Source organism: Zea mays, chromosome 1 (assembly GCF_902167145.1).
Source record: "Zea mays cultivar B73 chromosome 1, Zm-B73-REFERENCE-NAM-5.0, whole genome shotgun sequence".
NCBI lineage: Eukaryota > Viridiplantae > Streptophyta > Magnoliopsida > Poales > Poaceae > Zea > Zea mays.
This window is the reverse complement of record NC_050096.1, coordinates 209727254-209798983: the sequence shown is the minus strand read 5'-3', so window position 1 is coordinate 209798983 and position 71730 is coordinate 209727254. Positions and strand designations below refer to the sequence as shown.

Below are 71730 nucleotides of genomic sequence, written 5' to 3'. Positions count from 1 at the left end.
GTCTTTTTACTGATGTAGGTGTCACTGTCTTTAGAAGGAGTGATGATTCAATAGCATTTAAGGGTGTGTTAGAGGGTCAGCTATACTTGGTAGATTTTGATAGAGCTGAACTCGACACATGCTTAATTGCTAAGACTAACATGGGTTGGCTCTGGCATCGCCGGCTAGCCCACGTTGGGATGAAGAATCTTCATAAGCTTCTAAAGGGAGAACACATTTTAGGATTAACAAATGTTCATTTTGAGAAAGACAGGATTTGTAGCGCATGCCAAGCAGGGAAGCAAGTTGGAGCCCATCATCCACACAAGAACATCACGACGACCGACAGGCCACTGGAGCTCCTACACATGGATTTATTCGGCCCGATCGCTTACATAAGCATCGGCGGAAGTAAGTATTGTCTTGTAATAGTGGATGATTATTCTCACTTCACTTGGGTATTCTTTTTGCAGGAAAAATCTCAAACCCAAGAGACCTTAAAGGGATTCTTGATACGGGCTCAAAATGAGTTCGGCTTAAGGATCAAGAAAATAAGAAGCGAAAACGGGACGGAGTTCAAGAACTCTCAAATTGAAGGCTTTCTTGAGGAAGAGGGCATCAAGCATGAGTTCTCTTCTCCCTACACGCCACAACAAAATGGTGTAGTGGAGAGGAAGAATCGAACTCTATTGGACATGGCAAGAACCATGCTTGATGAGTACAAGACTTCGGATTGGTTTTGGGCCGAGGTGGTCAACACCGCCTGCTATGCCATCAACCGGTTATATCTCCACCGAATCCTCAAGAAAACATCATACGAACTCCTAACCGGTAAAAAGCCCAATATTTCATATTTTAGAGTCTTTGGTAGCAAATGCTTTATACTTGTTAAAAGAGGTAGAAAATCTAAATTTGCTCCTAAGACTGTAGAAGGCTTTTTACTAGGATATGATTCAAACACAAGGGCATATAGAGTCTTTAACAAGTCCACTGGACAAGTTGAAGTTTCTTGTGACGTTGCGTTTGATGAAACTAACGGCTCTCAAGTAGAGCAAGTTGATCTTGATGAGATAGGTGATGAAGAGGCTCCATGCATCGCGCTAAGGAACATGTCCATTGGGGATGTGTGTCCTAAGGAATCCGAAGAGCCTCCAAATACACAAGATCAACCGTCCTCCTCCACGCAAACATCTCCACCAACTCAAAATGAGGATGAAGCTCAAATTGATGAAGTAGAAGATCAAGCAAATGAGCCACCTCAAGATGACGACAATAATCAAGGGGGAGATACAAATGATCAAGATAAGGAGGATGAAGAGCAAAGGCCGCCACACCCAAGAGTCCACCAAGCAATCCAACGAGATCACCCCGTCGACACCATCCTTGGCGACATTCATAAAGGGGTAACCACTAGATCTCGTATTGCACATTTTTGTGAGCATTACTCTTTTGTTTCCTCTATTGAGCCACACAGGATAGAGGAAGCACTTCAAGATTCAGATTGGGTGGTGGCGATGCAAGAGGAGCTCAACAACTTCACCAGGAATGAGGTATGGAATTTAGTTCCACGTCCTAATCAAAATGTTGTAGGAACCAAATGGGTCTTCCGCAACAAGCAAGACGAGCATGGTGTGGTGACAAGGAACAAAGCTCGACTTGTGGCCAAAGGATACTCCCAAGTCGAAGGTTTGGATTTTGGTGAAACCTATGCACCCGTAGCTAGGCTTGAGTCAATTCGTATATTATTGGCCTATGCTACTTACCATGGCTTTAAGCTTTATCAAATGGACGTGAAAAGTGCCTTCCTCAATGGACCAATCAAGGAAGAGGTCTATGTTGAGCAACCTCCCGGCTTTGAGGATAGTGAGTACCCTAACCATGTGTATAAACTCTCTAAGGTGCTTTATGGGCTCAAGCAAGCCCCAAGAGCATGGTATGAATGCCTTAGAGATTTCCTTATCACTAATGGCTTCAAAGTCGGAAAGGCCGATCCTACTCTATTCACTAAAACTCTTGAAAATGACTTGTTTGTATGCCAAATTTATGTTGATGATATTATATTTGGGTCTACTAACGAGTCTACTTGTGAAGAATTTAGTAGGATCATGACACAAAAGTTCGAGATGTCTATGATGGGGGAGTTGAAGTATTTCTTAGGATTTCAAGTGAAGAAACTCCAAGAAGGCACCTTCCTAAGCCAAACAAAGTACACACAAGATATTCTAAGCAAGTTTGGAATGAAGGATGGCAAACCCATCAAGACACCCATGGGAACCAATGGGCATCTCGACCTCGACGAGGGAGGTAAATCCGTCGATCAAAAGGTATACCGGTCGATGATAGATTCATTACTCTATTTATGTGCATCTCGACCGGACATTATGCTTTCCGTATGCATGTGTGCAAGATTCCAAGCCGACCCTAAGGAAGCTCACCTTACGGCCGTAAAACGTATCTTGAGATATTTGGCTTATACTCCTAAGTTTGGGCTTTGATATCCTAAGGGATCCACATTTGATTTGATTGGTTATTCGGATGCCGATTGGGCGGGGTGTAAAATCAATAGAAAGAGCACATCGGGGACTTGCCAGTTCTTGGGAAGATCCTTGGTGTCTTGGGCTTCAAAGAAGCAAAATTCCGTTGCTCTTTCTACCGCCGAAGCCGAGTATATTGCCACAGGCCATTGTTGCGCGCAACTACTTTGGATGAGGCAAACCCTGCGGGACTACGGTTACAAATTAACCAAAGTTCCTCTTCTATGTGATAATGAGAGTGCAATCAAAATGGCGGATAATCCCGTCGAGCATATCCGCACTAAACACATAGCCATTCGGTATCATTTTCTTAGGGATCACCAACAAAAGGGAGATATCGAGATTGCTTACATTAATACTAAAGATCAATTAGCCGATATCTTTACCAAGCCACTTGATGAACAAACTTTTAACAAACTTAGGCATGAGCTAAATATTCTTGATTCTAGGAACTTCTTTTGTTGATTTGCACACATAGCTCATTTATATACCTTTGATCATGTCTCTTTCATATGCTATGATTAATGTGTTTTCAAGTCTATTTCAAACCAAGTCATAGGTGTATCGAAAGGGAATTGGAGTCTTCGACGAAGACAAAGGATTCCACTCCGTAACTCATCCTTCGTCGTCGCTCCGAGCCACTCTCTATCTTTGGGGGAGAGAGAGTGAAGTCAAAGCAAAAGGACTCCGACTTTGGTATAATCTTCACTCATTTATTTATGACCAAAGGGGAGAGAGTAATTCTTAAGGGCTCTAATGACTCCGTTTTTGGTGATTCATGCCAAAGGGGGAGAGAGTATTAGCCCAAAGCAAAAGGACCGCACCATCACCTAATTTTAAAAAGAGTTTTTCAATTGGTATGATCTTCAATTGATAAATTTCAAATTGGTATCTTATTGTGTTCAAAAGGGGGAGAAAGTAGTATTTCAAAATTGATATATCAAAACCCTCTTGAACACTAAGAGGAGGATCTCATTTAGGGGGAGTTTTGTTTAGTCAAAGGAAAAACATTTGAAACAGGGGGAGAAAATTTCAAATCTTGAAGATGCTTTGCAAAATCTTATTCATTTACCTTTGACTATTTGCAAAAGAACTTTGAAAAGGATTTACAGAAGAATTTGCAAAAACAAAACATGTGGTGCAAGCGTGGTCCAAAATGTTAAAAACAAAGAAACAATCCATGAATATCTTATGAGTAGTTATATTGGCTCAATTCCAAGCAATCTTTGCACTTACATTATGCAAACTAGTTCAAATATGCACTTCTATATTTGCTTTGGTTTGTGTTGGCATCAATCACCAAAAAGGGGGAGATTGAAAGGGAATTAGGCTTACACCTAGTTCCTAAATGATTTTGGTGGTTGAATTGCCCAACACAAATAATTGGACTAACTAGTTTGCTCTAGTGTATAAGTTATACAGGTGCCAAAGGTTCACACTCAGCCAATAAAAAGACCAAGTATTGGGTTCAACAAAAGAGCAAAGGGACAACCGAAGGCACCTCTGGTCTGGCGCACCGGACTGTCCGGTGTGCCACCGGACAGTGTCTGGTGCACCACCGGACAGTGTCCGGTGCACCAGAAGACTCCAACTCAAACTCGTCACCTTCGGGAAAATCAGAGGCGCTCTGCTATAATTCACCGGACTGTCCGGTGTACACCGGACAGTGTCCGGTGCTCCAAGGAAGAGCGGCCTCTGGAACTCGCCAGCTTCGGGAATTCACAACGGCTAGTCCGCTATAATTCACCGGACATGTCCGGTGTACACCGGACTGTCCGGTGTGACAACGAAGCAACAGATACTTCGGTGCCAACGGCTACCTGCAGCGCATTGAATGCGCGCCAGCGCGCGTAGAAGTCAGGCACGCCCATGCTGGCGCACCGGACACTCTACAGTACATGTCCGGTGCGCCACCGGACATCCAGGCGGGCCCAGAAGACAGAGCTCCAACGGTCGGAACCCAACGGCTTTGGTGACGTGGCTGGCGCACCGGACATGTCCGGTGTGCACCGGACTGTCCGGTGCACCATACGACAGACAGCCACCACCAAACGGCTAGTTTGGTGGTTGGGGCTATAAATACCCCCAACCACCCCACATTCAAGTCATCCAAGTTTTCCACTTCTCAACCACTTACAAGAGCTAGGCATTCAATTCTAGACACACCAAAGTGATCAAATCCTCTCCAATTCCACACAAGGCTTTAGTGATTAGCGAGAGAGATTTGCCGTGTTCTTTTGAGCTCTTGCGCTTGGATTGCTTCTTTTCTTTCTCACTTGTTCTTGTGATCAAAACTCAATTGTAACCAAGGCAAGAGGCACCAATTGTGTGGTGGCCCTTGTGGGGAAGCTTTGTTCCCGTTTGATTGAGAAGAAGAAGCTCACTCGGTCCGAGGGACCGTTTGAGAGAGGGAAAGGGTTGAAAGAGACCCGGTCTTTGTGACCACCTCAACGGGGAGTAGGTTTGCAAGAACCGAACCTCGGTAAAACAAATCCACGTGTCACACTCCTTATTCGCTTGCGATTTGTTTTGCACCCTCTCTCGCGGACTTGTTTATATTTCTAACGCTAACCCGGCTTGTAGTTGTGATTAACTTTGTAAATTTTAGTTTCGCCCTATTCACCCCCCCTCTAGGCGACTATCAATAAGGCCCTCACCCTCTCTCTTCTCTCCCACGCGAACGCTTGTAACCCCCTACTGCAAGCGCATACATCCGCCCTGGGCGCAGGACAACACGAAGGCCACGGTTTTCCCCTTACTGTTCTCCCCCTTTGTGTCCCGTCTCGCGCCGACCCATCTGGGCTGGGACATGCAGCGACAATTTACTCGTCGGTCCAGGGACCCCCGGGGTCGAAACACCGACATCCCTTTTGCTGGTGGTCTCTCGAAAAGTGATGCCGGATGTCTATGTGCTTTGTGCGGCTGTGTTCAATAGGATTGTCCGCCATGCGGATAGCACTCTCATTGTCACATAGAAGTGGGACTTTGCTCAGATTGTAGCCAAAGTCACGGAGGGTTTGCCTCATCCAAAGTAGTTGCGCGCAACACTGTCCTGCGGCAACGTACTCGACCTCAGCGGTGGATAGGGCAACGGAGGTTTGTTTCTTAGAACTCCACGACACCAGGGACCTTCCTATGAATTGGCACGTCCCTGATATACTCTTCCTATCGACCTTACATCCAGCATAATCGAAGTCTGAATATCCAATTAAGTCAAAGGTAGACCCCTTAGGATACCAGATCCCGAAGCAGGGCGTAGCGACTAAATATCTAAGAATTCGCTTCACAGCCACTAAGTGACACTCCCTTGGATCGAATTGAAATCTAGCACACATGCACACACTAAGCATAATATCCGGTCTACTAGCACATAAATAAAGCAAGGAACCTATCATGGACCGGTATGCTTTTTGATCAACGGACTTACCTCCTTTGTTGAGGTCGACGTGTCCGTCTGTTCCCATTGGAGTCTTTGCGGGCTTGGCGTCCTTCATCCCAAACCGCTTGAGCAAGTCTTGCATATACTTTGTTTGGGAGATGAAAGTGTCGTCCTTGAGTTGCTTCACTTGGAACCCAAGGAAGTAGTTCAACTCGCCCATCATCGACATCTCAAACTTTTGAGTCATCACCCTGCTAAACTCTTCACAAGACTGTTGGTTAGTAGAACCAAATATTATGTCATCGACATAAATTTGGCACACAAATAAGTCACCATCACATGTCTTAGTGAAAAGAGTTGGATCGGCTTTCCCAACCTTGAAAGCATTAGCAATTAAAAAGTCTCTAAGGCATTCATACCATGCTCTTGGGGCTTGCTTAAGTCCATAGAGCGCCTTAGAGAGCTTACACACATGGTTGGGGTACCGTTCATCCTCAAAGCTAGGGGGTTGCTCTACGTACACCTCCTCCTTGATTGGCATGTTGAGGAAAGTGCTCTTCACATCCATTTGGAACAACCTGAAAGAATGGTGAGCAGCATAGGCTAACAATATGCGAATTGACTCTAGCCTAGCCACAGGAGCAAAAGTCTCCTCAAAGTCCAAACCTGCGACTTGGGCATAACCTTTTGCCACAAGTATAGCCTTGTTCCTTGTCACCACTCCGTGCTCGTCTTGTTTGTTGCGGAACACCCACTTGGTTCCCACAACGTTTTGCTTGGGACGTGGCACCAGTGTCCAAACTTCATTTCTCTTGAAATTGTTGAGCTCTTCCTGCATGGCCAACACCCAATCTGGATCTAGCAAGGCCTCTTCTACCCTGAAAGGCTCAATAGAAGAGACAAAAGAGTAATGCTCACAAAAATTAACTAATCTAGAGCGAGTAGTTACTCCCTTGCTAATATCACCCAAAATCTGGTCGACGGGATGATTCCTTTGAATCGTCGCTCGAACTTGAGTTGGAGGGACCTATGGTGCTTCTTCTTCTTCAACTTGGACATCTTGTGCTCCCCCTTGATCACACGCCTCCTCTTGAGGTACCTGTTCATCATCTTGGGTTGGGGGGTGCACCGTCGTTGAGGAAGAAGACTGCTCTTGTTCCTTGTGTTCCTGCGGTCGCACGTCTCCAATCGCCATGGTACGAATCGCGTCCGTTGGAACATCTTCCTCATCTACATCATCAAGCTCAACTTGCTCTCTTGGAGAGCCATTAGTCTCATCAAATACAACGACGCTAGAGACTTCAACCAAACCCGATGATTTGTTGAAGACTCTATACGCCTTTGTATTTGAGTCATAACCTAACAAAAACCCTTCTACAGCTTTGGGAGCAAATTTGGAATTCCTACCCTTCTTTACTAGAATGTAGCATTTACTCCCAAAAACTCGGAAATACGAAACATTGGGTTTGTTACCGGTTAGTAGCTCGTATGACGTCTTCTTGAGGAGGCGATGAAGGTAGACCCGGTTTATGGCGTGGCAAGCCGTGTTCACAGCTTCCGACCAAAACCGCTCGGGCGTCTTGAATTCTCCAAGCATTGTCCTCGCCATGTCTATGAGTGTCCTGTTCTTCCTCTCTACCACACCATTTTGTTGTGGTGTGTAGGGAGCGGAGAACTCGTGCTTGATTCCTTCCTCCTCAAGGTACTCCTCCACTTGAAGGTTCTTGAACTCAGACCCGTTGTCGCTCCTTATCTTCTTCAGCTTGAGCTCAAACTCATTTTGAGCTCTCCTTAGGAAGCGCTTGAGGGTCCCTTGGGTTTCTGTTTTATTCTGCAAAAAGAATACCCAAGTGAAGCGGGAAAAGTCATCAACAATAACAAGACCATACTTACTTCCTCCTATGCTTAGATAGGCGACGGGTCCGAAGAGGTCCATATGAAGCAACTCCAAAGGTCTTGATGTGGTCATCACATTTTTGGTATGATGAGAGCTTCCCACCTGTTTACCTGCTTGACAAGCTGCACAAGGTCTATCTTTTTCGAAGGTTACATTTGTTAGACCTATTACATGTCCTCCCTTTAGAAGTTTGTGAAGGTTCTTCATCCCCACATGTGCTAAACGGCAATACCACAGCCAGCCCATGCTAGTCTTAGCAATTAAGCATGCATCTAGACCGACCTCCTCTTTTGCAAAATCAACTAAGTAGAGTTTGTCGTCTAATACACCCTTAAAAGCTAATGAACCATCACTCCTTCTAAAGGCAGACACATCTACATTTGTGAATAAGCAATTATATCCCATATTACATAATTGACTGACGGGCAACAAATTATATCCAAGCGATTCAACTAAAAACACATTAGAGATAGAATGCTCGGAAGAAATTGCTATTTTTCCTAGTCCTTTAACCTTGCCTTGATTCCCGTCACCGAATATGATTGAGTCTTGGGAATCTTTGTTCTTGACGTAGGAGGTGAACATCTTCTTTTCCCCCGTCATGTGGTTTGTGCATCCACTGTCGATAATCCAGCTTGATCCCCCGGATGCATAAACCTGCAAGGCAAATTAGTCTTGGGTCTTAGGTACCCAACTCTTGTTGGGTCCTACAAGGTTAGTAACAATTGCCTTAGGGACCCAAATGCAAGTTTTATCTCCCTTGCATTTTGCCCCTAATTTTCTAGCGACCACCTTCTTATCCTTTCTACAAATAGCAAAGGAAGCATTGCAAGCATGATAAATTGTAGAAGGTTCATTACTTGTTTTCCTAGGTACATGATGAATGACATTTTTCCTAGCCAAACTTCGATCATGCATAATAGAAGAACTTGAAGTAATCATGGCATGTGAAACAACATCATTGTAACTTCTATCATGATGAACATTCCTAGAATATCTCCTATCATGGTATATGAAGGCATGGTTCTTTTGAGTATTATTAGCCATAGGGGCCTTCCCTTTCTCCTTGGCGGAGATGGGAGCCTTATGACTTGTTAAGTTCTTGACTTCCCTCTTGAAGCCAAGCCCATCCTTAATTGAGGGGTGTCTACCAATCGTGTAGGCATCCCTTCCAAATTTTAATTTATCAAATTCATTTTTGCTAGTCTTAAGTTGAGCATTAAGACTAGCCACTTCATCATTTAGTTTAGAAATGCAAACTAGGTGTTCACTACAAGCATCAATATTAAAGTCTTTGCACCTATTGCAAATCGTAACATGTTCTACACAAGAGGTTGATTTACTAGCTATTTCTAACTTAGCATTCAAGTCATCATTGATACTGTTTAAGCTAGAAATAGATTCATGGCATGTAGACAATTCACATGAAAGCATTTCATTTCTTTTAGCTTCTAAAGCAAGAGAATTTTGTGCACTTACAAATTTATCATGTTCTACATACAAAAGATCCTCTTGCTTTTCTAATAATCTATTCTTATCATTCAAGGCATCAATCAACTCATTGATCTTATCAATCTTAGTTCTATCTAAGCCCTTGAACAAACTAGCATAGTCTACTTCATCATCGCTAGATTCGTCATTGATAGTCGCCTAGAGGGGGGGGGTGAATAGGGCGAAACTGAAATTCTCAAAAATAATCACAACTACAAGCCGGGTTAGCGTTAGAAATATAATCGAGTCCACGAGAGAGGGCGAAAAACAAATCGCAAGCGAATAATGAAGTGAGACACGCGGATTTGTTTTACCGAGGTTCGGTTCTCTCAAACCTACTCCCCGTTGAGGAGGCCACAAAGGCCGGGTCTCTTTCAACCCTTCCCTCTCTCAAACGGTCCCTTGGACCGAGTGAGCTTCTCTTCTCAAATCACTTGGGAATCAAACTTCCCACAAGGGCCACCACACAATTGGTGCCTCTTGCCTCAATTACAAGTGAGTGTTTGATTACAAGAAAGAATGCGAAAGAAAAGAAGCGATCCAAGCGCAAGAGCTCAAATGAACACTACAAATCACTCTCTCTAGTCACTAGGGCTTTGTGTGGAGTTGGGAGAGGATTTGATCTCTTTTTGGTGTGCTTTGCAATGAATGCTAGCTCTTGTATAGTGGTTGGAAGCTGGAAACTTGGATACAATGAATGGTGGGGTGGTTGGGGTATTTATAGCCCCAACCACCAAAAGTGGCCGTTGGGAGGCTGTCTGTTCGATGGCGCACCGGACAGTCCGGTGCACACCGGACAGTCCGGTGCCCCCGCCACGTCATCAGTGCCGTTGGAAATTGACCATTGGAGTTCTGACTTCTGGGCCCGTCCTGATGTCCGGTGGCGCACCGGACATGCACTGTAGACTGTCCGGTGCGCCTGCTCCCACGTGCCTGACGACTGCGCGCTTCTGTCGCGCATTAAATGCGCCTACAGGTGACCGTTGGCGCGAAGTAGTCGTTGCCCCGAGGTTGCACCGGACAGTCCGGTGTACACCGGACAGTCCGGTGAATTTTAGCGGAGCAGCAGAAGTGAAAACCCGAGGCTGGCGAGTTCCGGAGGCCGCCCTTCCTTGGAGCACCGGACATGTCCGGTGTACACCGGACAGTCCGGTGAATTATAGCGGAGTCGCCCCTGGAATTTCCCAAAGGTGAGCAGTTCGGAGTTGGAGTCCTCTGGTGCACCGGACATGTCCGGTGGTGCACCGGACACTGTCCGGTGTACACCGGACACTCCGGTGCCCCCAGACCAGAGGTGCCTTCGGTTGCCTTTAGCTCTCTATTTGAACCCAACTATGGTCCTTTTAATTGGCTTGATGTGAACCTTTGACACCTGTATAACTTATTAACTAGAGCAAACTAGTTAGTCCAAAGATTTGTGTTGGGCAATTCAACCACCAAAATTATATAGGAACTGGGTGTAAGCCTAATTCCCTTTCAATCTCCCCCTTTTTGGTGATTGATGCCAACACCAACCAAAGCAAATATAGAAGTGCATAATTGAACTAGTTTGTATGATGTAAGTGCAAAGGTTGCTTGGAATTGAGCCAATATAAATACTTACAAGATATGCATGGATTATTTCTTCATCTTTAACATTTTGGACCACGCTTGCACCACATGTTTTGTTTTTGCAAACTCTTTTGTAAATCCTTTTCAAAGTTCTTTTGCAAATGGTCAAAGACAAATGAATAAGATTTTGAGAAGCATTTTCAAGTTTTGAAATTTTCTCCCCCTGTTTCAAATGCTTTTCCTTTGACTAAACAAAAACTCCCCCTAAATGAAATCATCCTCTTAGTGTTCAAGAGGGTTTTGATGATTCAAGTTGAAATACTATTTTCTTCCCCTTTTGAACTCAATAAGATACCAATTGAAAAATACTCTTGGAAAACACTAATTTTTTGAAATCGGTGGTGGTGCGGTCCTTTTGCTTTGGGCTCATACTTTCTCCCCCTTTGACATGAATCGCCAAAAACGGAATTATTAGAGCCCTCCAAGTATTTTCTCCTCCTTTGGTCATAAGATAAATGAATGAAGAGTATACCAAAGTTGGAGAGATGCTCGGAGTGACGGCGAAGGAAGAGTAGTGGAGTGGAGTGGAAGCCTTTGTCTTCGCCGAAGACTCCAATTCCCTTTTAATATACCTATGACTTGGTTTGAAACACTCTTGAAAACACATTAGTCATAGCATATACAAAAGAGACATGATCAAAGGTATATTTATGAGCTATGTGTGCAAGTTAGCAAAAGAAATTCCTAGAATCAAGAATATTGAGCTCATGCCTAAGTTTGGTAAAAGTTTGTTCGTCAAGAGGCTTGGTAAAGATATCGGCTAATTGATCTTTAGTATTAATGTATGCAATCTCGATATCTCCCTTTTGTTGGTGATCCCTAAGAAAATGATACCGAATGGCTATGTGCTTAGTGCGGCTATGCTCGACGGGATTGTCGGCCATTTTAATTGCACTCTCATTATCACATAGCAAAGGGACTTTGGTTAATTTGTAACCGTAGTCCCGCAGGGTTTGCCTCATCCAAAGCAATTGAGCGCAACAATGACCTGCGGCAATATACTCGGCTTCGGCGGTTGAAAGAGCGACCGAATTTTGTTTCTTTGAAGCCCAAGACACCAAGGATCTTCCCAAGAACTGGCAAGTCCCCGATGTGCTCTTTCTATTAATCTTACACCCTGCCCAATCGGCATCCGAATAACCAATCAAATCAAATGTGGATCCCCGAGGGTGCCAAAGCCCAAACTTAGGTGTATAAGCCAAATATCTCAAGATTCGTTTTACGGCCGTAAGGTGTGATTCCTTAGGGTTGGCTTGGAATCTTGCACACATGCAAACGAAAAGCATAATGTCCGGTCGAGATGCACATAAATAAAGCAATGAACCAATCATCGACCGGTATACCTTTTGATCCACGGACTTACCTCCCGTGTCGAGGTCGAGATGCCCATTGGTTCCCATGGGTGTCTTGATGGGCTTGGCATCCTTCATCCCAAACTTGTTTAGAATGTCTTGAGTGTACTTCGTTTGGCAAATGAAGGTGCCCTCATGGAGTTGCTTTACTTGGAATCCTAAGAAATACTTCAACTCCCCCATCATAGACATCTCAAATTTCTGTGTCATAAATTTGGCATACAAACAAGTCATTTTCAAGAGTTTTAGTAAAGAGTGTAGGATCGGCTTTGCCGACTTTGAAGCCATTAGCAATAAGGAAATCTCTAAGGCATTCATACCATGCTCTTGGGGCTTGCTTGAGCCCATAAAGCGCCTTAGAGAGCTTATAGACATGGTTAGGATGCTCACTGTCTTCAAAGCCGGGAGGTTGCTCAACATAGACCTCTTCCTTGATTGGTCCATTGAGGAAGGCACTTTTCACGTCCATTTGATAAAGCTTAAAGCCATGGTAAGTAGCATGGGCTAATAATATGCGAATTGACTCAAGCCTAGCTACGGGTGCATAGGTTTCACCGAAATCCAAACCTTCGACTTGGGAGTATCCCTTGGCCACAAGTCGTGCTTTGTTCCTTGTCACCACACCATGCTCATCTTGCTTGTTGCGGAAAACCCATTTGGTTCCTACAACATTTTGATTAGGACGTGGAACTAAATGCCATACCTTATTTCTAGTGAAGTTGTTGAGCTCCTCTTGCATAGCCACCACCCAATCCGAATCTTGTAGCGCTTCCTCTACCCTGTGTGGCTCAATAGAGGAAACAAAAGAGTAATGTTCACAAAAATGTGCAACACGAGATCTAGTAGTTACCCCCTTATGAATGTCGCCAAGGATGGTGTCGACGGGGTGATCTCGTTGGATTGCTTGGTGGACTCTTGGGTGTGGCGGCCTTTGCTCTTCATCCTCCTTGTCTTGATCATTTGCATCTCCCTCTTAATCATTACCGTCATCTTGAGGTGGCTCATTTGCTTGATCTTCTACTTTATCAACTTGAGCTTCATCCTCATTTTGAGTCGGTGGAGATGCTAGCGTGGAGGAGGATGGTTGATCTTGTGCATGTGGGGGCTCTTTGGATTCCTTAGGACACACATTCCCAATGGACATGTTCCTTAGCGCTATGCATGGAGCCTGTTCTTCACCTATCTCATCAAGATCAACTTGCTCTAATTGCAAGCCGTTAGTCTCGTCAAACACAACGTCACAAGAAACTTCAACAAGTCCTGAGGACTTGTTAAAGACTCTATATGCCCTTGTGTTTGAGTCATATCCTAGTAAAAAGCCTTCTACAGTTTTAGGAGCAAATTTAGATTTTCTACCTCTCTTAACAAGAATAAAGCATTTGCTACCAAAAACTCTAAAATATGAAATATTTGGCTTTTTACCGGTTAGGAGTTCATAGGATGTCTTCTTGAGGATTCGGTGTAGATACAACCGGTTGATGGCGTAGCAAGCGGTGTAGACCGCCTCGGCCCAAAACCGATCCGAAGTCTTGTACTCATCAAGCATGGTTCTTGCCATGTCCAATAGAGTTCGATTCTTCCTCTCCACTACACCATTTTGTTGTGGAGTGTAGGGAGAAGAGAACTCATGCTTGATGCCCTCCTCCTCAAGGAAGCCTTCAATTTGAGAGTTCTTGAACTCCGTCCCGTTGTCGCTTCTAATTTTCTTGATCCTTAAGCCGAACTCATTTTGAGCCCGTCTCAAGAATCCCTTTAAGGTCTCTTGGGTTTGAGATTTTTCCTGCAAAAAGAACACCCAAGTGAAGCGAGAATAATCATCCACTATTACAAGACAATACTTACTCCCGCCGATGCTTATGTAAGCAATCGGGCCGAATAGATCCATGTGGAGTAGTTCAAGCGGCCTGTCGGTCGTCATGATGTTCTTGTGTGGATGTTGAGTTCCAACTTGCTTCCCGGCTTGACATGCGCTACAAATCCTGTCTTTCTCAAAATGAACATTTGTTAATCCTAAAATGTGTTCTCCCTTTAGAAGCTTATGAAGATTCTTCATCCCAACATGGGCTAGTCGGCGGTGCCAGAGCCAACCCATGTTAGTCTTAGCAATTAAGCAGGTGTCGAGTTCAGCTCTATCAAAATCTACCAAGTATAGCTGACCCTCTAACACTCCCTTAAATGCTATTGAATCATCACTTCTTCTAAAAACAGTGACACCTACATCAGTGAATAGACAGTTGTAGCCCATTTGACATAATTGGGATACAGAAAGCAAGTTGTAATCTAATGAATCAACAAGAAAAACATTTGAAATGGAATGGTCAGGTGAAATAGAAATTTTACCCAAACCTTTGACCAAACCTTGATTTCCATCCCCGAATGTGATAGCTCGTTGGGGATCTCGGTTTTTCTCATATGAGGAGAACATCTTCTTCTCCCCTGTCATGTGGTTTGTGCACCCGCTGTCGAGTATCCAACTTGAGCCCCCGGATGCATAAACCTACAAAACAATTTTAGTTCTTGACTTTAGGTACCCAAACGGTTTTGGGTCCTTTAGCATTAGACACAAGAACTTTGGGTACCCAAACACAAGTCTTGGAGCCCTTGTGTTTGCCCCCAACAAACTTGGCAACTACCTTGCCGGATTTGTTAGTAAGCACATATGATGCATCAAAAGTTTTGAATGAAATAGCATGATCATTTGATGCAATAGGAGTTTTCTTTCTAGGCAACTTGGCACGGGTTGGTTGCCTAGAACTAGATGTCTCACCCTTATACATAAAAGCATGATTAGGGCCAGAGTGAGACTTCCTAGAATGAATTTTCCTAATTTTGTCCTCGGGATAACCGGCAGGGTATAAAATGTAACCCTCGTTATCCTGAGGCATGGGAGCCTTGCCCTTAACAAAATTTGACAATCTTTTAGGAGGGGCACTAATTTTGACATTGTCTCCCCTTTGGTAGCCAATGCCATCCTTAATGCCAGGGCGTCTCCCATTATAGAGCATACTTCTAGCAAATTTAAATTTTTCATTTTCTAAGTTATGCTCGGCAATTTTAGCATCTAATATCGATATATGATCATTTTGTTGTTTAATTAAAGCCATGTGATCATGAATAGCATTGATATCAACATCTCTACATCTAGTACAAATAGAAACATGCTCAACACTAAATGTAGAGGGTTTGCATGAATTAAGTTCAACGATATTAGCACGCAAGATATCATTATGATCTCTAAGATCGGAAATTGTAACATTGCAAACATCTAGTTCTTTAGCCTTAGCAATTAAATTTTCATTTTCTACTCTAAGGCTAGCAAGAGAAATGTTTAATTCTTCAATCTTAGCAAGCAAATCATTATTATCATTTCTAAGATTGGGAATTGAAACATTACAAACATGTGAATCAACCTTAGCAATTAATTTAGCATTTTCATTTCTAAGGTTGGCAATAGTGTCATGACATGTGCTTAGCTCACTAGATAATTTGTCACATTTTTCTACCTCTAGAGCATAAGCATTTTTAACCTTAACATGTTTCTTGTTTTCTTTAATTAGAAAATCCTCTTGGGAATCCAAAAGGTCATCTTTTTCATGAATAGCACTAATCAATTCATTTAACTTTTCTTTTTGTTCCATGTTAAGGTTGGCAAAAAGAACGCGCAAGTTATCCTCTTCATTGCTAGCATCATCCTCATCACAATAGGTTTCATATTTAGTAGATGATCTTGATTTTACCTTCTTCTTTTTGTCGTCCTTTGCCATGAGGCACTTGTGGCCGACGTTGGGGAAGAGGAGTCCTTTGGTGACGGCGATGTTGGCGGCGTCCTCGTCGGAGGAGGAGTCGGTGGAGCTCTCGTCCGAGTCCCATTCCCGGCAAACATGGGCATCGCCGCCCTTCTTCTTGTAGTACCTCTTCTTTCCTCTCCTCTTTCCCTTCTTGTCGTCGCCCCTGTCACTGTCACTAGATATAGGACATTTTGCAATGAAATGACCGGGCTTACCACACTTGTAGCAAACCTTCTTGGAACGGGATTTGTAATCCTTCCCCTTCCGTTGCTTGAGGATTTGGCGAAAGCTTTTGATGATTAAAGCCATCTCCTCATTGTCGAGCTTGGAGGCATCAATTGGTTGTCTACTCGATGTAGACTCCTCCTTCTTCTCCTCCGTCGCCTTGAATGCCACCGGTTGTGCTTCGGGCGTGGACGATTCATCAAGCTCGTTGATCTTCTTTGAGCCCTTGATCATACATTCAAAGCTCACAAAATTCCCGATAACTTCCTCGGGGGTCATTTGAGTATATCTAGGATTACCACGAATTAATTGAACTTGAGTGGGGTTAAGGAAAATGAGTGATCTAAGAATAACCTTAACCACCTCGTGGTCATCCCACTTCTTGCTCCCGAGGTTCCGCACTTGGTTCACCAGAGTCTTGAGCCGGTTGTACATGTCTTGTGGCTCTTCCCCTTGGCGAAGTCGAAAGCGACCGAGCTCCCCCTCGATCGTTTCCCGCTTGGTGATCTTTGTTAGTTCATCACCCTCGTGCGCGGTCTTGAGGAGGTCCCAAATTTCCTTTGCACTCTTCAACCCTTGCACCTTGTTGTACTCCTCTCTATTTAGAGAGGCCAAGAGTATGGTTGTGGCTTGGGAGTTGAAGTGCTCGATTTGGGCCACCTCGTCCTCATCGTAATCCTCATCCCCTATTGATGGTACCTGTGCTCCAAACTCAACAACATTCCATATACTTTTGTGGAGTGAGGTTAGATGAAATTTCATTAAATCACTCCACCTAGCATAATCTTCACCGTCAAAGGTTGGCGGTTTGCCTAATGGAACGGAAAGTAATGGAGTATGTCTAGATGTACGAGGATAGTGTAAGGGGATCTTACTAAACTTCTTACGCTCTTGGCGTTTAGAAGTTACGGAGGGCGCATCGGAGTCGGAGGTCGATGTTGTAGAAGTGTCGGTCTCGTAGTAGACCACTTTCCTCATCCTCTTGTGCTTGTTGCCTTTCTGATGCGACTTGTGAGAAGAAGATTTTTCCTTCTTCTCTTTGTGGTGAGAAGAGGAAGATCTTTTCTCCTTCCGTTTGGAGGAGTCCTTCTTCTTCTCCTTCCTCTTGGTGCGGGACTCTTCCGATGAAGTGCTCCCGTGGCTTGTAGTGGGCTTTTCGCCGGTCTCCATCTCCTTCTTGGCGTGATCTCCCGACATCACTTCGAGCGGTTAGGCTCTAATGAAGCACCGGGCTCTGATACCAATTGATAGTCGCCTAGAGGGGGGGGTGAATAGGGCGAAACTGAAATTCTCAAAAATAATCACAACTACAAGCCGGGTTAGCGTTAGAAATATAATCGAGTCCACGAGAGAGGGCGAAAAACAAATCGCAAGCGAATAATGAAGTGAGACACGCGGATTTGTTTTACCGAGGTTCGGTTCTCTCAAACCTACTCCCCGTTGAGGAGGCCACAAAGGCCGGGTCTCTTTCAACCCTTCCCTCTCTCAAACGGTCCCTTGGACCGAGTGAGCTTCTCTTCTCAAATCACTTGGGAATCAAACTTCCCACAAGGGCCACCACACAATTGGTGCCTCTTGCCTCAATTACAAGTGAGTGTTTGATCACAAGAAAGAATGCGAAAGAAAAGAAGCGATCCAAGCGCAAGAGCTCAAATGAACACTACAAATCACTCTCTCTAGTCACTAGGGCTTTGTGTGGAGTTGGGAGAGGATTTGATCTCTTTTTGGTGTGCTTTGCAATGAATGCTAGCTCTTGTATAGTGGTTGGAAGCTGGAAACTTGGATACAATGAATGGTGGGGTGGTTGGGGTATTTATAGCCCCAACCACCAAAAGTGGTCGTTGGGAGGCTGTCTGTTCGATGGCGCACCGGACAGTCCAGTGCACACCGGACAGTCCGGTGCCCCCGCCACGTCATCAGTGCCGTTGGAAATTGACCGTTGGAGTTCTGACTTCTGGGCCCGCCCTGATGTCCGGTGGCGCACCGGACATGCACTGTAGACTGTCCGGTGCGCCTGCTTCCGCGTGCCTGACGACTGCGCGCTTCTGTCGCGCATTAAATGCGCATGCAGGTGACCGTTGGCGCGAAGTAGCCGTTGCCCCGAGGTTGCACCGGACAGTCCGGTGTACACCGGACAGTCCGGTGAATTTTAGCGGAGCAGCAGAAGTGAAAACCCGAGGCTGGCGAGTTCCGGAGGCCGCCCTTCCTTGGAGCACCGGACATGTCCGGTGTACACCGGACAGTCCGGTGAATTATAGCGGAGTCGCCCCTGGAATTTCCCGAAGGTGAGCAGTTCGGAGTTGGAGTCCTCTGGTGCACCGGACATGTCCGGTGGTGCACCGGACACTGTCCGGTGTACACCGGACAGTCCGGTGCCCCCAGACCAGAGGTGCCTTCGGTTGCCTTTAGCTCTCTATTTGAACCCAACTATGGTCCTTTTAATTGGCTTGATGTGAACCTTTGACACCTGTATAACTTATTAACTAGAGCAAACTAGTTAGTCCAAAGATTTGTGTTGGGCAATTCAACCACCAAAATTATATAGGAACTGGGTGTAAGCCTAATTCCCTTTCAGTCATCACTTGAAGAGGCATATGTAATAGCATTTTGAGTATTTACCTTCTTCTCCTTTGCCATGAGGCAGGTGTGATGCTCGTTGGGGAAGAGAGCCGATTTGTTGAAGGCGGTGGCGGTGAGTCCTTCGTCGTCGAAGTCGGACGAAGAGCAATCCGAATCCCACTCCTTTCCAAGATGTGCCTCGCCTTTAGCCTTCTTGTAAACCTTCTTGTTCTCTCTTTTCCCATTCTTTCCTTGTTCCTTGTCACTATCATTATCGGGACAGTTAGCAATAAAGTGACCAATCTTACCACACTTAAAGCAGGAGCGCTTTCCCTTCGTCTTGCTCCTTTTGGGATGCTCCTTGCGACCCTTTAGCGCCGTCTTGAAGCGCTTGATGATGAGTGACATTTCTTCCTCATTGAGCCCCGCCACCTCAACTTGTGCCACCTTGCTAGGTAGCGTCTCCTTGCTATTTGTTGCCTTGAGAGCAATGGCTTGAGGCTCATGAATTGGACCATTCAATGCCTCATCCACGTATCTTGCCTCCTTGATCATCATCCGCCCGCTTACGAACTTTCCAAGTATTTCTTCGGGCGACATCTTGGTGTACCTAGGATTTTCACGAATATTGTTTACAAGATGTGGATCAAGAACAGTAAAAGACCTTAGCATTAGGCGGACGACGTCGTGGTCCGTCCATCGCGTGCTTCCATAGCTCCTTATTTTGTTGACGAGGGTCTTAAGCCTGTTGTATGTTTGGGTTGGCTCCTCCCCCCTGATCATTGCGAACCTTCCTAGTTCGCCTTCCACCAACTCCATCTTGGTGAGCATGGTGACGTCGTTCCCCTCATGTGAGATCTTGAGGGTGTCCCAAATCTGCTTGGCGTTGTCCAAGCCGCTCACCTTATGGTACTCATCCCTGCACAATGAGGCTAACAACACAGTAGTAGCTTGTGCATTTTTATGAATTTGTTCATTGATGAACATGGGACTATCTGTGCTATCAAAGTGCATTCCATTTTCTACTATCTCCCATATACTTGGATGGAGAGAGAACAAGTGGCTACGCATTTTGTGACTCCAAAATCCGTAGTCCTCTCCATCAAAGTGAGGCGGTTTACCGAGGGGAATGGAAAGCAAATGAGCATTGGAATTTTGCAGAATACGAGAATAATCAAAGGAAAAGTTTGAATTAATTGTCTTCCTTTTCTCGTAGTCGTTGTCGTCGTTGTCCTTTTGGGAAGAAGACTCGTCGTTGTCGTCGTAGTAGACGATCTTCCTGATACGCCTCTTCTTCTTCCCGTCCTTCTTCTTTTGACTTGAGCCCGAGTCAGTGGGCTTGTCGTCTTTCGGCTCATTGATGAAGGACTCCTTCTCCTTGTCGTTGATCACTATTCTCTTTCCCTTAGGATCCATCCCTTCGGGCGATTAGTCCCTTCTTTGAAGAGAACGGCTCTGATACCAATTGAGAGCACCTAGAGGGGGGGTGAATAGGTGATCCTGTAAAAACTTGAAACTTAATGCCACAAAACTTGATTAGGAGTTAGCACAATAAAGCCAAGTGGCTAGAGCGGAGTTCTTGCAAAACACAATAACCACAAGGAGATCAACACAGAGAGGCACAGTGGTTTATCCTGTGGTTCGGCCAAGTCCAACACTTGCCTACTCCACGTTGTGGCGTCCCAACGGACGAGGGTTGCACTCAACCCCTCTCAAGCGGTCCAAAGACCCACTTGAATACCACGATGTTTTGCTTTGTTTCACTATATCCCGCTTGCGAGGAATCTCCACAACTTGGAGCCTCTCGCCCTTACAATTTGATTAACACAAAGAATCACGGAAGTAAGGATGGGATGAGCAACACACACAAGACACAAAATCAGAGCAACAATACGCACACAAGTCACAACTTGAGCTCTCAACACAACTCAAAGAGTTCTCTACTCAAATGGAGCTCTAGTTGCTATCACAAAGAATCGAATGCGCGGAAATGAGGTCTTGGTGCTTAGGAATGCTCAAAGGATGCTTAGTGTATTCCTCCATGCGCCTAGGGGTCCCTTTTATAGCCCCAAGGCAGCTAGGAGCCGTTGAGAGCATTCCAGGAAGGAAATTCTTGCCTTCTGTCGCCTGGCGCACCGGACAGTCCGGCGCACCACCGGACACTGTCCGGTGCGGATTTCTTTCCAGTTTTGGCGCAGCCGACCATTGGCGACTTGGAGCCGTTGGCACACCGTACACTATCCGGTGCACACCGGACAGTCCGGTGCCCCCTTCAGACCGTTGGCTCGGCCACGCGTCACGCGCGGATTGCGCGGCCGACCGTTGGCCCGACCGACCGTTGGCTCACCGGACAGTCCGGTGCATCACCGGACAGTCCGGTAAATTATAGCCGTACGCCGCCGACGAATTCCCGAGAGCGGTCTTTTCACCAGAGCCAGCCTGGTGCACCACCGGACAGTCGGTGCACCCAGACTGAGTAGAGTCTTGGCTGCTCGAGCCAAGACTTATCCAAATGTATTTTCTCTGATTTTAGCACTTAGACAAATATGTTAGTACACAAAAACCAATGTACTAAGTCTAGAATCATACCTTTGTATTGATTTGCACTTTGTCCACCATTTGGCATAGTTTAACACTTAAGCACTTGTGTTGGACACTAAATCACCAAAATACTTAGAAATGGCCCAAGGGCACATTTCCCTTTCAGTTCCATTTGGAAAGCTCTAGTTGCCTTCTGTTCGTGGGCGCACCGGACAGAACAGTGTGTGATTCCCTTCCTTTTCTGGCAAAGCCGACCGTTGCAGCTACTGACCCTTGTGGCACACCGGACAGTCCGGTGTGACCTTCTGACCGCTGGCTAAGCCACGTGCCATCCACTGATCGCGCGGTCGACCGTTGCCCGGGGCGCGGCTGGCACACCGGACAGTCTAGTGCATACCAGACAGTCTGGTAAATTATAGTTGTGGAGCCCTCAACATTTTTGCAAGAGCGGTCTGTTCGCTGGGGCGCCAGCCTGGGCACCGGACAGTATGGTGCACCACAGGCTGGTGCAAGTCTGGCTTGCCTTAGCCAAACTTCTCACTTTGAATCATTGTTGATTTGAGAAGTTTCCTAACACTTAGTAGAACATAGTTAGTACCAAAAACAATTTACTAAGTGCTAGAATCATACCTTGCTTTTGCATTTGCATCTCTTTAAGCCTTAGATCAATAAAGCCACAACTCTATGTGTTGGGCATATAATCACCAAAACATAATAGAAATGGCTTCCCTTTCAATAGGTGATCCTGCAAAAATATAACTCGAAACAAAAACTTGGTCTAAAATTAGGATTTAGCGCAAAACTAAACCAAGGTTGAAGTGAGAAGAAGAGAGAAAGTCATCTTCACTTGATCTCTCTTTCAAAATATAAATTAGACTAAGAGCAATATCACAAGTGAATTTGGAGAACTTAGGAAGCAATAAAATCGCAAGAAAGTAAGTGCACAAGTGAGACATGTGATTTTATCTCGTGGTTTGGCCAAGCCTGAAATGCTTGCCTACATCCACGTTGTGGTCTCCCTTTGGACAAGGGTTGTTTTTAACCCCTCTCAAGTGATACAAAGATTGAACTTGAGTTTCACTATCTTCCTTATATCAATAGAATCCCTATCGCAAGGTATCTCCACAAATTGGAGTCTCTTGCAGCCGTACACAAGATCAGAGTTACAACTTAGAATAGGAGAGGGGAGAGAGTACACACACAAGAGCCAAAACCAGCAACACAACACAAGTACAAGATATATCTCAAGAGCGCAAAACACACAGAGTTACAAGAGCAGCTCAAACTTGCGATCGAATCTCACTAGAATCGCTATAACGTGTTTATGGTAGAGTGTCGAAGCGTAGAGTAGTGCTTAGTATGCTTGTGTGCTGAAGAGGTGTGCCATGGCGGTTTTTATAGCCCTAAAAGGCCCCATAGTTGTTGTCCCTTCCATAGAAAACTTGTTGAAAATCTGCAGATCTCGAGGGCACCGGACTGGTTCGGTGCACCACCAAACCAGACCTTTAGCCCCATCCCTGAGATCTGACTGTTGCCCTTCCTTATATGTCTGGCACCGGACCGATCCGATGCACCTCCGAACCGGGTTCCACGTTAGCTAGCCGTTAGCCAGCTCGTGCCCATGGGAGAGAGTCGTTGGAGACGGTCTGGTGAACCACTTCACCGGTTCTTGTAGACGGACCTATGAATTATTAAAAATAATTCCCAACAACGTAGAGTTCGTACGAATGGCTGCCCGATGCACAACTGAAAGGGTTCGGTACACAAGGCCGCCCAAAGCCTAAGTCTGAGCTCACTGCAGACATGATCTGGTGCGCCAGTACGCCACCAGATCAGTCTGGTGAGTCCCAAACCTGGGCATATAAGTCTTTTTCTGCCAAATCTTATTCCATTTGACTTGGCCTTTCTTGTGAGATTCTCTATGACTTAGACAAACATAGTTAGCACATAATCAAATTGACTAAGTGTGGGAAACTCACATTTTCACCAAAGTTTCACCAGGATTTGCATTTTGGCTCAAACTAAGTTTTAGAAGCACTTTTCTCACAGAATTGAGTTATAGAACAAACAAAAGTTTTAGAAATATAGTATTAGGAATATGCAACTTATCTAAGTACTCAAACCTCATGGTTTTACCATTTACCCAGAGTTGCACTTTCTAGCCTCCAATTTAGCTCTTTAGGACTTAGAATCTTCAAATTGCCTTCAAGTGAACATGTGCTCATACTCATACCAAACTAGTTAGTATAAATTGGTGTGTTGAACACTTAATCACCAAAATAGGTAGAAATGACTATCTAGCACATTACCCTTTCATCTTGCAAAAAAACTTTAAGAGAGGGATCTATTCATCACTAGACATTGCATTTGTGAGTTGCATTCTTGTGGCACTAGTGACTGTGAAGGTTGGAATTCTTATTACTCTTGGTGATACCTAGATGGTGGGGAATCGGTGATTAGATGAGAAACTTTATCCCCTCATGGAGTGCAAAAGGGACACTCTATTGGAATCCTCGTGGTTAGGAGGGTTTGTGGGATTGATTCGTGTGACAACATTGTGTAGGTCTAACATGTGATGCTAGTTAGTGCATGAATCAATCAAAATGGGACTTATCACAACAGGGATTACGTTGCTGACAAGCAATCGAACCATGAGAGAAAATTTTATTGTGTCATCTCTCTTGCTCGGTTTGGTATAAAGGTCTACACTTGCTTTTCATTCATTCTATCACTTGTGTGGTGCTTGTTTGCTTGTTTTAATAGAGTAGTAGATCTTTTGTAGTGGTATAGAGCAGCATGTAGATATTGTTAGTGTAATTAGTTGTTCTCTAGTGTAGTCTATATTGCTAGTGTAATTAGTTGCTCTCTAGTATAATCTAGTTGTTAGTAGTTTGAGTGGTAAAATGATTAGATTAGAATCAATCTTGCTATTAGACTTATATGACCCTAATTAAAGTAACACTAGCATAGCCCGTGATAACTCTATGATCCCGGGAGGGGAGGGGAGGGGAAGGGTCGACGACTGTGATGCGAGTGAGGGGGAGGCAATGGGACACGGGGGAGGGATGAGGGATGATCCAAATAATATTGTCCATTGAATTTGAGTTAGTAAGTGAGACGGAGTTATCCAACGATCTGAACCATTGGTTTTGATAACATGTTAAGTCTGAGTACAATTTATTTGGTGGATTTGGTGCAGGTTATGGAGTGGGGTGATTTAGTTGGGTGTGTTTTGTAAAGTTTAAACTAATAGATTATATAGTGGTATAGATAGATCTAGTGTTTATAGCTACTATTATATTGTATATATTATAATACTCTGTTCGTTTTAATTTATAATTTATTTGACTTTTTTATCTTAAGTTTCATCGGCTCGTCTTATTAAAAAAATAATTATTATTGTTACTTTTAAATATGGTATCATCTAACACATAGTATACTTTAATTATGGCTTTAATTCTTTTATTTTTCGTAAAAATAAATAAAACGAGCCATCAAACTTGGTAAAAAAATTAAAATGTATTATAAATTGGGATGGAGAGATTAAATAGAGGGGAGCCCTGCCGGTGGTAGAAAGTGAGGCCCTCCCTGCATAAAACTAAAACTAGGTATGTGCTCGTGTGTTGCCATAGGAATAAAAAATTGTATGAAACATAGATACGGGACGACAAACATCGCAGTTGTGGCGGTTGCCGACAAGGTGACCGTCGAGACCATGCTAGAGTTGTCGCGCGCTAGCCGTGGTGGTGGTGCTAAAAAGCAGACCGATGACTTCGGGGGCGGAGGCCTCTCGAGCTCCATGACCCCGTCCAGCATCTGCACCACCTTCCCCATGGACGGTCGTTGCGTCGACTGCTCCTAGATGCACCAGAAAGCTCACCTGCAGCTAGCACTGAAGGAGGAGGCTTTGCTGCTACTACCCTAGTTGTGATGTTGTTTCTGACCTTGACTGAGCTCGCATCAGAAAGCTTGGAGGCGGACCGGTTTAGCTCCTCGCAGTTCTTCGCGAGCTGCTAGTCGGTATGATTTTGCTCCATATATGTAGCATGCCCCCTGCTACCATGATCGCCAGCGAGCTCCTCCCGCACATGGCCAATTGCGACGTGGAGGCCTCGCCTGACGACAACGATCCTGTTGTCGGCGCAACTGACCGAAAAGGCTTCATGATGCACTGGGGCATCGGGCACTGTCGACCGCGTCCCATGAGTCCGTTTCCACGGCGTACATCTTGGCCTTCATTCTCTCGTACTCGAAGACAACGAACGGGCGGCCCACGACGGTCCCGTTCACCCTCATCCTCTCGTACTCAGTGGTGATGTTAGGGTCCGGGGAGGTAAGGGCGAGGGGTGCGGGGCTGAGTGTGTTGGGGGTGCAACTTGGTTGGATAATGACACGCGGCGGAGGTCAAGACGGGTGTCACGGGGTGGCTGTTGCGTGCGAGGGGGGAAGGGGGTCTAGGAGAAGGGTGAAGTTATGGTAGTGTTGTAATGTATGCTACGCTACATAATAGGTAGTAGAGATTATCAGGAATCGACCGTCGTAGGGCGATCCATCACGTGCATACGTACAAAAACGGTGATCTGATCTCGATACGCGCATGAATTAAAGGCCGGGTCAGGGGGGCTGCGATCCTGTATCCGCCCCTCGGCCCCTGCATGCATGCTTCTTGGATGCTACCGACCTCCCACGAGGAGCGAGGAGATGACAGATGATGCGTGTGTGGTGGGTGATCGATGGACGAAGGAAAGATATATTGTTACGATATATACCAACAAAAGAACAAGGAGATGATGCGAGAGCACATGGAACACGTACATGAATGAGTACGTACACCACGAGTCGACGACAGCGCCGCGGCTGTGCCGATCGCCGACCCACCAACTGCATCAATGCAAGCACCATATAGTACGTACATACATACGTACGGTATGATGAAAATCCGCCTATGTGATAATAATTATATAGTATATTCTATTATATCAGTGCCTTGTCTGTCTTTTCCCGGCGTGCATGTGTATGATTGAGGATTAATACTAATCTATAACACTATATAATATGTCCTTAGTTTAAACATGGCAAAAGTTATGGGTGATAATGAACCCTAAATTTTACACTGTAAGATCTAAAGATTGGATCGGATTAGGATTAGGATCGGACTCTATTTCTATTCATTTTTGAATTAAAATTTATTTAGGGCACTACTATTTTGTGAAGAAGCATTTGAATCGTGATCCATTATCACCCCTACACTGCTACACAAAAACAAATCACCCCCTCACTCATAGCTTCAACTAAATCCACCAAACAATTTGCACTCGGACTTAACACAACATCAAAACCAACGATTCAGATCGATAGATAACCTTCTCTCTCTTACTCAATGTCGATACCCTAGAACTGGGGCACCCACTACTGTTGGGTCTGGACGAGGACCTACGTGGCGATCTATATCCACGTGAAAAGAAGTTCAACAGCCCAACTCAGAGTAGGGGTCTCACTAGCGGGGCCACCAGTCGTCGGACCTATTCCTGAGTCTCCGCCTCGTTGGATTGGCGAGATGCCACCAGGTATCCCAAGGTTAAAGATTGTCTTGTGACTTCAGCCATGTGATCGGGCCTCCGCATAAGCCCTCCAGATCCCCAGCAAGGGAAGGTTCGAAGGTGCCACACATGTCCCTAGATAAAGGGCACTTTGCATATTACAGTCAGGGGCCGGACCCCCGCGGGTCGGTCCTGGACCCATACGTGTGCCATTCGGACCCTCCAATTGGGGGAAGTCCGGTGCTGCCACATGTCCAAGCTAATACGAATAAGGCCCGGATCTCCATGAGTGACTTCCGAATCCTCGGGTGGGGGAGGTCTGAGGTTGTCGCGTGCCCAGTACCTCTTGGTCCTTGCTCCCCGCTCAGGCGGAGTTCCGGTGCCGCCATGTGGCTTATGGCACGTGATATAAGCCAACGGGTGGAGCCAGATGCAAGCCTCTGGCACGAGGCGTCTATGCATCTAATACGGATCCGACGTGCGCCTATCCACTCCAGTGGCAGGCGGCGCACCCAGTCCGCAACACACGGGCTACATTGTTACTCGTGCGTTACCAAGGCAAGACCATTGACTCAATACGTCACTTGGGCGTCCTTTATTATGACTTCTACTGTTTCTCGTGCGTTACCAAGGCATGAGGGGATGAGCGGAGGGGATGGGACGACGCCATCCATACACCCCTACGCACGACAACATACCAGACTACGTAGCAACCTACGCCAAGGCCTATACTTGTGTTCCGATTAGACGGAGCAAGAGAATAGGATGCCAGGAGATCCGCGTGAAGACCAAGGGAAAAGATCTGATCACTGCGGAGGAGATCTTGGTCTGCTAGGATCCATCTCTCTATCTTCTATACATTTAAGTATTGGATTGTTGGGCCCACTTGTCGGGGCTCGGTCACTGTGTACGTACCTCCCTTGAACTATAAAAGGGAGGGCACATGCGCTACAAAGGGGAGGCGAACACGAGTTCACTCAGACACATATTCTCCACACTCAAGCAATACAACTCACAATGGAGTAGGGTATTACCCTCTGGTGGTCTGAAGCAATCTAAATCCTTGTGTGTTCTTATGTTCATCCATCTCGTTAGGCAAAACCTAAGTTGTCCCCTTGTTCATAGGATTAGGCGGGTGTACTCCGCCACCCGGCTAGAGTTTTCTCTCCGATAATATTGTTGGGATGATCCATCATCCCTCCCCTCCATCTCCCCCTCCCCACGACCCTGTCGCCCCCAACCTTCCCCTCCCCCGTCCATGCCACCCCTCCCCCTCACTCACGTCGCCGCCACCACCGCCGATCCCTCCCTGGGGCCATAGGGTTAGCACAAGTTATATACTAGTTGTGAATTAATAATAATTCTGAAAGACTGAAACTACTACAGAGAGAGAAAGACTGACCGGAGGTCATCAATCATCTACGAGCTAGCAACAACTACTATGCAATCGGGCATTATGTGTAAGCGTGCAAGCAACCATCCTGGCCCGTTAGATTATGATCCAATTGCATGTTGCATTCAACACTTGAGCCCTTCCACTACCAGCTTGTGTAGCTTTATAAAAAATCTAACAAACTACAATTATATCTACGGTTGGATCATGACCTAACAGACAAGGATGCTTGCTTGCACGCTTGCACCTCAGACCTGATTGTACACTCATTGTTGTCCTGTGAGCTAGTCTCTGCAACTAAAAAATACGCAGAGAAATCATCCCTAATCGCCTCACTCGCGCCAAGGTGCCCCTAAATCCGATCTAACTCTCTTGGCGCTCTCATGTGGTGCCCTGGGGCTATATCATATCCTATTTCAAACTTCACACTGTTTATAGTATTGTTTCGGTGTAAAATAATGTTTTACACGGCTATATGTATGATCTACTGGTCATAGCCTCACTAGTCACTAGCATGTGGGTTTCCGTAAGATCCTCCATGCTAATGTCGAAAACCAATATCAGCACACCAAACATCTAGGTTTTAAATTCTAATTGAGTTTTCGTCATCGAGTCGAAATCTCATGCGTCATAGTTGGTTGTGTTGATTGTTGATGGCATTACCTGAACATGCTATCCATGTATATATGACTATTCTATTGCAGCAACGATCATACTTTCACCTAATTGTGAATTGTTGTAGCACATTTACCTAGGTGATTCTAAAACTGTATTGAAAGTCTAATTCTAAGACATTTGCCATGTTCGATTCCCCTTAATTATTTTCATGCATCCTTATATTTGCCGACGATGTTGAGCTAAGCACCTGAAAAGATAGTACAATCAACTAGAAAGTTAAATTACATACATTTTGCAAGGACATGTAAGAGCATCTCCAAGAGACTAGTTAAATAGCTTGTAAAGCTAAATTTTAGCTAATTAATAGCAAAATTGCTCTCCAACAGATTAGTCATTTAACTTGACAAGTTATCCGGCTCTCTAAATTGACTCACTCACTAGCTAAATTTGGCTAGCAACTCTCGCTAGCCAAGCTAACTTGTATGTTAGAGAGTATGTTAGAATGAAATGTTATATATAGAGTTTAATCTTTATATATAGACAAATAAAAAGTTAAATAGAGAGTAAAAAATAAAAAGTCTGTTAGAGATGCTCTAAGTATCATTTTCAACTGTTTGGAAGTTGATATCTTTTGCGGGCGGGGGATTCAAAAAGTTACAGGGTTGATCTGAAAGAACTAATATTGCAGTTCACAAAGACGATATCTCCGCAGCAAACTAAACATAATTCTAGGTTTTCACGGTAGGCTTTGAATCATTGGCTTTCAAATAACTAAAGCGAACAGGTTGTGTTTGCATGCAAGACGTTTGACTGTGTACAACGTATTTTGGTTACCCATGTGACATGGGCCATGTCTGTACTTAAACCGAAACCAAGATGCACACGAGACATTTCTTTACAGTTTACATAACGTATGCATGTGTTGGTTAGGAGAAAAAAATACTCTATCTGTTTCAAAATAGTATTTGTTTTAGCTATTGATTTTTACGTCTATGTTCAAATGGATGATGATGAATATAGACACGTATATAAAACAAATTCACCAAATATATATTATATGAATCCACTAAAAAATTAAACCGAATTTTATTTTGGGATGAAAGAAGTATATGACTGTGTGGATTTTGAAACTCGTAGCAGAACAAGGATATATGAACATAGTAGTCCTAGTAGGTGGAGCAAGAGTAATTAACATGTAGGAGGAGGACGAGGCATGGCGACCACAGAGATGTGGATATGCACATGCATATCCTCTGGAGGTGCCATCGGTCGCTTCGTCTCTCGTAATCATTCGTATGTATATTTATTTTAGACCAAAGAAAAGATTACGTGCATAAAAATAAATTTATTTTAGATCAAAGAAAAGATTACGTGCATAATAATAATTTTGGTATACATATGGGATCGATGGGCTAGATGATGATGCCTGCCTGCATGTTCCCAGATGCCTGATGAATCCAAGCAAGGTCCTCCGTCCCCAGCAAAGCAAGCCAGCTAGCGTACGTCCGCGCGGCCGGTTGCCAATCTTAATTGCTACGTTTTACTTTTCATTTTAGTAATCTGCGTCAAAACTTATTATTAGCAGTAAGAGCAGGGTTAACAATATAGTCAACACAGTAAACTTTACGATGTTATCATATCACATATAGATAAGTGTATTAATATAATAATTATCTAATAATATAAGCTATACATTTAATGATGAGTCTTTGTCTGTTTTTTAGTGGACTATTAGTGAGCAGCCCAATTTCCTGCTATCTCTATTTCTCTTTCTTTCATGTCGTTATGAATTTGATATGATCATCTCTTACCGTCCACCTACATCAACTTTTTTTATTATACTTGCTTTAATGCAATCGATTCGTGCAGCAATTTCTAAGTACTTCATGTCTATATATTTTGCTGCCAAGTGGCAAACAAAAGTTGGGAAATGTGTGTTTCATTCGATGCATGTTTGAGTGTCTCACAAGTCACAACAAGTATAACAAAAGGTTGTAAACAAAATATTGAGGTGTGGATGAGAGAGAAGAGGACAGAGGAGAAGCGAGCTACTTATGGCCACCTTGCACACAAGAACTAATAATTTTTGTAAGGATGTGTTTGGTTGGAAAGTCAACTAAAATGAAGTGGCTCTATTCCAGATTTTGAGAATATAGTCGTTCTATTATGCGTTTGGCAAGTATAACAGAGTCGCTTTATTTTTTGTTTGGTTGAAGAGTAGAATAGAGCAGCGACGCTCCGTTATTTGTTTGGTTAGAGAGTCATATGAGTGTAGAGAGGATGAGGGGGAGGAGAGCGCCTGCGTCCGGTCATTTTGGTGGAGCGATGGCATTTCAAATATTTAATGTAAATTTTCATATGGATACTTCAGGAGCCGTTCTGCTCATCTTTATTGGAAACCAAATATCCAGAAAATAAGAATGGAGCCGCTTCATTATTAATGCAGCGGTGTCAATGGTGAAGAGTTAACCACTGTATATATATACATGGGGAGGTAGGCTGCAACTACAAGTATTTTTACGGCTCGCTATATTATTAAACTTGCTGTGACAACCATCTAAATTAAAAGTCAGCGGTCAGGGACGCAGTTTCCTAGAAAGTGCTACACAGTAGAGTGTACTTCCACAAATTAAAACGTGCAGCGGTGTCAATGGACTCGTAATAATAATAATCCAAAATTCCCAATCGTCTCTAGGCTGTTTGGTGCAGGGTCAGATGGCCTGCTCGTGGCTATTTATATCATCACATTAGGTGATGTTTAGTTTCTTTACTAAACTTTAGTCTATAAAAATTTTATTTAAAAGATCTATTTTAGTTTAGTATTTTAGCAACTAAAAATGACTAAATTTTAGTTACTAAAGCTTACAAGGTGACTAAACTTCAGTCCATTTAGTTTTCTTCTCTTATAGACCTGATCAGTGGTCACATATACGTATGCATGTGACAACAAAAACAACATCCATTAATTGGTTGCTTACATCGATATGTGTATTTATGTTGCCTGTGTACTACTATAATTTACTCGATCGTGTCCGGTTATCACATATCTGCTTGTACATCCTTGCATATTGCTTAAGACTCTGGTTATCACATATCTGCTTGTACATGCTTGCATATTGCTTAAGACTAGAGGTGAAAGTTTAGGTCGGACTATTTAGGACCGCTTAGACATGATCTAAAAATAAGAGCCTAAGACACGACACGAAGAAGATGGCCCAGGCCGACATGATCCTAATGGTCGGGTCCAGTGGCGGAGCTCTATAAAATTTACGCCCTGAGCCACTCTATAAAATTTAAAGGTTACTTTAAACAGCCCTAATATATTGTACGGCTAAATATACCGCTAAAACAAAATATACCACAAACATAGACTAAGCTAGTATTTATTTCAATTCAGTATCTAAAAACACAATAAACTTGATAACAAACTATAAAAGTACCTAATTAGAGACGATTTGATCCTTCCCCGCCTCTAATAACTTCATCAACATTAGCACGTCAATTTGAACCTACACATTGCAAGTCAAAAAATTGTATAAAATGAGAGATACAACATGACAATATAACTAATAAATGAAAAAAATGTATAAGCGAGAACAAAAATATACCACTTGAACTTTGAAGATGTAGCTTTTTCATACGACTCTTCAATTCTTGAAGTGATATAAAATATCATCATTTTGAATTCTTGCAAAAATATCTCTTTCTATATAGCATACCATTCTATGATTTAACCAATCATTTTCCATCTTATTTCTCAATTTTGTCTTGATGATTTTCATAGCTGAGAAGGCTATAGAGTAGCATAACATTTTTATGATTTAACCAATCACTTTAAATTCGTTGTTCACTAGTAAAAAACGGAGAAAATTATACACGAAAACATACCGCTGGACTTGTGGCACCGCAGGTCCGCACGCAGACGCAGCAGTACAGCACGGCACGACAGCAGTGGCAGCATGCCAGCACTGCACGGCTGCTGGCTGCTCTGCCGCCTAGGCGCCTATGGGCACACGGCCGGCTGCACGCCCTGCTGCTGGCCTGCTTTGCCGTTGCCTGCTGCTCGGCGCGGCGCTGGCAGTCGCTCGCATGCTGCTCGGTGTTGCCCTGGCGGCTGACGCTTGTACACGGACGGACGTAGAAATTCTATTACGTCCCGTTTGAATCATTGAAATTGAATTTCATTCTAATAACAATAATTTAGACATATATTAATTAAGCTAATTCGATTTTATACAAAATATATTTTTATACTATTATTAGCAAGATATCAGAGATATTTATGTGCTACATTTTTACTATAGATGAGTGAGACCAAGAGTGTCATGTAAGTTACAAAATAAAAACAAATTCTACTCATGTATAAAATCATTTCTCATCCCCTACCTCATGAATTTGAGATAGACTTATATTTTAACTTTGTAAAGTAGTGGAATGTCAAATTCTAAACTAAATAAGTTACTTTATTGATTGAATTCCAATTCCTCTAAAATGAAGGGATCCAAACGTCCCATTAGGGTTTTTTGGGCCAAAATTTCTACTATATATATATATATATATATATATAATTGGGCTGCGACCCGGGCCACGGCCCGGGTGGCCCAGGCCCAATATTCGCCCCTGGTCGGGTCGTACCGTGCCTCAAACTTAGGCAGAATGGTCGACCTGAGACATGGTACGAAGCGAAGCACGAATTCCAAATTAGAAAACTAACGTTTAAATGGTTATTTTATGCCCCCAATGACTTTATCTCTCCACAAAAAATATAGAAAACATTATTTTCTTTTTCTCATATAAAATTTTTAATATATAACAAAGTTTTGAATAATTTGAAGATGTATCTTTTAGGTATATATATCTTTTTTCTCCGTCTCATGCTTGAGCCGACACGGCACGAGCATTGACCCACCGTGCATTTGAGCCGTAGTGTCCCTAGGTTTTAGTATTTGAGCACGACCCGATCCAGTCCGAAACTATTTCGTGTCGTGCTGACCTAAAAAAATGGCTCGAAGCCTGGTCGGCCTGGTCCAGCCCAACTTTTAGTTCTACTCAAGACACGCACCGTGCAACATTAACCAATACATCAAATTTAACATGGTCATATGCAATACGAATTTGCGCAAACCGATACAGCACACAAAAAATCTTCACCCACACACTACAACATATGTGACTATGCAACGCAATGTGAGAGCCAATCATAGTCTTATCGGATACAACTTTCATGTGAAACATAAGTAAACACCAGGACACAACATATATTTATATTATCTTAGATCATGCTAAATAAGTCTAATACAACACTAACTAAACTGATACAAAGTAGCCAGTCATCAGCGACGAATCTACCCAAGAATCTTGTTGGGTCACTAGGATCAACTTCATCACGTGATAGTATGTTTTTTGAACTTTAATAGTGTTTTACAAAATTATTTACAAATTTTATCGAGGTCAACTGACCCCAACAAACTCCACTAGATTCGCCCCTGCTAGTCATCACAAAGCACAAACAAGGTAACCTTGGATGGGATTCACTCTTCCTTACCAATATGTTTTTGTTCTAGAAAAATAGGAGTTAGTTTGCATAATTGAAACCTTCTCTTATAGTAGTAGTAATTAGAAAACAAAGCTTCAAACTGTTATAGGGTATTTGGTTTGAAGAATGAGTTAGTCCATCATATTCTCACTTCTCACTTTTTTATTTGGTTTGTGAGATGGAATGAGTTGATCCATCACCACCTCATTCCTTATAGCTAGTTAGTTAGTTAATACTAATATGAAGAATGAGGTTATCCTTATGGGTGAAAACGGGTCGGGTATACCCGTCGGGTACCGGATACGGATAGTGCAAATACCCGTATTTTCGGATACGGATTCAGGTATTTTTATATTCGGGGCGAATATGTGTAATACCCGGATACTGCAGCTTCGGATTCGGGACGGATACGGAGCGGGGATTACTCGGTAAATACCCGAATATTCGGGGTCGGATACGGGTACCCGTTTTTCTTTTTCTGCATAATATTGTTTTAAAATCCTAACTTTTACATATGAATTCGGATGAAGATAAAGTTTGTATGAAAATTGTAGAGCTCGAAGAGATCTATAGATTTATAGTACATCAATTTTTTTTATCATTTTTATATCAAATTAATATAAAATTTTGTATGAAAATTGTAGAGATTGAAATAATGTCCAAATTTATATCAAAATAATATACTTTATCATTTTTATGTGGGGGGCTTAAGGTTTTCTTCATGTGGGAACTTAAGGTTATCTTTTTATAGACTATTTATTAGTATTGGTAACTTATTTGTAATTTTTGGTCAGCGCTACAATATTTTATGGATTTAATTGTATTTTGATGATTTTCTACGACAAAATAATAATAATAATACGTAAATAGCCTAAAAAATCTTGAAATTTTACGGAGGCACAACATATGTCCATATATAACCATAAAATGTTTGGATCATAAGATCTATAAGATGTCCATGTTTCTTACATTTTATTCACTTATTTGTATGAGTTACATGTGAAATCACTGTAATTATTCAAGTTTCAACATAATCAGTACCTTACGTTACCATTTTCATATGATGACTTGAGTTATCTTTGTATAAAATGTTTATTAGTTTTTGTAACTTATTTGCAATTTTTGAGTGAAACTATAATATTTTATGAATTTTTAATATTGTGGTGTTGGTTCTACAATGTCCTTGTGATTAGTAACTTTGAACTGCATGATGTCAATTTTATCGGTTTCCTTTCCTACATTTGATCTATCATATATACATGATTATGTATTGCTTAATTTATGTGTTTGTTGGATAGTTGTACAATTAATATAATCAGTACGAACTATCTGACAACTATCCGGTACCTATCCGAGTAGTATCTGTTATCCGTTTCTTACCCGCCCGGGTTATTACCCGGTCCCGTCTTGTATCCATTCCGAATCTTAACTACCCGTATCCGGCCTCGTATCCGAGACACATGCATTAGAGTAGAATACATGATGACTCGGTATCCGGCTGTATCTGTCCCGTTTTCATCCCTAGTTATCCTACCAAATTTGAGAAAATGACTCATGATGCATTATCTCATTTTAGATGGAGTGATTTCTCAAACAAACACCCCCTTAGATAGTCAAAGTGACTATTCAAGTTTCCTCTTCCGGGTTACTCTATTGTTCGTCAAAATGACTATTCAAACCAAACACTCTCTAAATGTAACAAGTGACTGGATAGGCTATAGCCGAGGGTGTTCGTCTAGTAGAGGGTTTGTTTGGAATTCGTTTTTTTTGTATTTCCGTGTTTTCCTGCGAAATTAAATTGGTTCATATAAAATTCCTACATGGCTTCTAAGAAGCTATTATATTTTGAATCGGTCTTAGCTCCAAAGGAGCAAACCCTATTTCTCCACCTAGCATTACCTCGTCCTAGCTCTTGAAATGCTCAAGTAGTCAAGTGTTTACATGTAGTGCAGTCAATGTCAAGGTAACGCAATAAACTAAGGCCATGTTCATTCCACCTAGGATTATATAATTCAGCTTATAGATTATATAATCACCAAATAACCTATTTATGGATTATTATAGATATCTAAATTATATAATCCACATAATAATGCGTGTTGTTTATTTTCCTCTTAACTTATTTAAGTTGGATTATATAATCTTGAGGGTAAATAAACATGGCCTAAATTTACTACAACATGGATAGTAGTTAGAGACATTTGTTTTTAAACCATGAAAAAACCCTATAAACTTCTAAAAAGTTCTGCTAAAATTCTAAATACAAATTAATATACAACTTCAAAAAAATGTTCAAAGGTCATATCTCCAGCACTTCTAAAAATCATTTATTTAGAAAAATAAAAAACATAGAAAAATTACAAATCATTCTAATTGATGCCGTAATGTGTTTCAAAAACTTTCTACAACAAAAGCTTAAACACAACCATCAAAAATGTATGAGACATTAATGTATTTCACGCTATTGACTATTGCATATATTTGTCGTGTAAAGTTTTATAGCCCATTTATACATCAATTATAATGATTTTAATTTTTCTAGATTTCTTTTGTACAATTTTCTATTTTTCTATAGCTAAATAATTTTAACAAAATTTCTAGTGATATTTCTATTTTTTTTATTTTTGTACACCTAGATTTGTAGAAAGTTAGAGACATTGTTTATAGTTTAAAAATTGAAAAAATATTTACTGTATTTTTACTAACGGGTGAAGTCGCATCCAAAACCACTTCAGTCCATGGCAAGAGGTATTTTACTAACGGACGGACATGGCCCAGACATCCGGAAGAGGCCCAAGGGCCCATAACGTCCGTACCCGCATCCGACGGTTCCAAGCCTAACACGCGTCATCCATCGGGAGCTCGCTCTAGGGTTTTGCTTCGAGACCGTTCCCACTTCCCATCGCTCATATAACACCGGGCGCCGCCGCTTCCGTCCTCTTCCTCTCGCTCCGTTGCTCGCCTCGGGTCAAACCCTAAGCAGGTACGCTTCCTTGTGCGACGGCCATCTCCTCTTGCGGACGGCTCGATTTCTCAATCTGTTGTCTATTTCACTGTATCTGACCTTTCTTTGTTTTATTTTTGTTGTTGTTTCTTCCACAGGGAGTTGATTTATCCGCTGCAGCCATGAGGTACTCTTTCTCCCATCGCATCCGCTTTGTTGTGCATCAGTTCTTTGCGATAGAAATGCCGGTTTCGTGTAGTTGTCTTGTCCACTGCCATGGTAGGATTTGGTCCTACAGGGGACCTTTGCAGCTGAATCGTGCCTTAGTAGATCAATGTCTTATGTATTTGTTTTATTTTTCGTTTGATTATTGTAGGCTATGTTATCGATCTAAGGATGATAAGAAATCTAGCAGCAGCGGTCTTTCCAGTCTAGGTCTGCTAGGCTTCGGTTAGCTCTCAATTCATATGGATTGAGTGAGATTGGATGGGTTTAAATCCTAAACAAGTCAAATTTCTTCTTAATTTTTTCCAATTCCATCTAATTTTTTCAATCCCATTCAATCCATGGGTAACGGGATTAACTGAACAAGTCCTAACGGGGCGGTTGTTGCCTTTTTTTTTGGGGGGAGGGGGTTGGCGGATTCTGATTTGTGCTGGGTGTAAATGGGTGGAAACTTGTTTGCTTCGTCATGGATCGGGATGGGTTGGGTGCATGGGTTTACAAGAAACGGGAGCTGGGACAGGTTGGCGTGTGCAGGGGAAATAGGGCGGGGATCGGGCCGCCGCTACGGTGGACGGCGGCGAGGTTGAGCTGTGTGGCGTTACTGGTGCCAACGACCCCCCCCCCCCCCCCGCCCGAAACCCAGAGTGGCAGTGCTCTGCGTGTGGGTCACCACACTGGACAAGAGGGTTAGTATGAGGAGCGCAGGCTGGCGCCGGAGAGGATGCACTTGTCACTCGTCTCGTCTACAGGCTGCCGCCAGCCTTGATATGCTGCCGCTGGCAACTTGCATAGAAGGCGAGGAGCACTGATGTTAAACCCTTATTCTGTGCATTTCCATCAGTGATTTGTTTAACCTATCTGCTGCAGCTCTGTTTACTTGATCCATTTGTCTGCTGCATCACTCTCTGCACTGGTTCTGTTTTTCTGAATCCATGTTGCTGCAGTCTGTTTTGTTCTTTTTGACTATTTTTCACCGGATTAGTGGTGGATTTGGAAAGCGAGGTGTGACTGTGTTCAATGGAAGTGATCACATGGTTTCCACCACAGCTCACGAGCTCTTTCCTACAACAAATATATGCAGGATTTAATGCTGGCTGGCCGATGCTAATGGCCATCGAGTTTGGCTTTTCTGTGACATTTTCTGTTGTTTTATGAAGAAACATGTTTTTAACAAATGGTGAGAAAGTCAAATTTGTATCCTACCATCCCCAATTGCTGCTGTGTTACCAGTGGATGGATTTTGGATGCCTCACTCATCAATTTCTATTCGTGTTCATCTGGATTACTTTTCTCCATGAGTTAGAACAGCCCGGTGATGGACCTTTCAGCGACCTGACAGCATCACTTAGCATGTGCCATGGGTTTAATCCGAGGGTTTGTGGTAGGTTTGATTTAGCTTTTCGGGTACACTTGGGCTACAACATTTGACTCATTGGCTATGGGTTGGGGTGGGTTACACCTTATTAGCAGGCCTATCCAATGTGATTATCTGGGAGTTAGGGTCCAGCTGTTAGTTTGTTCACATAATGAAAATATTTGTGCGATAGATTCAGGTTGTTGTCTTGATATATGAGATAGATTCACTTAGTTTGTTTATTATGATTGATTATTCTGCAGTTTTTTCATTCTACAATTCTCCCTATTGACAGGAATAATTAGAATTCTAGAGTAGTGTTCCCATCCAGACTGACTATTTTTGTCAAATTAATTTTATTGTACTGAAATTATTGCAGTAAGTTGCAGTCTGAGTCTGTCAAGGATGCCATCTCCCAGATTGTTGGGGATGCCAAGGAGAAGAATAGGAAGTTCACTGAGACTGTGGAACTTCAGATTGGTCTGAAGAATTATGATCCACAGAAGGACAAGCGTTTCAGTGGCTCTGTTAAGTTGCCCCATATCCCTCGTCCCAAGATGAAGGTGTGCATGCTTGGTGATGCCCAGCATGTTGAGGAGGTAAGCAAGCATTGATGGTCTGCTTCAACATGCACTTTTTTGTATGTTGAACATGCTAATGGTTGTTGAACTGAAAAAACACCAGTGTTTTGAATTATTCAATTGTGACTGGCATGTATTGGTCAGTCCAATCTTGTGGTTGATTCCATTTGCATTAAAAACTGTATATACAAATCCTGATCAACTGTATGGAAGTTTGAGAGCTTTTGCCCAGATAATGTCATGCACTGTTTCTATCTGGATCAACTCTTCCTCACTCAAAACCATTTTACTGCATTTGCAGGCCGAGAAGATGGGACTTGACTACATGGATGTTGAGGCTCTCAAGAAAATGAACAAGAACAAGAAGCTTGTTAAGAGGCTTGCCAAGAAGTACCATGCTTTCTTGGCATCAGAGGCCATCATCAAGCAGATTCCCCGTCTCCTTGGTCCTGGTCTCAACAAGGCAGGCAAGTAGTCCATTTCTGACATGATTGTTACTTCTCATGGTAATCTGTAACATGCAGTGCTGTTTCATATTTCTGTATGCAGTTTTGCATGATAATGACTAATTTGGCACTCAGTGCTTGCTGCAAGCCAACATTCTGCTAATGTTAAAAACTCTTTTATTATTTGCTATTTGATGTTCACATGCAAATGACATGTACTCTGGGAGCAGTGCATCTGGAGTGCTTTTGCTATGTATGGTCTGCATTGTCTGCCCTGCTGATAGAATCATGTTGATATCACTACTGCAGGCAAGTTCCCGACCCTGGTTACTCACCAGGAATCCCTCGAGTCCAAGGTGAACGAGACTAAGGCAACCGTCAAGTTCCAGCTCAAGAAGGTTCTTTGCATGGGTGTTGCCGTTGGCAACTTGGCGATGGAGGAGAAGCAGATCCAGCAGAACATCCAGATGAGCGTCAACTTCCTTGTTTCCCTTCTGAAGAAGAACTGGCAGAATGTGAGTGACGCTCGCCTTCACCTTAATAACCGCTTCTGTTGTGTTTACATCTAATGAACATTTCAGAATGTACATATGCTGAAGGACTTGGTTATAACATGCTGTGCTGTGTGCTGTGCAGGTGAGATGCCTCTACGTCAAGAGCACCATGGGGAAGCCATACAGGGTGTTCTAAGTATGCTCTTTTGTGAAGTCTGCTAGGTTCTGGCACCGAGGTTTTATTGAATTAAACTTTTGTTAAGAGTATGTTTTTGGACGATCCTATATTTCGTCCTGGCGCTACTATGTTTCAGAATGGTGGTACTACTATAAGTATCCTGGCGCTTTAAGTATTGCTTGAAAGGATCAATATAATTTGCGTGTCATACCCACAACCTTTTCTGCCATGGTTGTTCCGCCCTCGTATTATCTACATGGTAGCGCCCTCGTAGGTCACAAATCTAGCCTAGTAATACGTATTACGAGACTAGATGGTTAAGTCCGTGTGCTCAAACGGCTTTAAAAATCATGCTAACTGTCCAGCTCTTATACGAATAGCTGTGGAGTTTCAGAGGTTTGGAATTCAGAGATGCAAACCTCCCATCTGATTAGCTACCTGAAATTCAGAGATGGTAATGGTACGGAGGCCAACTCTAATGGCTGTTGTGCTGAAGTTCCCTTTTGATACAATATTACGAATACGATAGCAGCCTGTGTTTATATAACTACTTTCCCGTTCCAAAATATAACTTGTTTCAGGCTAAATGTAACCAAATAATGTAGTTTGTATTCATTAGTTAACAATTTAATGTAGAAAACATATTTCGTCCTTTTGTCGTCGAATGTCCTCTTGCTAGTTTTTTCATGTAGAAAAGACAATTAAGAAACTGTATTATATAATTCTGAGCACCTAAAACATTAATCCAGTAAGAGACATTATGTATAAGAGACAAGTTTTTCGCAAAAAAAAATTTCTTGACCTTTTTGCACTTAACACCCTAGAGATTCCTCAAAAGACCCTCATTTAATGGGGTTATACATGCCCTAACAACTAAGATCACAGAGTTATAACAGGCCCTCGTTTTATGAGGCTAACCACAATAACCAGGAGTCCAATAAATATCTAATTAGTTTCATTCATGAAGTCTCTCCCCTTTTTAAATAGTACCTTGATGAATTTTAGACTTGTCACTTATAATGAAAAAAACCCCCACAGATACTCAGGTTGCCATCACACCTACTAAGAGCATCTCCAACAACGTGTCCTATAAAAATGCCCTATAATGTAAAAATGAGTATATTTTATAAGATTTAGAGCACCAACAAAATATTCTGCTCCAACAGTAAAGCTCTAAATCTAGATAATAGGGCAGTGCACTACGGTGTAGTATATTTGAGGCACTTGAGAGAGTGCCCTATATTTTTTTGACCAAATTTTATAAAATGAGGCACCGTTGGAGTAGTTTTTCGTGTGCAGAGCCCTATAGTTTAATTTGAGGCACCAATTTGAAGCATTGTTGGAGATGCTCTAAGAAAGAGTAAATATTTAGAGACCAAATCTAGTACCATGTTGACTTTCATGTCTTGAGCTTCATCATGCACAAGGAATAAGTAAATGTGCCGACTCTTCAAATGGAATCTAGTATGGAGAAAACAAGAACGACTATAGTGCTCATTACTAATGGGACTAGTTGCTTTATTTATGTTGATTTTTTGGAATTTCAATGTACTGTTCTCACCATCACATACACCCTCCTATTTATTCATACCATTTGCACAAATATTCATCACATAAGTTCCGTTTTACACCAATACCCCCCACAAGATGGGCCAAAAATATTTGTCAGTTCCATCCTATTATAACTTAGCTCATGTTGATCTAGATCTTTTATAAAAACAAGTTGACTATGGGATTTGATGTATTCTAGCCTTAACACTCCACTGTCTGACTTCTTAATGAAAAACATATCAATCTTCACATACTTTGTGTGGTCAAATGGAACCAGATTGTTTGCGATATTGATAGCCAAAGCGTTGTCACAATGAAACATCTAGTCCTATTTCTCAGCACTTGTAGCTCACTCAACAAAACATTTAACCACACCATCTCGCACAAGCTCAATGTTATTGCTCTATATTAGGTCTTTACAGTAGACGGAGCCACCACCTCTAGTTTCTTACTTTGCCATGAGACAGAATTGCTTCCTACAAACACAATATCTAGATGTAGACCTTCTATCCTTGCTTCTACCCGCCTAATCCACATCACAATATATTTTCAGCCAAAACCCTATCCTAGAGGTTCCCTTTAAGTAGCTCAAGATTATATAGACCACCTCTATACGTAATACTATAGTGTCATGCATATACCTGCTCACCACATTGATGACATGGGGGGGGGACACAACATCGCTTTGCCATCGTGCGACGACCGCCTCATGCTCTTCACCAGTGCTCCATGATGCGCATTGCTCCACCCTCTCCTCGCTTGGGTACGCACATCGTGCCAACCACTCTTTGCCAGGATCCTACACCCCCATTGATGCAAAACCTTGTCATTGCCGATGTTTCGTGGAACCGGTTCCCGACATGCATTACCGATGTGAAGCTTGGTCCTTCGGAGTGAAGAAGGTGAGCACTCACATTTGTGACTAGTGCTACAGATTGCTTGGTTCACATTATTATTTTCTTCGTGTGATTATACAACACAACATGCCAAGTCAGGGTCAGCATTAATCAAATCTGAAACACACAAACACATTTAAGGGAAGGCGGGAAGGTTCGATACTTGATTTTACCTGTCATAATCACCATTGTTTTAACAGCTGACATCGATCCATCCATTACTAGCTCAGTTGTGAAGATAGTAGGATCATTATAACTGTAATATGGATTCAAAAAATTATGCAACAAAAATGCAAAGAAGTGTCAAGCCCGTTTTTCATCTTCCCATCAATGCCACACATGATGTTTGTATACATAGCCCCATTCTTGTCAGAACTATGTTCAGCCAAAAGAATAAAACAACTAAGCAGACATTTGGACAGTAGGTGTTGCAGAATTAAGCTATCCCCGAGCATGTCTACGAGGTTAGGGCTCCTTTGAGTTGAAGGATTATTTCCTGAATCCTGTATTTTTTCTGTGTTTTTGAACCAATTCCTATATGGTTTATGTGAAATTCCTGCGCACCAAAAAAGTACGCACATATAAAGCTCAACTCAAAGCTACATGACACAAATTAAAGTCACCTTTGACTTATTGTGATTATTGGCCTATAGGGATAATAATGCTATAACCAATACACTGAAAAAGTTGCATATTCGGAAATGTTACTTGAAATTATTTATTTATTATTTTGAGCAGAAGCATATTCAGAAATGTGCAATACCATGATGTTTAAGATGTAACTTCTTTAATAGGATTGGCTGGCAGAGGATGAGAATGGGGAGGGAGGCGGGCCGGCCGGCGTCGGGAGCGGGATGCTCCCGTCGGTGACCAGGGTGGGATAGCATGGTAAATTTAGATGGTAAGAAATAACCAAAAAATGAAAATGGTCAAAAGGAAGTCAGAATACTATTTTGAAGGGTAGATTAAGGGTCCCTTTGGCAGGGCTCTGGTTTCTCCAAAAACGGCTTTGGCTCTAGCTCACGAGGTGAAACCACTTCTTTAGATGAGCCAAAGTCATTCTGAAAAATCATTTGGCAAAACGGCTTATAGGTTGTTTTTCAGAAAGACCCTTGTATAGTTTATCTCTCCTGTACGTGGCTAGGGATTGAGGGCAGGACCAAAAAAAATAATTTGGACTGGTGGGAGGGCTATTGTGCAAAAATGACGTGAGCTGAATCCGGGTGAGCCATTTTTTTTGGCTCATGCCCTCTAGTTCATTTTGGAAAAGCACTTCACTGGTGAAGCCATTTGAAAAAGAGGTGTTTGGCACAACTTTTGCATGAGACAGAGCCGAAGCTGAAAAATAAGCCCTACCAAAGGGGCCCTAACTTGTTAATACATTTAGACAGAAACTAAAATTGTGAGTACGAAATAGAGAAGCCTACAAGATCATTACTATAGTGAACCGGTACTAAGGCGATGTTCCAAACTTCTAAAACTAATTATTAGCTGTTAAAACTAGCTAAAAGGTTTAGAACATGTATCTAATAAACCAACTATCAAATAGCTATTACTCCTGAGGGTATGTACAATGTGTGTCTTAAGTTGTGTCTTAGAGTGTGTTTAGGGGGTGAATGTAAAAAAACTCAAGACATGTATCTTGACAAAGACACAATGTCTTGGCTCTATTTTCGAGACAGGAGACTAGCTGATTAGCCACTTTAATTTATTGAATGCTCTGATTGGTACAATAAATATGGTAAGACACATGTTTTAGACATGACCACTGTATTATGTTGTGTTTTAGTTGTGTCTTATAGTACCGTGCAGCAGTATCTAGATTGTACATGCCCTGATTAGGATACCAGGGAAATTCGACCAAATGAAATGAAGGGATGTCAATACTGCTCGGTACTCGGTAGCCAAGGCATTGACTGAAACAAGTAGATTACACCAGTATATCCAGAGAGGCGAATTTACAAAGTCAAGGTATCACTTGACCCTAACTGCAACTCTACAGGTAGAAATTTACACTTGAACAGGCTGTTTTTTTGTTTTTGTTTTTGTTTTTGTCATCATTCAGGCTAACAAATTCTCAGAAAAATTGAACCACTCTTCCGCAGGCTGTACTGCAGCTAAGCCTATTATATTATATACAGTGAGAACTGAGACGTAGCACTCGAGCTGAAGCCGGAGTTCAGAGACAACATCCTGCATCGCTCGAGCCGCGTCAGCCACCTGGGGAAACGCGGCGGCCGCCGCCATCTCTGTTCTTGTCGCCTTCCTTGCGCGCGGGTGCCTCGGGGGTGATGAAGCACCGGAACAGGCTCGCGAAGATGCGCAGCTTGATCTGCCCGCGCCGCGGCAGGGTCCGCCTCGCCGCCTCCTGCCGCTCCATCGCCGCCGCGGGTGGCTTCTTGCTCAGGAAGGCACGGGAATCAGGGGACTGAAGAGCCATCTGCTGAGTGTTGTGTCTGATGTCAGAGTGAGTGACGGCAGGAGGCGAAGGCTTGCTCACTTTTATAGGCGCAGAGCAGATGAGATGCTGGGGACATGCGGCGATGGGGGAGAGTGTGTGTGACAAACTTCCTTGGGGAGCAAGGAGCTCGTCTCTCAGGTTTGAAAAGGTCCCAGAATGTATTGTACCCCATCTTCTATTCCATTCACACAGGGAAAGAAAGTCCTGGCCACCACCGTGGACCAATTGTCTGTTAAAACACATCCTAATGCCTAAGGCTTATTATTGTATGAAGGCGATGATCTGACATTGACCTGAATTTATCTGTAATAAGAAACGTGATTCTCATGTGTCCATCAGTTCCCCGTTGCCCAAACACTCCCAACACTAGTACAAACTTTCACAGGTTAATACAGCTATCTACACCAGATCGTGTGTAGCCGTACAAAACACTATTTTACGCTGCATTGTTCACAGAGTGAAGTTTGAAATAGGTATGTTGTGGGAGATATGATTGATAAGTTGCTGTTTAGAAACACACATTAGGAGCATCAAATATCGACCAACATATAATTCTACCTGACCCCAAATATTTCTTCATTATAATAAGTGAATATAAGACTCAGACAGCAGCCATTTAGCACACAATTGAAGAAAACCTCCAGAATGGAATGGACAGTGGTGTTGTATCTACATGATCGCAATTGAATTAATACTGCTATAGTTGCCATAGTACACGTAAAAATGTACAATACAGACTCCCCAGTTGAAATACTACTAGTTTACAGCTCACCCCCCTAGTAGTTGTCACCTCTGCAGTTACTTGGGAGGAGGAACAACTAGTGTATAGATTAGCAATGTCAAGACGATGATAATCGCCCCGACCAAGGTGAACTGGGGGCTTGTCCACAGCATCAAGTTAGATCTTTCACTTCTCTTGATTGGATCGACCTCTTCTGACAATGGATACTCGCTGCGCCGTGGGTTCCAGATCACGTACTTGTCCGGTGAGAAATCAGAAAACAGGGTCCTCTTCCCTTTCTTCTTGAAGGCAGACCATGCCTTGTCCCAGTCAGCTGAGGTTTCACCTGACGAGGAAGAGAAGAGATGGTTACTTTTACCGTCATAATGGTATCCAAAATAAACTAAGTGACTATGGACAGATAAGTAGTGCGAATTTCTTTTTCTTGTTAAAAAGGAAGGCATGAACGGTGTCATCTTGATCAAAAAGGGAAGTAAGAAGCTTTAAAAGGTACAGTGGGGTCACACCAGCAGATTTAAATCTATACAGAAGGTTTAACTTCCTAATGCTAACTTTGTTTGAGCAATATCCTCCCTGATGACGTAGTAGATGCTATCTGATTGTCAGATTTTTGTTTTTTTTAAACACACTATGGTTTGGTGTATTGCGACGGTTTCACAAGATGTAGCCAACGATGCCACTCGCTTCCTTTCTCCTTTCCACCAGAACTACCACCACATTTCTAGGAGGTCTTTTGCAATTGCAGACTAGAGCTACAGCTAGCCATGTACATCCAGTTCGGGTTTTTCCAAACATCCTGTGCAAAGGAGCAATATAGAGCAATGCCCTTTGTGTTTTCAGGCTGATGGGAGCAAATTTTAGAACAGTGGCCCATCCTCTCCTTGCAAGCTATCTAATCTATGGTTATAATTTTTGTTTTGCAGGAGAGACCCGAGCCATCTACTGTTATTTTATTAGTACAGCAACAAAATTCTGGCCATAAGATGTTTCTCAGATCATACATAACCTTGTACCATAATGTAGAATAGACTTCTAAAAACAACTATAATTAAGATGGAAATTCATCAATCATCACCACCAAAAATCCACCAAAGCAAATGTAGGGATAAACAGAATCAAAGTCGGGTAGTAACTTTTTCAGTGTAAAGGGATTAGGTATACGAAGAATAGTGCAAATTCGAGTGTGGAAATCTCCGGAAAGCAGAAACACTGTTTCTCCTTCAAAACCATCATACTGCTGACATTTTTTTTTAAAATAAAGAAAAGGTTTCAATTACAGTGAAGGAGAGTTTGCATCGTGTCAAAAACCAAAAAAATGGAGTAAAAGTGTTTTGGATTAGTCAGGACCTAACTACTGGATTGTGGACTGTAAACCTCATTCAGACACACAGAAAGGGAAATGAACGCCAACATGAGGACGGTCTACACAACTGGTGCATCTTTGATTTTTTTTTCTTCTCTCTCGGCTTAATACAACTCCTTACGTCAAACTATAACGTATACATATCTTGTCTAAAGGTCGGAGATAACCACCAAAACCTGCACCGGCCTCTTGAAATTGAAGCAAACAAGCAAGCAAGCAAGCAGGGCCAACTCAAATCTTAGCAGGCCCTACGCGATCAGATAAACAGATCGCATCAAGCAGGCAGTTGCGTCCTGCACTCCTGATGCGATGACCGGGCTACTTCTTAAACCGTGCTGGATCTCTCAGTGGCATTTCACCAAACAGTTCTACGGTAGCAGCAAGGAACTAGACAGCGACAGTTACGAGATCGCGTACCTTTGTCGCTGCCGCTTTTGTCCGGGGAGCCTCGAGAGCAGCGAGGGACGAGCGCGAGGGGAGGCCGTCGCGCCAAGAACCTCCCGGAACCTAGCAGTACATCCATATATGGCTGGCTGGCCGCCAAGATTCTGCAAGCCGGACAGGAACCTCGATCAGAGATTCTTCCTTTTTCACTGTTCCTTTCGCCGCACCGCACGGTTTCTCTTCCTCTTCCTTATTATCCGGTTGCGGCCTTGCGGGGGAGACTCGTGGGCGGGGAGGATGCGTGGCAGGAGGGAGGGGGTGTCCGAGACAGCCAGCGGGAGAAGCAGGTTGCGCTTGCGTGAACGAAAGGTGCGGGAGCAGTCGAAGTGGGAGGCGGCCGCGGCAGCAGGAAGGACCTGTTGATCACGCACGAGGTGCACTTACGTAGTGTTTGGTTGAAGAGCCAAGTAAAACGAAACCGTTCTGTCTCAGTTTTGTTGTTTTTTTGTTACAAAGGAACTAGAACGAAATGACTCCAATTAGAGAATATTCTCCTCAGATCCGGAACCATTCCGCTCCAAAAAAATCAACCGGACGGAGCCGCTCCGTTCCCATCCCGCTCTCACAGTCACGCTCCGTTCCATTCACTCTGCAACCAAACAAAAAATAGAGCCACTCCGTTACAGATTACTAAACACAGAACAGAGCGGCTCCGTTTCTAGAATCAAGGATAGAACGGCTCTGTTCTACTTGCTCCTCAACCAAACACTACCTCGCGCGGCCGAGATCGGGAACTTGGGAGACGCAGAGCAAAAGTTGTGGCTGCGGATAAAAGAACGGAAGCTAAGGCTATCTTCTAAATTTCTCATTCCCCGTTATTTATTTCCGCCACCATAAAATATCGTTTTTTCTTTCAACCACCATAATTACCTCCCATTCCCCATTTTTAATTTATTTGTTCATGATTAAAGTAAGGTGGCTAAATTTTTTATACAATATTACTGATGCATAATATTGACTTGACTCCGAATGTTATTAATTAATAATGTACGTACGATTTTTTTCTCAAAATTAATAATTGTTATCATGTTACTACCAGATCAGAGACAAGCTACTAATACATGTCTGAGAAGTAACAATATTCTCGCCTTAACAAATGACTACACAAGATATTTAACCCACGGGCGACGTCTATCTAATTAAAAAAGAGAAGAAGAAAAATAAGAAAGGGACATGGATAAGCATCAGAGACAAGCTACTCAAACTCTCCACGAAGGAAATTTCATTGGCATATAATGCATGCTATCTGATGCTTCTGAATGTATAAAATAGATTATCAATTATAAGTTCTATAAAAGAAAAATAGCCTGGTGGGGTGAGAGTACCTGTTGGGCGAGCTCCTCTCCATCCATCAGGTGCTCCATCAAGCCGACAGAAGTGGACTCCCATGGGAGGGTACTTCTGAGTTCTGAGTCTCGCCTCCGCCGCGGCGCCGGCGACCAATGTAGAGCTCTAGGTGCAAATCCATGGCAGCACTTATGATATGGTGTCTTGCTACGAGGTAGGTAGGTGGCCGCCGCATGAACGGAGACAGTAGCTGTCGGGCGAGTAGTGGGCCGAAGTCCGCGTCAGAGAGGAGGTCCTGCAGGTCGAGAATCCGATTTCTCTTCTCCATGGCCGGCGGCGGCCGCTACCACGAACCTCCAGCTCCAGGTCATCCGCCCCGCCCACGAATGTTGAAAGGGATTTTCGCCGACCCAAAGATCCCCAGTCGAGCGGGAGTTTATGGGCCGTCTGTTGTCCCACATGTCAGAAGCTGGCTAACGTATCACCGGTGGTCATTACTCCATTTAACAGACCGGGCCCACCCACTCCACTTGCACTTGCAGCAGCCAGCCAGCAGTGAGTTATTTTTGATTATGATCATCTCGTCGTGCGGCTTCGCCTCTTTAGTATCCCGCAGCTCGTTATCGCCAGATTGGTATTGCTGTCGTGCACCACTCGCCAGATTGGGGTTGTTTTCATACGGCTGACTAATTTACCCTTTCCTTTTCGCCCAGTCCGGTCACAATGACTGAAAGAGAATTAGGCTTACACCTAGTTCCTATATAATTTTGGTGGTTGAATTGCCCAACACAAATCTTTGGACTAACTAGTTTGTTCTAGTGTATAAGTTATACAGGTGTCAAAGGTTCACAACAAGCCAATTAAAAAGACCAAAGTTGGGTTCAAAATAGAGAGCTAAAAGTATCCCGGAAGCCTCCCTGGTTTGGCGCACCGGACAGTGTCCGGTGCACCAGGGGGCCTCGCGCTGAACTCCTCAGCCTTGGGATTTTCCAGGAGCCGGCGCGCTATAATTCACCGGACTGTCCGGTGTGTCCGGTGCCCCAACGGGACGCGGCTCTGGAACTCGCCAGCCTCGGGATTGCACGAAGGCTGCTCCGCTATAATTCACCGGACATGTCCGGTGTGCACCGGACTGTCCGGTGCATCCTTGGAGCAACGGCTACTTCGCGCCAACGGTCGTCTGCAACCGCATTAAATGCGCGCGCTGCGCGCGCAGAAGTCAGGCGTGCCCATACTGGCGCACCGGACACCCAACAGTACATGTCCGGTGCGCCACCGGACATCGAGGCGGCCCCAGAAGTCAGAACTCCAACGGTCAGATTCCAACGGCACTGGTGACGTGGCTGGGGCACCGGACATGTCCCGTGTGCACCGGACTGTCCGGTGCGCCATCGAACAGACAGCCCCACCAACGGTCAAGTTTGGTGGTTGGGGCTATAAATACCCCAACCACCCCACCATTCATTGCATCCAAGTTTTTCACTTCTCAACCACTTACAAGAGCTAGGCATTCAATTCTAGACACACCAAAGAGATCAAATCCTCTCCAAATTCCACACAAGTCTTTAGTGATTAGCGAGAGAGATTTGCCGTGTTCTTTTGAGCTCTTGCGCTTGGATTGCTTCTTTTCTTTCTCACTTGTTCTTGAGATCAAAACTCCATTGTAATCAAGACAAGAGGCACCAATTGTGTGGTGGCCCTTGCGGGGAAGTTTTGTTCCCGGCTTTGATTTGAGAAGAGAAGCTCACTCGGTCCGAGGGACCGTTTGAGAGAGGGAAGGGTTGAAAGAGACCCGGCCTTTGTGGCCTCCTCAACGGGGAGTAGGTTTGCGAGAACCGAACCTCGGTAAAACAAATCCGTGTGTCACACTCTTCATTTGCTTGCGATTTGTTTTTCACCCTCTCTCGCGGACTCGTTTATATTTCTAACGCTAACCCGGCTTGTAGTTGTGTTTATATTTGTAAATTTCAGTTTCACCCTATTCACCCCCCCTCTAGGCGACTATCAATTGGTATCAGAGCCCGGTGCTTCATTAGAGCCTAACCGCTCGAAGTGATGTCGGGAGATCACGCCAAGAAGGAGATGGAAACCGGCGAAAAGCCCACTACAAGCCACGGGAGCACTTCATCGGAAGAGTCCCGCACCAAGAGGAAGGAGAAGAAGAAGAGCTCCTCCAACAAAGGGAAGGAGAAGAAATCTTCTTCTCACCACAAAGAGAAGAAGAAGAAATCTTCTTCTCACAAGCCGCATCGGAGTGGGGACAAGCACAAGAGGATGAGGAAAGTCGTCTATTACGAGACCGACACTTCATCAACATCCACCTCCGGCTCTGACGCGGCATCCGTCACTTCTAAGCGCCAAGAGCGAAAGAAGTATAGTAAGATCCCCCTACGCTACCCTCGCATTTCTAAACACACACCTTTACTTTCAGTCCCATTAGGCAAACCACCAACTTTTGATGATGAAGATTACGCTAGGTGGAGTGATTTAATGCGATTTCATCTAACCTCGCTCCACAAAAGTATATGGGATGTTGTTGAGTTTGGTGCACAGATACCATCCGTAGGGGATGAAGACTATGATGAGGATGAGGTGGCCCAAATCGAGCACTTCAACTCTCAAGCGACAACAATACTCCTCGCCTCACTAAGTAGAGAGGAGTATAACAAAGTGCAAGGGTTGAAGAGCGCCAAGGAGGTTTGGGATGTGCTCAAAACCGCTCACGAAGGAGATGAGCTCACAAAGATCACCAAGCGGGAGACGATCGAGGGGGAGCTCGGTCGGTTCCGGCTTCGCAAAGGGGAGGAGCCACAAAACATGTACAACTGGCTCAAGACCTTGGTGAATCAAGTGCGCAACCTCGGGAGCAAAAAGTGGGATGACCACGAGGTGGTTAAGGTTATTCTAAGATCTCTTATTTTCCTTAACCCTACTCAAGTTCAATTAATCCGTGGCAACCCAAGATACACACTAATGACCCCCGAGGAAGTTATCGGGAATTTTGTGAGTTTTGAGTGCATGATCGAAGGCTCGAGGAAGATCAACGAGCTTGATGATCCCTCCACATCCGAAGCTCAACCCGTCGCATTCAAGGCGACGGAGGAAAAGAAGGAGGAGTCTACACCAAGTAGACAACCGATCGACGCCTCCAAGCTCGACAATGAGGAAATGGCGCTCGTCATCAAGAGCTTTCGCCAAATCCTCAAGCAACGGAAGGGGAAGGATTACAAATCCCGTTCCAAGAAGGTTTGCTACAAGTGTGGTAAGCCCGGTCACTTTATTGCTAAATGTCTATTATCAAGTGACAGTGACAGGGATAACGACAAGAAGGGCAAGAGGAGAGAAAAGAAGAGGTACTACAAGAAGAGGGGCGGCGATGCCCATGTTTGTCAAGAGTGGGACTCCGACGAAAGCTCTAGCGACTCCTCCTCCGACGAGGACGCCGCCAACATCGCCGTCACCAAGGGACTTCTCTTCCCCAACATCGGCCACAAGTGCCTCATGGCAAAGGACGGCAAAAAGAAGGTTAAATCTAAATCCTCCACTAGATATGAATCCTCTAGTGATGATAATGCTAGTGATGAGGAAGATAATTTGCGTACCCTTTTTGCCAACCTCAACATGCAACAAAAAGAGAAACTTAATGAATTGATTAGTGCCATTCATGAAAAGGATGATCTCTTGGACACCCAAGAGGACTTCCTTATTAAAGAAAATAAGAAGCATGTTAAGGTTAAAAATGCTTATGCTCTAGAAGTAGAAAAATGTGAAAAATTATCTAGTGAGCTAAGCACTTGCCATGAGACAATAGACAACCTTAGAAATAAAAATGCTAATTTGTTAGCTAAGGTTGATTCTCATGTTTGTAATGTTTCAACTTTCAATCCTAGAGATGTTAATGATGATTTGCTTGCTAGGATTGAAGAATTGAACATCTCTCTTGCTAGCCTTAGAAATAAAAATGAAAAATTACTTGTTAAGGCTAAAGATTTTGATGTTTGCAATGCTACTATTTCCGACCTTAGAAGTAAAAATAAAATATTGCATGCTAAGGTTGTAGAACTAAAATCTTGCAAACCCTCTACATCTACCATTGAGCACACTTCTATTTGTACTAGATGTAGAGATGTTAACATTGATGCTATACATGATCACATGGCTTTAATTAAACAACAAAATGATCATATAGCTAAATTAGATGCTAAAATTGCCGAGCATAACTTAGAAAATGAAAAGTTTAAATTTGCTAGAAGTATGCTCTATAGTGGGAGACGCCCTGGCATCAAGGATGGCATTGGCTTCCAAAGGGGAGACAATGTCAAACTTAATGCCCCTCCTAAAAGATTGTCTAATTTTGTAAAGGGCAAGACTCCCATGCCTCAGGATAACGAGGGTTACATTTTATACCCTGCCGGTTATCCTGAGGACAAGATTAGGAGAATTCACTCTAGAAAGTCTCACTCTGGCCCTAATCATGCTTTTATGTATAAGGGTGAGACATCTAGTTCTAGGCAACCAACCCGTGCTAAGTTGCCTAAGAAGAAAGCTCCTAGTGCATCAAATGAACATAGTTTTTCATTCAAAACTTTTGATGCATCTTATGTGTTGACTAACAAATCCGGCAAAGTAGTTGCCAAATATGTTGGGGACAAGCACAAGGGATCAAAGACTTGTGTTTGGGTACCCAAAGTTCTTGTGTCTAATGCCAAAGGACCCAAAACCATTTGGGTACCTAAAGTCAAGAACTAAAATTGTTTTGTAGGTTTATGCATCCGGGGGCTCAAGTTGGATACTCGACAGCGGGTGCACAAACCATATGACAGGGGAGAAGAAGATGTTCTCCTCCTACGAGAAAAACAAAGATCCCCAACGAGCTATCACATTCGGGGATGGAAATCAAGGTTTGGTCAAAGGTCTTGGTAAAATTGCTATATCTCCTGACCATTCTATTTCCAATGTCTTTCTTGTAGATTCTTTAGATTACAATTTGCTTTCCGTCTCTCAATTATGTCAAATGGGCTACAACTGTCTATTTACTGATGTAGGTGTCACTGTCTTTAGAAGAAATGATGATTCAATAGCATTTAAGGGTGTGTTAGAGGGTCAGCTATACTTAGTAGATTTTGATAGAACTGAACTCGACACATGCTTAATAGCCAAGACTAACATGGGCTGGCTCTGGCATCGCCGACTAGCACATGTTGGGATGAAGAATCTTCATAAGCTTCTAAAGGGAGAACACATTTTAGGACTAACAAATGTTCATTTTGAGAAAGACAGGATTTGTAGAGCATGTCAAGCAGGAAAGCAAGTTGGAGCCCATCATCCACACAAGAACATCATGACGACCGACAGGCCACTGGAGCTTCTACACATGGATCTATTCGGCCCGATTGCTTACATAAGCATCGGCGGGAGTAAGTACTGTCTAGTTATTGTGGATGATTATTCTCGCTTCACTTGGGTATTCTTTTTACAGGAAAAATCTCAAACCCAAGAGACCTTAAAGGGATTCTTAAGACGGGCTCAAAATGAGTTCGACTTAAGGATCAAGAAAATTAGAAGCGACAACGGGACGGAGTTCAAGAACTCTCAAATCGAAGGTTTTCTTGATGAGGAGGGCATCAAGCATGAGTTCTCTTCTCCCTACACCCCACAACAAAATGGTGTAGTGGAGAGGAAGAATCGAACTCTATTGGACATGGCAAGGACCATGCTTGATGAGTACAAGACTTCGGATCGGTTTTGGGCGGAGGCGGTCAACACCGCTTGCTACGCCATCAACCGGTTGTATCTACACCGAATCCTCAAGAAGACATTATACGAACTCCTAATCGATAAAAAGCCCAATATTTCATATTTTAGAGTCTTTGGTAGCAAATGTTTTATTCTTGTTAAAAGAGGTAGAAAATCTAAATTTGCTCCTAAGACTGTAGAAGGCTTTTTACTAGGATATGATTCAAACACAAGGGCATATAGAGTCTTTAACAAGTCCACTGGACAAGTTGAAGTTTCTTGTGACGTTGTGTTTGATGAGACTAACGGCTCTCAAGTAGAGCAAGTTGATCTTGATGAGATAGGTATTGAAGAGGCTCCGTGCATCGCGCTAAGGAACATGTCCATTGAGGAGGTGTGTCCTAAGGAATCCGAAGAGTCTCCAAATGCACAAGATCAACCATCCTCCTCCACGCAAGCATCTCCACCAACTCAAAAAGAGGATAAGGCTCAAGATGTTGAACAAGAGAATCAAGAGGATGAGCCACCTCAAGATGACGGCAACGATCAAGGGGGAGATGTAAAATGATCAAGAAAAGGAGGATGAGCAAGAACCAAGGCCGCCACACCCAAGAGTCCACCAAGCAATCCAACGAGATCACCCCGTCGACACCATCCTCAGCGACATTCATAAGGGGGTAACCACTAGATCTCGTGTTGCACATTTTTGTGAACATTACTCGTTTGTTTCCTCTATTGAGCCACACAGGGTAGAGGAAGCACTACAAGATTCGGAATGGGTGGTGGCGATGCAAGAGGAGCTCAACAACTTCACTAGAAATGAGGTATGGCATTTAGTTCCACATCCTAACCAAAATGTTGTAGGAACCAAATGGGTCTTCCGCAACAAACAAGACGAGCATGGTGTGGTGACAAGGAACAAAGCTCGACTCGTGGCCAAGGGGTATTCACAAGTCGAAGGTTTGGATTTTGGTGAAACCTATGCACCCGTAGCTAGGCTTGAGTCAATTCGCATATTATTAGCCTATGCTACTCACCATGGCTTTAAGCTTTATCAAATGGACGTGAAAAGTGCCTTCCTCAATGGACCAATCAAGGAAGAGGTCTATGTTGAGCAACCTCCCGGCTTTGAGGACAGTGAGTATCCTAACCATGTCTATAAGCTCTCTAAGGCGCTTTATGGGCTCAAGCAAGCCCCAAGAGCATGGTATGAATGCCTTAGAGATTTTCTTATTGCAAATGGATTCAAAGTCGGAAAGGCCGATCCTACTCTATTCACTAAAACTCTTGAAAATGACTTGTTTGTATGCCAAATATATGTTGATGATATTATATTTGGGTCTACTAACGAGTCTACATGTGAAGAATTTAGTAGGATCATGACACAGAAATTCGAAATGTCTATGATGGGGGAGTTGAAGTATTTCTTAGGATTTCAAGTGAAACAACTCCAAGAAGGCACCTTCCTTAGCCAAACGAAGTACACTCAAGATATTCTAAGCAAGTTTGGAATGAAGGATGCCAAACCCATCAAGACACCCATGGGAACTAATGGGCATCTCGACCTCGACACGGGAGGTAAGTCCGTGGATCAAAAGGTATACCGGTCGATGATAGGCTCTTTACTCTATTTATGTGCATTTCGACCGGATATTATGCTTTCCGTATGCATGTGTGCAAGATTCCAAGCCGACCCTAAGGAAGCTCACCTTACGGCCGTAAAACGAATCTTGAGATATTTGGCTTATACTCCTAAGTTTGGGCTTTGGTATCCTAGGGGATCCACATTTGATTTAATTGGTTATTCGGATGCCGATTGGGCGGGGTGTAAAATCATTAGAAAGAGCACATCAGGGACTTGCCAGTTCTTGGGAAGATCCTTGGTGTCTTGGGATTCAAAGAAGCAAAATTCGGACGCTTTTTCAACCGCCGAAGCCGAGTACATTGCCGCAGGTCATTGTTGCGCGCAATTGCTTTGGATGAGGCAAACCCTGCGGGACTACGGTTACAAATTAACCAAAGTTCCTTTGCTATGTGATAATGAGAGTGCAATCAAAATGGCCGACAATCCCGTCGAGCATAGCCGCACTAAGCACATAGCCATTCGGTATCATTTTATTAGGGATCACCAACAAAAGGGAGATATCGAGATTTCATACATAAATACTAAAGATCAATTAGCCGATATCTTTACCAAGCCTCTTGATGAACAATCTTTTAACAAACTTAGGCATGAGCTCAATATTCTTGATTCTAGGAACTTCTTTTGTTAAATTGCACACATTGCTCTTCTATATACCTTTGATCATGTCTCTTTCATATGCTATGACTAATGTGTTTTTCAAGTCTATTTCAAACCAAGTCATAGGTGTATTGAAAGGGAATTGGAGTCTTCGGCGAAGACAAAGGCTTCCACTCCGTAACTCATCCTTCGCCGTCGCTCCAAGAGACTCTCCATCTTTGGGGGAGAAAGCAAAAGGACTTCGTCTTTGGTATAATCTTAACTCATTTATTTATGACCAAAGGGGAAGATAGCACCAAGAGGGCTCTAATGATTCCGTTTTTGGCGATTCATGCCAAAGGGGGAGAAAGTAAGAGCCCAAAGCAAAAGGACCGCACCACCACCAATTTCAAAAACTTCGTGTTTCCAAGAATATTATCAATTGGTTTTCCTATTGTGTTCAAAAGGGGGAGAAAGTAGTATTTCAAAAATGATATATCAAAACCCTCTTGAACACTAAGAGGAGGATCTCATTTAAGGGGAGTTTTGTTTAGTCAAAGGAGAAGCATTTGAAACAGGGGGAGAAAATTTCAAATCTTGAGAATGCTTTGCAAAATCTTATTCATTTACCTTTGACTATTTGCAAAAGAACTTTGAAAAGGATTTACAAAAGAGTTTGCAAAAACAAAACATGTGGTGCAAGCGTGGTCCAAAATGTTAAAAATGAAGAAACAATCCATGCATATCTTATAAGTAGTTATATTGGCTCAATTCCAAGCAACCTTTGCACTTATATTATGCAAACTAGTTCAATTATGCACTTCTATATTTGCTTTGGTTTGTGTTGGCATCAATCACCAAAAAGGGGGAGATTGAAAGGGAATTAGGCTTACACCTAGTTCCTATATAATTTTGGTGGTTGAATTGCCCAACACAAATCTTTGGACTAACTAGTTTGTTCTAGTGTATAAGTTATACAGGTGTCAAAGGTTCACAACAAGCCAATTAAAAAGACCAAAGTTGGGTTCAAAATAGAGAGCTAAAAGTATCCCGGAAGCCTCCCTGGTCCGGCACACCGGACTGTCCGGTGGCGCACCGGACAGTGTCCGGTGCACCAGGGGGCCTCGCGCTGAACTCCTCAGCCTCGGGATTTTCCAGGAGCCGACACGCTATAATTCACCAGTCTGTCCGGTGCCCCAACGGGACGCGGCTCTGGAACTCGCCAGCCTCGGGATTGCACGAAGGCTGCTCCGCTATAATTCACCGGACTGTCCGGTGCATCCTCGGAGCAACGGCTACTTCGCGCCAACGGTCGTCTGCAACCGCATTAAATGCGCGCGCTGCGCGCGCAGAAGTCAGGCGTGCCCATACTGGCGCACCGGACACGCAACAGTACATGTCCGGTGCGCCACCGGACATCGAGGCGGGCCCAGAAGTCAGAACTCCAACGGCATTGGTGACGTGGCTGGGGCACCGGACATGTCCCGTGTGCACCGGACTGTCCGGTGCGCCATCGAACAGACAGCCCCACCAACGGTCAAGTTTGGTGGTTGGGGCTATAAATACCCCAACCACCCCACAATTCATTGCATCCAAGTTTTTCACTTCTCAACCACTTACAAGAGCTAGACATTCAATTCTAGACACACCAAAGAGATCAAATCCTCTCCAAATTCCACACAAGTCTTTAGTGATTAGCGAGAGAGATTTGCCGTGTTCTTTTGAGCTCTTGCGCTTGGATTGCTTCTTTTCTTTCTCACTTGTTCTTGAGATCAAAACTCCATTGTAATCAAGGCAAGAGGCACCAATTGTGTGGTGGCCCTTGCAGGGAAGTTTTGTTCCCGGCTTTGATTTGAGAAGAGAAGCTCACTCGGTCCGAGGGACCGTTTGAGAGAGGGAAGGGTTGAAAGAGACCTGGCCTTTGTGGCCTCCTCAACGGGGAGTAGGTTTGCGAGAACCGAACCTCGGTAAAACAAATCCGCGTGTCACACTCTTCATTTGCTTGCGATTTGTTTTTCACCCTCTCTCGCGGACTCGTTTATATTTTTAACGCTAACCCGGCTTGTAGTTGTGTTTATATTTGTAAATTTCAGTTTCGCCCTATTCACCCCCCTCTAGGCGACTATCAATGACGACGAGCCTCGTCGATCTCCAGCCATGGATGATGACGTTACGATCTCCAGCCATGGATGAAGACGTCACGGTAGCGCCTGAGCGCGAGGAGCGCGCCCGGAGCTCCAGCGCCGCCTCGGCCCGCGGCGTCATCTCCAGGGCGGCCGTGACTAGGCCGAGCGCCGCCGCCGCCGCGTCGTCGGTGTCCTGCGCGGCCGCAGCGAGAGTCGCCCGCGCCTCGCCGAGGTACGTGCGAAACCGTACGAGGAGGAAAAGGACAACGAAATAAATCAAGCCGCATCCTCGAACAACGCAAACAGAACGCATCACACGGAACAGAAGAGCCATCTGGAGACGAAAGGTGAGAGCGCCTGGTGGATGGAAACAGCAAGAGTAGCACCTCGGGCTCTTCTCTCGGGATTGCAAAGGCGAAATCGAGGAGAGCAATGCAATGCAATGCAGGCACGAACCTTGTTGTTGCCTCTCAACCAGTTGGATGCGTTTCTTGGCCGGAGCGGAGGAAGGGGACGATGGCGCCATTGCGTCCCGCCAGGCACCAAGTCCATGTGCGACAGGTGTTCGACACGTATCTCGGCGAGGCGCGGGCGACTCTCACTGCGGCCGCGCAGGACACCGACGATGCGGCGGCGGCGGCACTCAGCCTGGTCACGGCCGCCCTGGAGATGTCGCCGCGGGCCGAGGTGACGCTGGAGCTCCGGGCGCGCGCTCCTCGTGCTCAGGCGCTATCGCGACGTCTTCATCCATGGCTGGAGATCGACGAGGCTCGTCGTCGTTGCGACCGGACTGGGTGAAAAGGGAAGGGTAAATTAGTCAGCCGTATGAAAATAAACCCAATCCAGCGAGTGATGTACGACAGCAATACCAATCTGGGCGATGACGGGCTGCGGGATACAAAGAGGCGAGGCTGCGGGACGAAATGATTATAATCACAAATAACTCGCCAGCAGTGCCGCAGGTACACCAATCGCTTCGTCCCCGCGTCTCGCCGCGTAGCGGCGTAGGCGCCACAGAAACTCGCACGCCGCTCCCCGCCGTCCGGCCCGAGTCGCCGTCGCTGCCGAATCCAATCCATGGCTCCGCCCGCCGCACCCACCGCGCTGCACCACCGCACGCCCCTCCTCCTTCCCCGCCGCACCGTCGCCTTGGGTGCCACCGCCACCGCGCGCGCCGCCAGGGCCGCTTCTCTCGCCGTCAGGGCCCAGCCGGACACCACCGCCGCAGCCGTCTCCACCTCCGCGCCTGAGCCGGCGCCCGAGTTCAAGCCTCCGCCGGGGTTCAAGGCGCCCGAGCCCAAGAGGTACGAGGTCAAGTCCGGCCAGGTGGGCAGCGTCCTCGGCGCCTCGCTCGCCATCCCCCTTCGCCTCGGCACCGGCGTCTTCGTCCTCGGGTACGCACCGCGCCTTCTCTCACCGTCCGGGCGTCTACCTCGCCTACGGGCTACAGCCTGCACCTGCTTACCTGCACGTGTCACTTCAATGTGCAGGTACTCGCCATCTCTTGTTTCTCCATCAGAGATACCATCAGACCAGTATGCACTGGAATTTGGAGGTGAGTTTATTCACAATTTTTCCATTGCAGCTATTATTACTCCTACTATATCATGGAAACCACAAAGAATCGCACAATAAGATGCAGTTTGTGGAATACATAGCTCTGTTAAGTTTACTTGTAAACATGCGTTTCTTATCGTAGCTTGGAAGGTGAAAGAGGAATCAAAAATAGGACAGTGCAAACGACCAGAAAAGCCTATCGAGATATATGAATTTGAAGGGTACAGCATATCTTGCTTCTTCCTCCTGTTCTGAGTAATCATGCTGACTTGTTTCTTCTCTTCATTGTTGGTGTATTCTTGCTAATCTTCAGTTGTCCATTTTGTCGGAAGGTGAATATGCCCAGCCTCTTGCAACTGCGTTTTGCAGATGTCATTCTTCATGCACAAGAGCAATTTTGTTGTTTGTATTCACCATGGAAAAATTGCAGGTCAGAGAGATGGTAACAGTCTTGGACCTAGATGTATTATTTTACCCCTGTCCTCAAAAAGGCCCAACATTCCGACCTAAAGTCCTCGAAATGGGTGGAAAGAAACAATTCCCTTACATGGTATGCAGACGTCCTACATAAATTCTGATATTCTATTTTGTGTTAGCACTTCAGATCATATTTGGTTGCTAGCATCTCCTCATCCACATCCACGTATGTTAAATATGGAAATGTGGCGTATGAATTTTATTTGATAAATAAACTTGCTCATATGATGACCACTGAGTATAACCTGTGGGCCCCTGGCAAGATAGGTTAACTTGCTCATTATATTTGATAAATAAGCTTTGATGTGTGTGTCATAATTTTTCGTCGAGGAAAGTAAGGTTGGTCATCTGAGTTTTCCCAAGAAATAAATTGCGTAATGAAATGCAAATCAGTTCTATCATTCAGTGTTAACAGTTACATAAGATGCACCTCTATTGCAGGTAGATCCAAACACAGGGGTCGCCATGTATGAATCCGATGACATCATAAAATATCTAGCTGATACATATGGTGTGTATTCAACACATCTCCTTTTCACTTTTGCTCTTAAAGGTTGTTCCTCCCTATTTGTGGGGGAAAAGGCTTGTCTTGGTTTATCCCCGAGACCCCATTCATGTGGGAGCCTCACTGGATTTGTGTGTGAAAAGGATTGTATCGTTTTATCCCCTTCCTAGACCCCATTTTTGGCACTGGGTATGCCCTCTTAAAGTTTCTTCCTATAATGACCTTACTGACCTCACTCACTTATGCTTGTTTTTCTTAGGCGATGGAACTGTTCCAATTATGCTATCACTTGGTCTGTTGACAGTAAGTAAACAAGCACCCAGCAATTTAAAAGTATATTATATGTTTTAACCAGTGTACATATTAGTCCAAATGTATAAAAATATGTTTGAACTAAGTACCCCAACTATTATCGAGGAATATTTGACATATTTACACTTTGCTTTCAGTATGCTTCAGTATTTGCCTATCCGATGGGTATAATGCTTTATTTTGTGCCAAGGATCAGTTTGCAGTTTTGATAACTTTTAAATATTTTTTAGGCAATTACAGCAGGGCTTGCTACTCTTGGTCGTATTGGAAAGGTACATTGTGCAAAAACAATATAACAAAGTTCGCTGCGTGTTTTCCTCTGGATGTTTGCTCAGAAACGTGTGGCATTACGTCGTTGTTTACAGGGAAATTCCTACATTGCTTCAAAAGTCCCACCGCAGCCCATAGAGATATGGGCATGTGAGGTCTGAATCCTCAGCACATGAGCTCTCTTCTTACTATACAGGTCGCGTGGACTCTGAATAGCTGATGGTCTGTTTTCGCAGGGATCTCCCTTCTGTAAATTAGTACGAGAGACACTTGTCGAGTTGGAATTGCCACATCTGCTACACAGGTATCCAAAATACTTTAAAACCACAAGTCACTGAATGGCATCAGAATTCAGAACAGCCTGCAAGCTGTTGCTAAACTTAACCTAGTAGAATTATCACTTTAGTTCAGTTCTTCTGGACTGAGATATGTGCTCTGCAAGAGTGTTAGTAACTAGAAGTTACTCCTGCAGCTGCGCACGAGGCAGCCCCAAACGACAAGAATTTTTCAAGAAAAAGGGGCTTTTCCAGGTAGGACGCCTTGCTATAACGCTATTGATGCATTTGACGCTGAACATTCTTTTGATTTGCCTGCCTGGTGTGCGACATCATGTATATGTGTGTGTGTATGTGTTACTGTGTTGGCAGGCGCCGTACATCGAAGATCCTAACACGGGAGTCCAGATGTTTGAAAGCGCTGAAATCATAGACTACCTGAAGGCAACATATGCCCTGTACCCAAGCTCGTAGTGATGTATCAGAAATGGTCATTGTAATGTTGCGTGTAGATTCAGTTCTTCCCGGTAATAAAAGGAAAAGAAATAGTGGGCCACGCATTCTGTATGATGCACAGCCGATTTTGTCTATGCAGATCTAAACTTTGAAGTTACTTCGTGTTGACACTTTTTCGGAGCGCCAAATACTCAAGAAGAACCGACGGCGGTGCTCTTTGGTCAGGCACGGACGGTCCGCGGCCTGGGGCCGGACGGTCCGCGACCTGACGCATGGGCTAAGGTTTCCTGCCTGACGGCCGGACGGTCCGCGCTCTGGGGCCGGACGGTCCGCGCGTGCGCAGAGGCGGCGGAAGATCGCCGGCGGCGCTTGGACTTGCTCCCGGGAGGGACCCCGTCGGGGAGGAGAGATCCTAGGGGTTGTCTAGGCTCGGGCCGACCGACCTAGACTCCTCTAATCGGCGTAGAGTCGAAGAGAGGCGAAGAATTTGGGGATCGACAGGCTAAACCTAAACTAGACTAGAACTACTCCTAGGATAAAATGCGAAATAGAAGTTGTATTGATTCGATTGATAATGATTGATCGGCCGTATACCTCTCTATTTATAGAGGAGGGGGGCTGGACCCTTTACAAACTAATTTTCGAGCTTATCCCGAGATTTTCGTCAACAAACATAGCAAGAAACTCGGAACCCTAATCTGTTCTGCGCCTGCGCGGACCGTCCGGCCCATAGGCGCGGACTGTCCGGACCGCGGACCGTCCGACCCCAGGGCCGGACCGTCCGTGCACTCAAAATGGTGCTCAACATATGCCCCTCTGCCTTTTGGTGGAGCTGAGCGAACCAAAAGCAACTAACTCGATGTGATCACATCGGTTTTCTTAGGCATCTTGCCACTTACTAGGATGGTACGCAGTGGCCTTGGTCTCGATGGTTGACTCAACGGACGTGATCCCTTTAGCTTTGATCGAACTGTCAGTCCCAACACCGCCGAGCGTCATACTGGTCCTGACCAATTCGTCACCTTGCTTTCCTATTTTTCTAAGTGTTATGGCGTAGCTCCGTAGTCGACCAGGTCTTCTCCTTGCAGGTCGTCTTCCTCCATGGGCGTCGGTACGTCGTCGGAGGTGTCTTGGTGTAGTGCGGATGGTTCGGCCTCAGGGGTCGGATGGTCCGCGTCCTGTGCAGATGATCCGGCCTTTATAGCCGGACAGTCTACCATACCTGCAGAGAGATGCACAGTTGTCATTTTATTTTCTATCTTTGTGGCCGTTTGATTTTTCTCAACGGCCTTTGGTCTCCATCTCTTTTGTGGTGGCGGATACTGCAGATGCGTGTCATTGAATATTCTTTCCGCCTCCTTTTCCTGATTCTCCTTTGCTCTGAGGCGCTGTAATTTTCGCTTTTGCGATCGTGTCAATCCCGATGGGCACCATCGGGGCATGGAGTATTTTGGATCGGTTGTTTTGTTGACAGCTATACCTTCTTTTTTGTTTGTGTTGGCCGATTCACCAAAAATCATCGACCCTTCGTTACTTTGTTGTACGACGATATCTGTCGTTCCTATTTTAATGACGTCTCCTTTTTTCGCATTGTTGGAGGTTGTAGCTGTATGCCCCCCTGCCGGATTAGTCAGCCTTTGGGGCTGAGTTGTTCGGCAATCTTGTTGGGCCTGTGCTCGTGGACCAGATTGAGGGGCTCTCAATCGGTCTTGTACTGGAGGTGTCAACCTATTGAACACAGATGTTTGGGATGCCCCCCAAGCGGGGTACTATGGCATCCCAAATGGGTATGGTGGCATGCCCCACATTTGATTTGGGACATATGGTGGAGGTATGTATGTGTATGGATATGGCATAGGTGGATATGGTGGTGGGGCTGTCCATGCAGGTACGTTAGGTCTTGATTGAACATTATGACATTTCGTCCTTTCCGATTGGTGCGGTGATCCAATCGACTTAACCTGTCGTCGCACCTGGGTGGGTAAGCGAGGTTGCTTTGGTGGCTGGTCGCTGGGGCCAGCCTTCTTTTTCACATATTCAGACAATAATTGATCAAAGGTCGGGCTGGATTTTACCAACCGACCAGTTGCTTTGAACGTGTTAGTTTTTCATGTACCTATTTCTGGTCGTCGTGGTTTGAAGGTACAAGGTCGCCTTGGTTCTTCGGCGTTGCCGGACCGTCCGCTGGAACGCTCCGGACCGTCTGGCGATGTCACGGACCGTCCGCGCCTGGGCACCGGACCGTCCGCGATGCGTAGTATGGGTTCTTGCGCATGTCCCCTTGTCTGCACTTGCCCTCCAGTGCTAGAGTTTGTGATGGTCACCTTCAGTGTCTCCCCTCCATCAGGAGTCTTCTCGGCCACCACTTTCCTGCAAGCAATTTTGTTGTTTCTATCGACCTCCCGTGCGTTGCCGATGATGACTTCTTTGTCTTTGCCCTTATCGGCTGTGCTGGGCCGAATTAGGACTTTTTTGCCATTGAAGTCAATCATATTCATTGGGAAGGGCTCTGTGTCCTCCTGAAATTTCAATCGTCCCTCATTAATGGCCGATTGGATTTGTCGTCGGAACACATTACAATCATTAGTGGCATGGGAAAATGAGTTGTGCCACTTGCAATATGCGCGATGCTTTAGTTCGTCGGCAAGTGGAACGATATAATCAATCTTAATGTTACCATTTTTTAGTAATTCATCGAATATCTTATCACATTTGCCAACATTAAATGTAAACTTAATCTCCTCCTGCCGTTTCTTTTGAACTGGCTGCAAGGAGGAGCAAGCCGAAGTTGGGAGAGGATTTGATCTATTTGGTTGTGTCTAGAATTGAATGCTAGAGCTCTTGTAAGTAGTTGGAAGGTGGAAAACTTGGATGACTTGAATGTGGGGGTGGTTGGGGGTATTTATAGCCCCAACCACCAAACTTGAACGTTGGTGGAGGCTGCTGTCGACGGGCGCACCGGACAGTTCGGTGCGCCACCGGACACTGTCCGGTGCGCCAGCCACGTCACCCCGCCGTTGGGTTCCGACCGTTGGAGCTCTGACTTGTGGGCCCGCCTGGCTGTCCGGTGGTGCACCGGACAGGCCCTGTAGGCTGTCCGGTGTGCCACCCGCGCGTGCTCTGCTCCTCTGCGCGCGCTGGCGCGCATTTAATGCGTTGCAGTCGACCGTTGGCGCGAAGTAGCCGTTGCTCCGCTGGCTCACCGGACAGTCCGGTGTGCACCGGACACTGTCCGGTGACTCACCGGACAGTCCGGTGAATTTTAGCGGAGCGGATTCCCGAAGCTGGCGAGTTCAGAGTCGCTCTTCCTTGGGGCACCGGACAGTCCGGTGAATTATAGCGTAGCGTCTCTGAGAATTCCCGAAGGTGAGGAGTTCAGCTTGGAGTCCCCTGGTGCACCGGACACTGTCCGATGCGCCAGACCAGGGCACACTTCGGTTATCCCTTGCTCTCTTGTTTGAACCCTTTTCTTGGTCTTTTTATTGACTTATTGTGAACCTTTGGCACCTGTAGAACTTATAGACTAGAGCAAAATAGTTAGTCCAATTATTTGTGTTGGGCAATTCAACCACCAAAATCAATTAGGAAATAGGTGTAAGCCTAATTCCCTTTCAATCTTCCCCTTTTTGGTGATTGATGCCAACACAAACCAAAACAAATATAGAAGTGCATAATTGAACTAGTTTGCATAATTGTAAGTGCAAAGGTTACTTAGAATTGAGCCAATATAAATTCTCATAAGATGTGCATGGATTGTTTCTTTATTTTCATCATTTTGGACCACGCTTGCACCACTTGTTTTGTTTTTGCAAATTCTTTTGTAAATTCTTTTCAAAGACCTTTTGCAAATAGTCAAAGGTAAATGAATAAGATTTTGAGAAGCATTTTCAAGAGTTGAAATTTTCTCCCCCTGTTTGAAATGTTTTTCCTTTGACTAAAACAAAACTCCCCCTTGATAAAATCCTCCTCTTAGTGTTCAAGAGGGTTTTGATGTTAATTTTGAAGAGGGTATACCAATTTTGAAATTATATCACAAATAAGATACCAATTTGAAAATACTTCTTTAAAAACAAATTGAAAGACTAAAATTTTTGAAATTGGTGGTGGTGCGGTCCTTTTGCTTTGGGCTCATGCTCTCTCCCCCTTTGGCATAAATCGCCAAAAACGGAATCATTAGAGCCTTTTGAATTACTTTCTCCCCCTTTGGTCATAAATAAATGAGTGAAGATTATACCAAAGTTGGAGAGTGATGCGGAGCGACGGCGAAGGATTGTATTTTGATGGAGTGGAGTGGAAGCCTTTGTCTTCGCCGAAGACTCCAATTCCCTTTCAATACACCTATGACTTGTTTTGAAATTCACTTGAAGTCATATTAGTCATAGCATATAAGAGATATGATCAAAGGTATATTTATGAGCTATGTATGCAAAACATCAAAAGAAATTCCTAGAATCAAGAATATTTAGCTCAAGCCTAAGTTTGTTAAAGGTTTGTTCATCAAGTGGCTTGGTAAAGATATCGGCTAATTGATCTTTAGTGTTAATATACGCAATCTCGATATCTCCCTCTTGTTGGTGATCCCTTAAGAAATGATAGCGAATGACTATGTGTTTAGTGCGGCTATGCTCAACGAGATTATCCGCCATGCAGATTGCACTCTCATTATCACATAGAAGAGGAACTTTGGTTAATTTGTAACCGTAGTCCCTAAGGGTTTGCCTCATCCAAAGTAGTTGCGCGCAACAATGACCTACGGCAATATACTCGGCTTCGGCGGTAGAAAGAGCTACGGAATTTTGCTTCTTTGAAGCCCAAGACACCAAGGATCTTCCCAAGAACTGGCAAGTCCCCGATGTGCTCTTTCTATTAATCTTACACCCCGCCCAATCGGCATCCGAATAACCAATTAAATCAAAAGTGGATCCCCTAGGATACCAAAGCCCAAACTTAGGAGTATAAACTAAATATCTCAAGATTCGTTTTACGGCCGTAAGGTGAGCTTCCTTAGGGTCGGCTTGGAATCTTGCACACATGCATACGGAAAGCATAATGTCCGGTCGAGATGCGCATAAATAGAGTAAAGAGCCTATCATCGACCGGTATACCTTTTGATCGACGGATTTACCTCCCGTGTCAAGGTCGAGATGCCCATTGGTTCCCATGGGTGTCTTGATAGGCTTGGCATCCTTCATTCCAAACTTGTTTAGAATGTCTTGAATATACTTTGTTTGGCTAATGAAGGTGCCCTCTTGGAGTTGCTTCACTTGAAATCCTAAGAAGTACTTCAACTCCCCCATCATAGACATCTCGAATTTCTGTGTCATGATCCTACTAAATTCCTCACATGTAGATTCGTTAGTAGACCCGAATATAGTATCATCAACATAAATTTGGTATACAAACAAATCATTGTCAAGAGTTTTAGTAAATAAAGTAGGATCAGCCTTTTCGACTTTGAAGCCATTAGTGATAAGAAAATCTCTTAGACATTCATACCATGCTCTTGGGGCTTGCTTGAGCCCATAAAGCGCCTTAGAGAGTTTATACACATGGTTAGGGTACTCACTATCTTCAAAGCCGGGAGGTTGCTCAACATAGACTTCTTCCTTGATCGGTCCATTGAGGAAGGCACTCTTCACGTCCATTTGGTAAAGCTTGAAGCCATGGTAAGTAGCATAGGCTAATAATATACGAATTGACTCAAGCCTAGCTACGGGTGCATAGGTTTCACCGAAGTCCAAACCTTCGACTTGGGAGTATCCCTTGGCCACAAGTCGGACTTTGTTCCTTGTCACCACACCATGCTCGTCTTGCTTGTTGCGGAAAACCCACTTGGTTCCTACAACATTTTGATTAGGACGTGGAACCAAATGCCATACCTCGTTCCTAGTGAAGTTGTTGAGCTCCTCTTGCATCGTCACCACCCAATCCGAATCTTGTAGTGCTTCCTCTACCTTGTGTGGCTCAATAGAGGAAACAAAAGAGTAATGCTCACAGAAATGTGCAACACGAGATCTAGTGGTTACCCCCTTATGAATGTCGCCGAGGATGGTGTCGACGGGGTGATCTCGTTGGATTGCTTGGTGGACTCTTGGGTGTGCCAGTCTTGGTTCTTCATCCTCCTTGACTTGATCTTTTGCATCTCCCCCTTGATTATTGCCATCATCTTGAGGTGGCTCATCTATTTGATCTTCTCCTTCATCAACTTGAGCCTCATCCTCATTTTGAGTTGGTGGAGATGCTTGCGTGGAGGAGGATGGTTGGTCTTGTGCATTTGGAGGCTCTTCGGATTCCTTAGGACACACATCCCCAATGGACATGTTCCTTAGCGCGATGCACGGAGCCTCTTCATCACCTATCTCATCAAGATCAACTTGCTCTACTTGAGAGCCGTTAGTCTTGAAAGGGAATTAGGCTTACACCTAGTTCCTAATTGATTTTGGTGGTTGAATTGCCCAACACAAATAATTGGACTAACTAGTTTGCTCTAGTCTATAAGTTATACAGGTGCCAAAGGTTCACACTTAGCCAATAAAAAGACCAAGAAATGGGTTCAACCAAAAGAGCAAGGGACAACCGAAGGCTGCCCTGGTCTGGCGCACCGGACAGTGTCCGGTGCACCACCGGACAGTGTAAGGTGCACCAGGGGACTCCAAGCCAAACTTCGCATCTTCGGGAATTTTCAGAGGCGCTTCGCTATAATTCACCGGACAGTGTCCGGTGCTCCAGAGGAGAGCGACTCTGAACTTGCCAGCTTCGGGAATCCGCTCCGCTATAATTCACCGGACATGTCCGGTGCACACCGGACTGTCCGGTGAGCCAGCGGAGCAACGGCTACTTCGCGCCAACGGTCGACTGCAACGCATTAAATGCGCGCCAGCGTGCGCAGAGGAGCAGAGCACGCGCGGGTGGCACACCGGACAGTCTACAGGACTTGTCCGGTGCACCACCGGACAGCCAGGCGGGCCCACACGTCAGAGCTCCAACGGTCGGAACCCAACGGCCTGGTGACGTGGCTGGCGCACCGGACAGTGTCCGGTGGCGCACCAGACTGTCCGGTGCGCCATGCGACAACAGCCTCCACCAAACGACTATTTTGGTGGTTGGGGTTATAAATACTCCCAACCACCCCACATTCAAGTCATCCAAGTTTTCCAACTTCCAACCACTTACAAGAGCTCTAGCATTCAATTCTAGATACATGATAGTCGCCTAGAGGGGGGGTGAATAGGGCGAAACTGAAATTTACAAATATAAACACAACTACAAGCCGGGTTAGCGTTAGAAATAAAACCGAGTCCGCGAGAGGGTGTAAAACAAATCGCAAGCGAGTAAAGCGGTGAGACACAAGGATTTGTTTTACCAAGGTTCGGTTCTCGCAAACCTACTCCCCGTTGAGGAGGCCACAAAGGCCGGGTCTTTTTCAACCCTTTCCCTCTCTCAAACGGTCCCTCGGACCGAGTGAGCTTCTCTTCTCAAATCACTTGGGAATCAAACTTCCCGCAAGGACCACCACACAATTGGTGTCTCTTGCCTCAATTACAAGTGAGTGTTTGATCACAAGAAAGAATGCCAAGGAAAAGAAGCGATCCAAGCGCAAGAGCTCAAATGAACACTACAAATCACTCTCTCTAGTCACTAATGCTTTGTGTGGAGTTGGGAGAGGATTTGATCTCTTTTGGTGTGCTTTGCAATGAATGCTAGCTCTTGTATAGTGGTTGGAAGCTGGAGAACTTGGATGCAATGAATGGTGGGGTGGTTGGGATATTTATAGCCCCAACCACCAAACATGACCGTTGGTGGAGGCTGTCTGTCGTATGGTGCACCAGACAGTCCGGTGCGCCAGCCACGTCACCAATGCCGTTGGATTCCGACCGTTGGAGCTTCTGTCTTCTGGGCCCGCCTGGATGTCCGGTGCACACCGGACATGTACTGTTCAATGTCCGGTGCGCTAGTATGGGCGTGCCTGACTTCTGCGCGCTTCTGGCGCGCATTGAATGCGCCTGCAGGTGACCGTTGGCTCGAAGTAGCCGTTGCTCTGCTGGTTCACCGGACAGTCCGGTGTACACCGGACATGTCCGGTGAATTATAGCGGAGCAGCCGATGCGTTTTCCCGAGGCTGGCGAGTTCCGGAGGCCGCTCTTCCTTGGAGCACCGGACACTGTCCGGTGTACACCGGACAGTCCGGTGAATTATAGCGGAGTGCCTCTGGAAATTCCCGAAGGTGGCAAGTTTAAGTTGGAGTCCTCTGGTGCACCGGACACTGTCCGGTGTACACCGGACAGTCCGGTGCCCCAGACCAGAGGTGCCTTCGGTTGTCCCTTTGCTCCTTTGTTGAATCCAATATTTGATCTTTTTATTGGCTAAGTGTGAACCTTTTACACCT

The 71730-nt window shown here is 44.4% G+C and overlaps 3 protein-coding genes across 4 annotated transcripts; 2 read left to right on the top strand and 1 right to left on the bottom strand.

Moving 5' to 3' along the window:
* The first annotated feature begins 37344 nt into the window (after positions 1-37344).
* On the top strand, positions 37345-40870 carry LOC100272335 (60S ribosomal protein L10a-1). Its single transcript, NM_001294174.2, has 6 exons — positions 37345-37426; positions 37546-37574; positions 39346-39565; positions 39849-40014; positions 40303-40508; positions 40630-40870. Exons 2-6 carry the CDS (start codon positions 37570-37572, stop codon positions 40681-40683), a joined length of 651 nt encoding a protein of 216 aa, NP_001281103.2. The 5' UTR covers positions 37345-37426; positions 37546-37569; the 3' UTR covers positions 40684-40870.
* A 5262-nt stretch (positions 40871-46132) lies between these two features.
* LOC103643194 (uncharacterized) lies at positions 46133-49872 on the bottom strand. 2 transcript variants are annotated; one of them, XM_035964232.1, is made up of 3 exons: positions 49448-49872; positions 48096-48711; positions 46133-46640 (listed from the first exon to the last, which is right to left on the bottom strand). In XM_035964232.1, exons 2-3 carry the CDS (start codon positions 48199-48201, stop codon positions 46372-46374), a joined length of 375 nt encoding a protein of 124 aa, XP_035820125.1. In that variant the 5' UTR covers positions 48202-48711; positions 49448-49872; the 3' UTR covers positions 46133-46371. The 2 variants fall into 2 exon arrangements, with proteins under 2 accessions (XP_035820125.1, XP_008664569.1); XM_008666347.4 differs by lacking the exon at positions 48096-48711 and having other exon boundaries at positions 49448-49816.
* Positions 49873-60482: 10610 nt separating this feature from the next.
* LOC100272476 (uncharacterized) lies at positions 60483-63501 on the top strand. The gene is made up of 12 exons (NM_001310588.2): positions 60483-60886; positions 60983-61047; positions 61192-61270; positions 61363-61381; positions 61480-61599; positions 61968-62037; positions 62291-62334; positions 62574-62615; positions 62709-62768; positions 62850-62917; positions 63086-63143; positions 63261-63501. Exons 1-12 carry the CDS (start codon positions 60570-60572, stop codon positions 63360-63362), a joined length of 1044 nt encoding a protein of 347 aa, NP_001297517.1. The 5' UTR covers positions 60483-60569; the 3' UTR covers positions 63363-63501.
* The last annotated feature ends 8229 nt before the right edge of the window (positions 63502-71730 follow it).

What these genes read in the sequence shown, in the direction of transcription:
- LOC100272335 (NM_001294174.2), top strand. An exon ending in ATGCCCAGCATGTTGAGGAG is followed by an intron (nt 39,566 to 39,848) that starts GTAAGCAAGCAT and finishes CTGCATTTGCAG; the next exon opens with GCCGAGAAGATGGGACTTGA. An exon ending in TCCTGGTCTCAACAAGGCAG is followed by an intron (nt 40,015 to 40,302) that starts GCAAGTAGTCCA and finishes TCACTACTGCAG; the next exon opens with GCAAGTTCCCGACCCTGGTT.
- LOC103643194 (XM_035964232.1), bottom strand. Translation starts at nt 48,201, where the DNA reads ATGGATGTACTGCTAGGTTCCGGGAGGTTCTTGGCGCGACGGCCTCCC. An exon ending in CAAAAGCGGCAGCGACAAAG is followed by an intron (nt 46,641 to 48,095) that starts GTACGCGATCTC and finishes CTTCCTCGTCAG; the next exon opens with GTGAAACCTCAGCTGACTGG.
- LOC100272476 (NM_001310588.2), top strand. Translation starts at nt 60,570, where the DNA reads ATGGCTCCGCCCGCCGCACCCACCGCGCTGCACCACCGCACGCCCCTC. An exon ending in ATATCTAGCTGATACATATG is followed by an intron (nt 62,038 to 62,290) that starts GTGTGTATTCAA and finishes TGTTTTTCTTAG; the next exon opens with GCGATGGAACTGTTCCAATT. An exon ending in TATCACTTGGTCTGTTGACA is followed by an intron (nt 62,335 to 62,573) that starts GTAAGTAAACAA and finishes AATATTTTTTAG; the next exon opens with GCAATTACAGCAGGGCTTGC.